Raw genomic sequence first — 66,143 nt, 5'->3', positions numbered from 1 at the left:
AAAAAAAAAAAAAAAAAAAAATAGTTTTTCAATATTATCACGTTTGACTAGTTACGTATCGTTGTCAACCTTACAGTTTTAGAATACATCTTCTAGGGAGAGATTTTCACACTCTTACCATGAATGCTTCGTTTCTCTCTCCAACTGAATGTGAGATCTCACAATCCACCTCCTTGAGGGCCCAACGTTCTCGCTGACCCATCTCCTAGGTCTGATTCTAATACCATTTTTAATAGTTCAAGTTCCACACCCTTATAAGAATATTTCGTTTCTCTCTCCAACTGATGTGGGATCTCACAATCCACCCCATTTGAGGGCCCAGCGTTCTCAATTGCACATCGTCAGATGTCAGGCTCTGATACCATTTGTAACAGCTCAAGCTCACTGCTAGCAGATATTGTCCGTTTTGGCTCATTATGTATTGCCGTCAACCTCACAGTTTTAAAAGCATATACTAGAGAGAGATTTACACGTCCTTATAAGGAATGATTCGTTCCCTCTTCAACTGATGTGGGATCTCACAATCCACCCTGTTTGAGGGTTCAACGTTCTCAATGGTACATTGCCAGGTGTCGGGCTTTGATACCATTTGTAATAACCCAAGCTCACTGCTAGCAGATATTGTCCACTTTGGCTCGTTNAACCTTACACGAGATGATTCTAGCTTTAGCATATTAACCTTAAAACTAAACCGAACAAGAGTAGCCAAACCAAACATGTCTNTCCCTCTCCAACCAATGTGGGATCTCACAATCCACCCCCTTTGAGGGCCCAGCGTTCTCAATAGCATATCGTCAAGTGTCAGGCTCTGATACCATCTGTAACAGCTCAAGCTTATCACTAGCAGATATTGTCCGCTTTGGCTCGTTACGTATCATCGTCAACCTCACAGTTTTAAAAGCATCTACTCGAGAGAAATTTCCATATCCTTATAAGAAATGCTTCGTTCCCTCCCCAACCGACGTGAGATCTCACATTCCCTCCTTTATTTGACTCACAATTTATTCAAAATTATAATTTAATTTAATGAAATTGAAAGTAATATAGGGAAAATGAAAAAATTACTCGAAATTCAAATAATAATGAATAGTCAAAGAGAAAATTATGATTTTTCAACAAGAATAAAAGAAAAACAATTTTAAAAATTATTTTCTTTATGACCAAATATTTTTATTATTTAGCAAGGATTTAAAATTTTAAAGTTGAATTAAATTATTATTTTTTTTAAAGCAAAGTTTGACTTCTATATGCTATAAAGGATTGAGATTTCCCCTAATTTCACTACAAAACTTATTAAATAAAAGCATCAATTTTGAATTGTAACCATTTGAAAAAAAAAAAAAAAAAAAAACATCTTTTGACTATTCATTTAGTTTCAACAAAAGAATCCTTCAAATTATGTCAATATTCAAACTCATGGCTTGACTTTTAAATATAAGTCAAATGCTTAATTATTTCGTTAATTAATTTTTGAATTATCTAAATTATGTAGATCAACAAACCCGACCCAAGAGACCAAATGTCGTTATAACCTAAAAAAAAGACTAATTCTTTCGTTTTGTCTAAAAAATACCTCTAAAATTTCAAAAGTTTCAATAACGTCCCAACTTTAAAAAAACGTTCAAAAAATTCTTTTATAATTGATTTTGGATGGAAACTGTTAATACTTTATATTAAAAATACTCTTTTAACGGGTAAAAAGGTTTCAAAAATATTTTGAAATAATTAATTTATTTTAGGGATTAAATAATTTGAAATATAGAAATAAAATATATCGAATGAATGTAATCCAAATGTATTGTTTTGGCATAATCATTTCAAAAGTCAAATTTGAAATTAATAACTTTCCATTAAAAAAAAAAGTAACAAAATTTGAAATATATGTCACATTAATTGTATTTTTATATATTTTTCTAACTAAGATCGTCATGCATGTTATCATCGTTTCAAATGAATTTCATAATATATTTGAAAATCGTTCAATTCACAAATTACTGAATAGCGGTTGAATTCGAAAAGAATACATGAACCCATGACATTGCTAACAACCCTTTTCATTACGTCTCTCATACATTTTTACCTATACCGGAAAATCAAGGTTTTGACTTCCGCGTATATGCAATTCGGAAAACGAAGCATTCTTTATAAAGGTGTGGAAACCTCTTTCTAGTCTGAAATCTTGAAGGATAACCCGAAAAGGAACAAAGAAAACAATATCTATTAGTACTGGGTTTGAACTGTTACAGGTTGAATATTGAACATACTCGGTAAGTTGCTCTCATTGGGGTTAGATAGACATACACACACAACAAAAATATGACATAAATTGATAGACATGATTCGTTAGAAAAATGGGTCATCTAGTTTGTGACCTGCCTCGAATACAGGATCATCTAGCTTGTAACCCTAATCAGACGTTAGAAATCGTGATCATTTAGTACGTGACCCATTCTATAAACACATGGGTCATCGAGCACGTACCTAAAATTAAGAACCAAAACATAGGTCATCAAACCTGCGACCATGGTGGTACGGCTAACCAATTCGTTGAAGAGTAATTATCACAATCTCATTTCAGTAATCGCATCGAGTAAGATAAATCAAACTCAATCCAAATAGAAGTATACAACCCACTCACCTCAATAGTCAAAACTTAATCAATTAACAACTAAATCAACCTTACACGAGATGATTCTAGCTTTAGCATATTAACCTTAAAACTAAACCGAACAAGAGTAGCCAAACCAAACATGTCTAATCGAGCGGGACCAAAATAAGAATACTTGGGGAAAAAAAAGTTCACAACTTTTAAAATTCCTTCAATTTACTTTGTCAAAAGTCTCCAAAGACAATATATAATTTTAAATTAAAGTAGGTAAATTAAAATAAATAAAATTATAAAATGGGAGAAAAAAATAGTTCAAACAATGAATCTTTTGCATTATTTTAAATATTAAAATTTTTAATTTTATGTTAATATTTAATTTTTAAAAAAATTATTAAATATATTTTATATCTAATAAAATTTTAAATTTCATATGAACTTATTAAAATTTATTGATAGGAAGAAATAAAAAAAATAAATAAATAAAAAACCGACAAGATGACGTCATCTGTATGGCCCACTTTTGAAAAGAGTGGGCCCCACTCCGAGGAGCTTTTGTCATGGGTCGTTGACTACTGAGGTGTCATGGACCCCACAGCTCACCAAAGCATTGAAACGTTTAAACGGTTTCCTTTATCTTTCTCTCTCTCTTTTATTTTAAATAATTTAAATAAGAAAAAGTACTTAACTAATTCAAACTTTTAAATTTGAATTAAAATTATTATTCATTAATTTCAGATAAAAAAATATATTATTTATTAATTTCACTATTATAAATTTATACTGATTTTTTTTAATTAAATATTAATCTCTATTAAAAATAATTTTGAGAAAAGGTTGAGGTTAATATGGTAATTTTGAAAATAATACNGCGGTTCAGGGACGAACCAATGCAAAAACTGGTGGGCAAGTGATACTCGAATAAATGAGGTGTACATGAATGAATGGAGACTAAATCTGAAAGAGAGCAATCTTGAGTATGGGATGACTAAGAAAAGCTAAAAAGAATTGAAAGTTATTGCCTATACCTATAACGTGACCACTTAACGTTACCTTGTCACAGGAAATGTAGGAGTGTCAAGAATTGAAAGTTATTGCTTATACCTATAACGTGACCACTTAACGTGACCATGTCACAGGAAATGTAGGAGAGTGTCAGGGTCATCAAGTATCGAGTTCTTACTAGAATCCCAGGCATGAATTGATATTTTTAAAAAGAATTATAAAAATAAAAAATATATTATTATCAAAAGTATGTCCAAAATTAATGATGTTTTTGTCATCTTTAATCTTTTTTAGATATACTAGAGATTCACCACTTATGTTGACTTCAACTTCATAATTATGTGCAAAATGTTAAATGTCAACAAAAATTTAATATTATATTCACCACCTNTGTAGAAGAAGATGGGTATACGTAATCCTTCAGAATCTTGGTAAATCTGAAGCTTAATATTCACATGATTTACTTATTTTGAACGTTTCCAACTTGATTTCTTCCTTCCTTTTAATATCATATTCCATATTCCAATATCTCATAGCATAATAGAATTGTTGTAGGAGAATGGCTGCAGAATGGGCATGGTTGTTTGGGTGGCAATGGCCTGAACTCTTGGTTGTAGGTGAAGCCTACAACCTAGTAGTGCCCCTATCGGGCGGTAGGTATTCAAGAATCTGTACCATCGAGCTTGACCTTGATCGGTTAAATAGGATAGTGTGTCGAGTTGACAAAGGTGTCTCTATCTCGTGTGAAAACGGATCAAGGGTCTCCTAAACAAGGTCACGACTGCATAAACCCATCTTGAGCCCATCTTGAGCGGATACAAGGGACCACACAGGTAGATTCAATAACTAGTCGGTATATGGGTTGCTCTCCTAGACTATTTGACTTTATGGTTCCTATGGAAGGGTCGTTAGTTAACCATACACAAATATATTCAGAGAGATGACATCATACTGTCCTATGATACGATTATGAGGAGGTAGTGTCTCCATATACAGGATACCGGTCACTTCTATGGGAGTGTAGGCTAGCTAAGTTTGAAGAACAAAAAAGTAGGTTCACCCAAAAGATTAGATACGTGGCGAGTAACTTCAAGGCCTCCTCAAAAACTTTGATAGCTATAGATAATAGGCTCAAACTTACTAGGAAGAATGCAATTAGAGTATTGAAGTAGGTTACTTGTTGAGTATGTTTTATTCTTCTTTTTTAGGTGGCCTGCTAGCTAGTCAAGATAGGAGAGTGTTCGGGAGTTGTATGATCATAGAAGAGGATCGTTCTGGAGTGCCAGTCATATGTATTAAGAGGTTTTGTCGATATATTTTGTGTATCTCGTTCTTTGGTCTCTATTTTATAAGACTAAACTACAAAATATTTAATCTCTTTACAAATCTGTTAATTAAGAAAATTCATGTTTCACGAGGTTTTATGCAACTCAATCTTAATCTTAATGAGTTATGAACTCTTACCTATATGGGCTTGTCCTTTTATTTGTATAGGTTAGAATAATTTTTGTAGCTAATTTAATATATCTACCATTTTTAGGATTCGACCAAATAGAGAGCTGAAATATAATCTTGAGAGATGAATTTCACTCCTTTCTATAAGTAGATGAGTAGTTCTACTGGACTTAAACAATCGGACCCAACCTCTCACAGGCTCAAAAGGAATGGTACCTAGGTGAAAAATATAATTATCAAAGTAAACAAAGTTTTGACCATGTTGTAATAACAAAGTAACTTGTAAAATATCAATTTGCCTATAGTGATTATATCAATGAACACAACTTATCTTCATAAGAGTTCTAACTCTAATTCATGGACAAAAAAAAAACAAAACAAAACAAAACATCTTTTGACTATTCATTTAGTTTCAACAAAAGAATCCTTCAAATTATGTCAATATTCAAACTCATGGCTTGACTTTTAAATATAAGTCAAATGCTTAATTATTTCGTTAATTAATTTTTGAATTATCTAAATTATGTAGATCAACAAACCCGACNACATGAAGTTGAAATTTATTTATATTAAATATATTTTGTCTTTAACGAATTTCCCTAAACTAACTAACACTTTGACTTTCCATAATTTTTATTTTTTTTTTCTTTTAATTTCTTTTTACTCCGTTTAAATAAATAAACAAAAAGCTTCCCGCCTTCTGATGCGAAATTCCAACTCTACCCTTTATTAATATAAATAAATAATTAATTAAAGCGAATCCTTTTTTGTTTTTCCTACTTGTTGACCGTGTGGGCACATACGACTTTTTGTCGACCCCCCAAAATAAATATTATTTAATTTATTATTAAATAAGTATCAATAATGACGATTTTTTTATTATTATTATTTTTTTTAATTTGCGAGAAACGAAAATAAATATATAAATAATAAATTTTAATTTTTGAATTATCTAAATTATGTAGATCAACAAACCCGACCCAAGAGACCAAATGTCGTTATAACCTAAAAAAAAGACTAATTCTTTCGTTTTGTCTAAAAAATACCTCTAAAATTTCAAAAGTTTCAATAACGTCCCAACTTTAAAAAAACGTTCAAAAAATTCTTTTATAATTGATTTTGGATGGAAACTGTTAATACTTTATATTAAAAATACTCTTTTAACGGGTAAAAAGGTTTCAAAAATATTTTGAAATAATTAATTTATTTTAGGGATTAAATAATTTGAAATATAGAAATAAAATATATCGAATGAATGTAATCCAAATGTATTGTTTTGGCATAATCATTTCAAAAGTCAAATTTGAAATTAATAACTTTCCATTAAAAAAAAAAGTAACAAAATTTGAAATATATGTCACATTAATTGTATTTTTATATATTTTTCTAACTAAGATCGTCATGCATGTTATCATCGTTTCAAATGAATTTCATAATATATTTGAAAATCGTTCAATTCACAAATTACTGAATAGCGGTTGAATTCGAAAAGAATACATGAACCCATGACATTGCTAACAACCCTTTTCATTACGTCTCTCATACATTTTTACCTATACCGGAAAATCAAGGTTTTGACTTCCGCGTATATGCAATTCGGAAAACGAAGCATTCTTTATAAAGGTGTGGAAACCTCTTTCTAGTCTGAAATCTTGAAGGATAACCCGAAAAGGAACAAAGAAAACAATATCTATTAGTACTGGGTTTGAACTGTTACAGGTTGAATATTGAACATACTCGGTAAGTTGCTCTCATTGGGGTTAGATAGACATACACACACAACAAAAATATGACATAAATTGATAGACATGATTCGTTAGAAAAATGGGTCATCTAGTTTGTGACCTGCCTCGAATACAGGATCATCTAGCTTGTAACCCTAATCAGACGTTAGAAATCGTGATCATTTAGTACGTGACCCATTCTATAAACACATGGGTCATCGAGCACGTACCTAAAATTAAGAACCAAAACATAGGTCATCAAACCTGCGACCATGGTGGTACGGCTAACCAATTCGTTGAAGAGTAATTATCACAATCTCATTTCAGTAATCGCATCGAGTAAGATAAATCAAACTCAATCCAAATAGAAGTATACAACCCACTCACCTCAATAGTCAAAACTTAATCAATTAACAACTAAATCAACCTTACACGAGATGATTCTAGCTTTAGCATATTAACCTTAAAACTAAACCGAACAAGAGTAGCCAAACCAAACATGTCTAATCGAGCGGGACCAAAATAAGAATACTTGGGGAAAAAAAAGTTCACAACTTTTAAAATTCCTTCAATTTACTTTGTCAAAAGTCTCCAAAGACAATATATAATTTTAAATTAAAGTAGGTAAATTAAAATAAATAAAATTATAAAATGGGAGAAAAAAATAGTTCAAACAATGAATCTTTTGCATTATTTTAAATATTAAAATTTTTAATTTTATGTTAATATTTAATTTTTAAAAAAATTATTAAATATATTTTATATCTAATAAAATTTTAAATTTCATATGAACTTATTAAAATTTATTGATAGGAAGAAATAAAAAAAATAAATAAATAAAAAACCGACAAGATGACGTCATCTGTATGGCCCACTTTTGAAAAGAGTGGGCCCCACTCCGAGGAGCTTTTGTCATGGGTCGTTGACTACTGAGGTGTCATGGACCCCACAGCTCACCAAAGCATTGAAACGTTTAAACGGTTTCCTTTATCTTTCTCTCTCTCTTTTATTTTAAATAATTTAAATAAGAAAAAGTACTTAACTAATTCAAACTTTTAAATTTGAATTAAAATTATTATTCATTAATTTCAGATAAAAAAATATATTATTTATTAATTTCACTATTATAAATTTATACTGATTTTTTTTAATTAAATATTAATCTCTATTAAAAATAATTTTGAGAAAAGGTTGAGGTTAATATGGTAATTTTGAAAATAATACATGAAGTTGAAATTTATTTATATTAAATATATTTTGTCTTTAACGAATTTCCCTAAACTAACTAACACTTTGACTTTCCATAATTTTTATTTTTTTTTTCTTTTAATTTCTTTTTACTCCGTTTAAATAAATAAACAAAAAGCTTCCCGCCTTCTGATGCGAAATTCCAACTCTACCCTTTATTAATATAAATAAATAATTAATTAAAGCGAATCCTTTTTTGTTTTTCCTACTTGTTGACCGTGTGGGCACATACGACTTTTTGTCGACCCCCCAAAATAAATATTATTTAATTTATTATTAAATAAGTATCAATAATGACGATTTTTTTATTATTATTATTTTTTTTAATTTGCGAGAAACGAAAATAAATATATAAATAATAAATTGAAATTCGAGTAGCGGGTTTGACTAATCAGTACGGTGTAGAGGGAGTGAATGTGAGCCGTTGATGTATGTGGTCAGAGATTGATCGTGCGGTTGTTGTTGTCGGATATGCCCGACCAGGATCCGTGAGTGGCAGTGATGGGGATATGTGAAGTGGGCTTGGGCTTCTTCAAGTCAAACCCTCCCTCATTTTCTCTTTGGACCTTTTGGCCCATTTGACTCTTTATTATTATTTTTAAAAAAATAGTATCTTTCCTAAGTTACCATTTTGCCCTTGCTTTTCTTTTCCTTGCCACTTGTGTGTTACATATGATAAACTTTGGGTTAGTAAGAGACAAAATTGACTTGTACGTTTAATATTCTCGAGCAGCGTTGTTTAATAGGTCATTACAGTGGTAGTGTCTTCTTTTATAGGATTTTCCTTTTCAGTGGAACTTCAAAATTAAGCGTGTTTTGACTTGTGTTCGTCTGTGTGGATAGTCTTCAAGGAAATTTCGGAGGCATCAAGTGCCAAGTCTGAATTTCGAGTCCTAAACATGTGTTGTTACAATTTTACCCTTGTCAGAATATTAGATGGGGAGGTGACTTAGAATAGTGTGACAATCCAAACGTCAAATTTGTCCATATATCCACTAATTTTTTTACATTTTGTAAGGGTAAAATGGTCAAATGAACTTTTTTTTTTTGGGTTCGGGTACAAAGACAAAATAATAGGAAAAAAGGAAAAAAAAAAAGTCCGACACACACAAACAACGAAAAAGACAAATGCAATCCCAGAAAAGCCCTTCGTTTCGTCTCGGTTTTCCACATTGACCCTACCCCTACACTTTGGAGGGCTCCCCCGTCATTTTCCAAAATTTTCAGCCCCAAATTCGTCATTTCGCTTATTACTTTTCCGTGGACCCATCCCCTTGACAACCTGGCATCCTACGTGGCAAACAATACCCCTTGTATTCGCTTAATGCCAGGTGTGCACTCCCAACAAATGCATAACCGATACCTAAACCATGTACACCAAAATTCAAACCATTTTTCTTTTTCTTTTTCTTTTTTCTTTTTAACAAATAAATAAAATAAAATAATAATAATAATAATAATAATAAGAGTAAAAAATAATATGCAATGTTATATTAATTAATTAAAAGGGTAATTTATAATATTTATTTTTCATGAATAGAGCGTATATTCCATTGTGCTCAAGTTTAAGGATTGAAGTTATTAAACCTTAAACCCTAAATCATGTACGACAGGATTTAAAATCCTTAATCTCGGGATCGACTATAAACCTTAAACTCTAAACTATGTACATCAGGATTCAAAAATTTTAACCTCGGGATCGACCGTAAACTAACCTTAAACCATGTACGTCAAGATTCAAAATCTTTAACTTCGAGGTCGATCGTAAACCTTAAACCTTAAACCATGCACATCAGGATTCAAAATCTTTAACTTTGAGGTCGACTGTAAACTGTAAACTCTAAACAATGTACGTCAAGATTCAAAATCTTTAACCACGGGGTCGACCGTAAACCTTAAACCCTAAACCATGTACATCAAGATTCAAACCATGTATGTGAGGATTCAAAATATTAAACCTTAAGGTCGACCGCAAACCTTAAACATTAAACACTAAACCATGTATGTCAAGATTCAAAATCTTTAACCTCGGGGTCGACCGTAAACCTTAAACCCTAAACCATGTACGTTAAGATTCAAAATCTTTTAACCTCGGAGTCGACCATAAACTTTAAACCCTAAACCACGTATATCAGGATTAAAAATCTTTAACCTTAAGGTCGACCGTAAACCTTAATCCCTAAACCATGTACGTCACGATTCAAAATCTTTAACCTCGAGTCGACCGTAAAACTTAAACCTTAAATCATGTACGTCAAGATTCAAAATCTTTAATCTCGGTAAAAAAAAAATTGTAATTAAAATAAAAAGGAAAAAACAAAGTAAAAAACTAACAAGGTTTCTCTCTCCTCTCTCTCTCTCTCTGAGTCTCTGTTCAATTCATTTGTTTATTTCTTTTGTTTTTGCTGTGAGGGAGAGAGAGAGAAGAGAGAGAGAGAGAGAGAGGAGAGAGAGAGAGGAGAGAGAGAGAGAGAGTCCGCCGGAAAAGTAATTTTTGGTGCCATTTTCCCCACTTTGCAGAGCGCACAGGAGTTCGAATCAAATGTGATGGGAAGCGGAGTCTCCAGCCTCTTCTCGTGCCTTAAGCCGGAGACTCGCCCCGCCGCCCTTCCAGCCGACAATTCCGACCTCCTCTTCTCTGCCACCGAGCCTCTCGACGAAACCCTAGGCCATTCCTTCTGTTACGTCCGCTCTTCCAACCGCTTCCTCTCTCCTTCTCATTCCGATCGCTTTCTTTCCCCTTCTCACTCGCTTCGTTTTTCGCCTCCTCACGAACCGCTGCCTCTCGGGACTAGGACTAGAACTGGCCTGCCGGAGACTGCCTTCAAGGCCATCTCTGGCGCTTCTGTCAGTGCTAATAGTTCTATTCCCAGATCTGTTTTTATGGTCGATAGTGTTTACGACGATGCCACTGACACTGCGCTTGGGGCTTGTGGTAGTGGCTGTGGAGTGAGAGGGAGTATTTTGAATGGCTTTGAGAGTACATCTTCTTTTACTGCTCTTCCGCTTCAGCCGGTGCCCAGAGGTGGGACCGAACCTTTGGAGCGAGGTGGGTTCTTTCTCTCTGGTCCAATTGAGCGTGGGGCACTGTCTGGTCCGCTCGATGCGAATGTTGATGGTGGTGGTGGTGGAGGCGCCGGTGGTGGCGGTGGTGGCAGTGGCGGTGCTGGGAGAGTTCATTTCTCCGCTCCGCTGGGTGGGATGTACGTGAAGAAGAAGAGGAAGAAGAGCATTTCGGGGTTTAGGAAGGCGTTTACGAGGAATTTTTCAGATAAGCGGCCGTGGGTGGTGCCGGTGTTGAATTTCGTTGGCCGAAAGGATAGCTCGACGGCGGGAGATGAGCCGGAGGTGAGGAATGAGAGTGATGTTCAATGGGCGCTTGGGAAGGCTGGGGAGGATCGGGTACATGTGGTTGTATCAGAAGAGCAAGGGTGGTTGTTTGTGGGGATTTATGATGGATTCAATGGCCCTGATGCGCCTGAATTCTTGATGGGTAATCTCTACAGAGCTGTCTTCAATGAGCTTCAGGGATTGTTTTGGGAAATTGATGATAATGAGGAGGCAGCTAATTCAAACCCTTCAAACATTGCTGAAGAGAGTACAATCAGTGTGAATGAAACTAATGCTGACCCCTCTTCCAGAGCCTCTAGTCAAAGGATTGAAACTAATGGAAATGAAGCGGAAGTGGAACCACCGGCTACTGATCGAGGATCGGTCAAGAGGGTTACATTTCAATCCGAGGTTGGATCGGAGAACAGGCGGAGGCGGCAGTTATGGGAGTATTTAGCAGAGGACGATACACAGGATGGACTTGATCTTTCGGGGTCGGAGAGATTTGCATTTTCGGTCGACGATGCGCTTAGTGTAAATAGTGCAGGTTCAGTAGCTGGTAGAAGGTGGCTGTTATTGTCCAAGTTAAAACAAGGGTTGTCAAAGCATAAGGAGGGTAATGTTAAGACTTTGTTCCCATGGAAGTACGGTTTGGGAGATAAGGAGAAGGCTGAGGCTGAGAATAGGGTGGAAGAGACATCTTATCGAAGTGGTAAGAGGAGAAAGGAAGGTTTAATTGATCATGAGTTGGTGTTGGGGGCACTGTCACGAGCTCTTGAGATAACTGAATTAGCATATTTGGATATGACAGATAAGTTGCTTGATACCAATCCAGAGCTTGCTTTGATGGGTTCTTGCTTACTGGTTGTGTTAATGAGGGATGAAGATGTGTATGTAATGAATTTGGGTGATAGCCGTGCCATTGTTGCACAGTATGAGCAGCAAAAAGTTGGCCCTAGTGAAGACATGAAGGAGGAGGGCGACAAAGGGACGGGCATGGAGGGTATAATTGAGGAGTCTACAACGAGCGAAGGGAAAATAACTCGAACGAATCAACCTTCGGCTCAGACGACGAGATTGACTGCATTGCAGCTATCCACCGATCATAGCACGAGCATTGAAGAAGTAAGATTGGTTCTTTGTTCTTTGTTAATGTATTCGATGCCCTTATACCTCTTAGTTTCTTTCCTTCTACTCATGCACATACATTCTATGAAGATATATCGCATGTTAGGAAATGGGTAACTCAGAAAACTAGCATTAGAACAGTAATATGGTATTAGATCCTAATATTTTCCAAGTTCCCAAGGCATTGGTTTAATTTCCCCCTCCCCTCTCCTGCCAGTGGATGATGCACCAGAGATCGAATCGGTAAAAGTCGAACAAATAACCATTTGAATTTGAAAAAGAATGTCTAATCTATTGTCTGTCAGCCATTTGAAACGCTAAGCAACCATGCCTTGATTTCTTGTGCTCGATTAATCTGAACAAGTGAGCTTATATTTGATTATCTTCTCAATCACTTTGGCTGATGACACAAGGCTGGAAATGAAACTTCCTTCTCAAATTGTCTTTTTTTGGTCATCTGAAGTGCCTGATGGTCCTGGATGATTAGAGAAGACCTATTTCTTGTGTAAAAGCTTCTTTCAAATTCCTTGTCCTTGTAGCTGAGGTTTCATAGGCTTGTTTGCATTTATTCTTATGGTTTTTGCTGTCTGAATTGTCTTAATTTGGGTTTTGTAGTGAAAAAACTACACACAAAAAGAGTACACTGCCTTGCAGGCATGGTACTTGATGGTTAAGCATTTGCATGTCAAGTTGATTGGTTTTTTCCTTCGCATAACTGTTAGTTGAACATGACTCTCCACAACGGTATGATATTGTCCACTTTGAGCATAAGCTCTCATGGCTTTGCTTTGGGCTTCCCAAAAGGCCTCATGCCAATGGAGAGAGTATTCATTGATTATAAACCCCCTGATCATTCCCTAAATTAGCCGATGTGGGACTTTCATCATCCAACACCTCTCCTCGAACAAAGTACGCTTCCCCTTAATCGAGGCTCGACCCCTTTGGAGTCTTAGTCATTTTTGACTGCCTTCGAGGATGCTTGACTCCTTTTCTTTTGGAGTCCTTTGTTCGATATTTGAGGATTTACCAATCTATTAGCACGATTAAGTTTAGGGCATGGCTCTGATACCATGTTAGTTGAACACGACTCTCCACAATGGTATGACATTGTCCACTTTGAGCATAAGCTTTCATGGCTTTGCTTTGGGCTTCCCCAAAAGGCCTCATGCCAATGGAGAGAGTATTCATCGATTATAAACCCATCATCATTCCCTAAATTAGCCAACGTAGGACTTTCATCATCCAACAATAACAACTTTGATCCTGCCATGCACAGGAAGTAAGAAGAATAAAGAATGAGCACCCGGATGACAAACGGTGCATTGTCAACGATAGAGTGAAGGGTCGTCTAAAGGTTACGAGGGCGTTTGGTGCAGGATTTTTGAAACAGGTTTGTACTTGCTTCACTTGCTCATTTTGGTTTTCTAAAACTTCCTTTGCTGCTTGATTTAATTACACTTCTAATTGAATCAGTCCTCAATCTTCTGAATGTTATTTATTTCTTCTGCATATTATATGTATAAAGCTTCAAGAGCACATGACATAATGAGAGTTACTTTTTCTGTTTCATGTACCATCAATAATATTGTTTACATTGATGCATTTCTCCTCTGGATTCCTTGGGTTTTCTTTTGTGCCTAATAGAGATTATGGTCCATGATTGTAACAACCCAAGCCCGCCACGCTAACAAATATTGTCCTCTTTGAGCTTTCACTTTCGGGCTTCCTCTCAAGATTTTTAAAACACGTCGGCTATGGAGAGGTTTCCACATCCTTATAAAGAATGATTCGTTCTCCTCCCAAGTGATGTGAGATCTCACAATTCACTCCCCTTCGTGGTCCAATGTCCTCGCTGTGGAAACCTCTTCTTAGCATACGCGTTTTAAAAACTTTGAGGAGAAGCCCGTGATGCCCGTAAGGGAAAGCCCAAACGAGCTAGTGGAGCTAGTGTTTCATCCTTTTAGGGGTAAATAGAGAGTTTTGCTTTATTTTTTTGGTGGCTGTTTTATGGTGTATTTGAATAGAAAGAAATAATAGGATTTGGAGTGGGATGGGACGTTCTTTGAGAAAACATTAGGTTTTATAACTCCTCATGGACGATATCCATTAAGACCTTTTGTAATTATTAGATAGGCATTATTCTTTTTGGTTGAGGAGGAGAACAAAGCACCATTTATAAGGGTGTGGAAACCTTCTCCTAGCAGGCGCTTTAAAGCCCGAAAGGGAAAGCCCAAAGAGGACAATATCTGCTAGCGGTGGGCCTGGGTCGTTGCAAATGGTATCAGAGCCAGACACCAGACTCGCTGTTCCCCGAAGGGGGTAGACACGAGGCGGTGTGCTAGTAAGGACGCTGGGTCCCGAAGGGGGGTGGATTTGGTGGCAGTCCCACATTGATTGGAGGAAGGAAAGAGTGCCAGCGAGGACACTGGGTCTCGAAGGGGGGTGGATTGTAATGTCTCACATTGGTTGGGGAGGAGAACAAAACACCATTTATAAGGGTGTGGAAACCTTTCCCTAGCAGACGCGTTTTAAAGCCCAAAAGGGAAAGCCTAAAGAGGACAATATCTGCTAGTGGTGGGTCTGGGTCATTAGATTTTGGGTGGCAATCCATGATGGGATTGGTTCGACCATCTTGACTATAACATGGTTTTTTACCTTTCCTGATTTTGCTCTATTATTTTTAAACATCTTATCCAATTGTATTTAGCTTACAAAGTGGTGCTGCTGTCCATTTTTCTACAGCCAAAATTAAATGATGTCTTACTGGAAATGTTTCGGAATGAGTATATTGGTACGGCGCCATATTTATCATGCTTTCCTTCTCTTCGTCACCATAAACTCTGCCCCACGGATCAATTCATCGTGCTCTCATCTGATGGGTTATATCAATATCTAACCAATGAAGAAGTAGTTTCCTATGTTGAGAACTTCATGGAGAAATTTCCAGATGGAGACCCTGCACAGCACTTGATAGAGGAGCTTCTTTGCCGTGCAGCCAGAAAAGCAGGTAGTTGCTATATCTTATGTTACGCCAAATTTTCGCTTTTGTTTCCGTTAATAACTCGAGTCAAAGCGTAACATATAATTGGTCTTCCCTTGGAGTATTTACCTTCCAAGAATCACTGCTTCAATACACATTCTAGAAAACCGATCGATACTAATCGAACCAGTTATGATTATGAGAAGATTTGTTCTTAATACTTTCAACATATGATGAATTCACAATTTTCTATTGTTGTGGGCTTAAATTATGTCTCTGAAGCTGAGTTTAATTCTGAATTAAATAACACCTTTGCAGCTAGTTTTCGTTTCCTCTGTGTTTGGGAGTTTTGTACTGTGGTTTCTTTTGCATGGTCGATTCTCATTCGGGGTCGGTGTGAATGTTTATGCTTTACAGGAATGGACTTTCATGAATTGTTGGACATCCCACAGGGGGATCGGAGAAAGTATCATGATGATGTTACTGTTATGGTCATTTCACTTGAAGGAAGAATCTGGAAATCCTCAGGAAAATATCTTTGAAAAACTTCTGTAAATCACAGGTGAAGTGAAACGACATTCGCGCATTCGACCCAGATGGCACTCTGTAAGTGGTATGAAATTGCACTGATTGCCTTATGTTCTTTAACATCTCAAGTACCATGCCTGACTGAAGAAACTGAGTGCACACAGACAATATCGACAACAGGGTACCGTTGGATGAACGTTCCTGAACGTGTGCCTTCGTTGGAGGATGAACAACAAGCAATTGTCAAATGGGATTTTTGGTATATGATGCCTTTTACAAAAGGAAAAATCTTAACTTCTCTTTCATTTTCTATTTGTTATCTGTTATTTCCTTCCTCATTTAGACGCCTCTAATAAGGAAGAGAACACATTTTTGCTTAGGGTACAGGCACTTGCCATTCATTTGTGCCTTTTTCTCATTTTAGAGCCAAAAAGAACAAAAAAAAAGAAAGAAAGAAAGAAACGTGCTTGTAAATTGGTGGGGGGGGTATAATTTTACTTGCTGGAGAACTGAGCAGTCCCTTGTGTATGGTGGATTCCACCACTGCGGATTATAGAGGAAAATTAGATTCTACAAGTTTTTCTCTATTGAAGGCCTGTGTTTCTCTCTGAAATTGTGTGTTTTTAGCAGCAAAATTGGATCAGAAGAACTCTATTATATGTACTTTTTGCATTAACTCATACATTGTAGTGATGAAAGATGGCTGCTGGTTAAGCTGTGGTAGCCACAGATGGTACTCTTGAATGTACCCAAGCAACGAAATCCTCCCTCGTGGCTACAAACCAACCAGCCCGATCTTCTCGCAATCGAAACGGAGCAGCTAGCTTCTCGACATGAGAAGCGAATGAATTGGCAAGTCCCTGAGAAAACCTGTGAGTTCCTGCACCGGTTTGAGCTGATAACAATTCAGGTAATGCTTCTTCTCGTTGTACGATTTTTGATAGAGTTATCATCCATTCTTCGAGTGCAGTCTGAGCTGCGCCTACCGATAGAGATCGAACATCTAGGCACCATTCACCTTCGGTTTTGTTGTGTAGGCCTGGGTACAGTCCATATAAACTTCCCAAGTAGAGCAGCTCGTGAGCTCTCTTGGAAAGATTTTGGTTTCGACATATATCAATCAAGCAATTGCAGAAAGGTCGTCGGGCTTCGGAGGCGGTCTCACCGAGAATGGTTCTGAATTCGTCTTTGATAACGTCGAAGGTAATGTCATTTTGTTGCAGTAGATTTACAAAGGCAACTAACTTTGGGTTAGCTTGTTGTAGACAAGTGAATACCTTGCTAATATCTTCATTGTTGTCACATAAGGACACAACAGACAACAAGCAACCACAAAACCTGTCATCTGGCTTAACTCCTTTTCGTATAGAAACATCGAAAACTCGAACTAGATCATCGATCCTCCTAGCCTTCCCCAAGCATTGAATCAAACAAGTGCAACACATCACATTAATCCCAACACCCAACTCGAGCATTTCTTCAAACAACTCCATCGATCTTTTTACATTACCTCCGCTACCATGTATATTCAACATCGCCGTATAGCTCCAACTATCCGGTCTAGAATGCTCCGATTTCTTCATCTCTTCAAATAGCTTCTCAGCTTCCTCCTCCAAACCAAGATCTGCACACATATTCAACAATGTATTATACAAAATGAAGTCCATCGGCCACCCTTTCGACCTCATCCGCTCCCACAGCTCCAAAGCATCCCGAGCCCACCTTGCCTTCCCATAAATCTTAACCAGAGCAGTTAACGTCTTCTCATTCGGCGTTATCCCCGATTCAATCATTTCCTCGAACAAGCTTCTTGCAAAACCAGGCCTCCCAGCCTTCCCCATTGCATCCAACAAGGTGTTATACACCACAAGATTAGGCTGCACCTCAATAGACTTCATTTCTTGCAAAACATACATAATCCCATCATAATCCCCTGCCTCTCCAAACATCTTCCCCAACACAGAAAACGTATAAGGATCAGGCTTCCAACCACTAGCCCTCCCTCTCTCATACAAACTAAGAGCCTCCTCAACCTTCCCCAAATTTGCATAAACATCTAAAATAGCAGAGTAAGTAACCTCATCAGGCATCAAACCAGTTCTATACATTCTCTCAAACCACTCCATTGCCTTATCAAACCTACTGCACTTCTTAGCACAAGTGATAATAGTAGAATAAGTAATGTTATCAAGCTCAATTCCAGTGTTAATCATCTCATTAGCTAGTTCTTCAATAAGCTGAAACTGCCTACCATACCTCAAAGACTTCATAGCCACATTGTAGAAGATAGTCTCCATAGGAAACAGATTCTGGGTCTTAATCCAATTGAAGAACAAATGGGTTTTCTGCCATGGCTTCAAGCTATTGAGAATCAGAAGCGCATTTTCTTTAGTGGGTGGATGAGGGATTTCCTTAAGAACCGCCATGAAAGCAGCTTCAGAGGAATCGGATGCATTGAGCTTATGGGCGAAGGTTTTAAGCTCTCGCATCTTGGGGTTATAAGAGTAAGAAGAACGTTTTTGTCTCTGGAGTGACAGAACCGAGCGCTTGGGCTTGGTGGGATTCACCCAAATGGATTTAGAGTTCGATAACAGATGGGATTCGTCGTTGGATGCATTGGAAAGAGTCGATGTGGAGAGGTCTTTGAGCTGCTCCGATAGAGATGGGTTCTTTTTGTCGGTGGATCGAGGGGATTTGGAGGAGGAGGTACAGAGAACTGTTAATCGCTTGGTGAAATTGTTTCGCCGGAGAGGGGAAGTGAAGAACAAGGGCGGCGTTGGTTTGAGTTTGAGTTTGATATCGAGAGAGGAAGAAAGAGGAGCCGCCATGGGAGGGAGCTTAGTTCTTGGAGGAAGAAATATCGCAGATGGGTGATTCCAGTGCCTTATCCCATTCCCCAACACAAATATCAAAGGATCAACCGCAGCGCCCGCCGAGAGTTCGGAGAAATTTGGTCCAAGTTTTCAATATGTTTATAAATCACAAAATTTTAACAATAATTAAAAATGACATTTAATTTTGATAATTATTTTTAGTATTTAATTGTTACAAATTTAAAAATTTAAAGCTTTACCATAAAGATAGAAATGGAAAAATGGGTGAGTATAAAAATAATTAGTAAACCGTCTACCTTGTAGGCTCTCATAGCATCCTTATCTTAATAAATTTTTACGGGCTTGTCATAGGTTCTAAGAAGTTTAGGTCTAGTTGAGGTATCTTCGGCCTAATACCACACACCGTCGTGGCTTAAACTGTTTATGTAGTTCCTCATCTCCTCTCAAAGTTGGTTCCCAACACATACAACAGTATCTCCTCTATATACTATCTATGTAATCCTTCCCAACACATACAACAGTATCTCCTCTATATATTATCTATGTAATCCTTCGTCCACTCTCTGGGCGGTTTGTCCTACACACAATAGTATATTCTCAATCAGTTACCTGTGTAGTCTCTCGTCTCCTCTCAGTCTACTTGTATGCTTTATAATATGATATGTGTACGGTATGACATGATATGTTGGGAGACACGATATGCATGTGATATGATACATATGACATGATAAGATGTATGATATGAATGACATGCAATAAAATGTTTCGACATGATACACAACCCTGAAATTACATGAAAAGTTATGTTAATGATATTATATGATATGAAGGAAAACGCTAGAGAAGTTCTCATACATGATAATGAAAAAGAAAAAATGTTGAGGCCTCATGCATTATTGTGTGTTCATGCATCGGGGGATATCCCTTTTTCATTTACGATGGTACGGGCACGTACACTGCGAGCCAGGAAAACGATTGTTATATTTATTATAATGCTGCAACGGTTGCTATTCCTAAATGGGTGTCCGACATCAACAACTACCAAAGAATGCTCGCCCGATAATAAAGGGGTCCATAAGGTGTACAAATCGACTGGTGGGTTCATACTTGCACGTGTGAACCATGTGTAGAATAGTAAATACATATCCAATTAGCCCATTTAGGATAGCCGCTAAGTAATATAGACTGATATGACAGGTCTCACTCATGATTGTGTGTGTTTGCATCTAACCCTAATAGTAGGGCCACTTACTGAGTATTTCTTAAAATACTAAGCCACGTGCTATTCCTATTTCAGCTAAAGGCAAGGGATCCTTGTACGGTTGAAGACGATATTGCAATTCAAAACCATGACACATACATAGAGTAGTTGTACTTATTTTCTTAGACTTCGGTTAGAATATGATGTTTTTAATTTTAACGTTTATTTATTTCATTTAGTATTTCGTTGTATTGTTTTAAGGATGTTTTCGAACACGTAAGTCTATGACAGTGTTTTAAGATGAAGTTTATGTTTTATGATAAAGTTTAAACCCTTATTTTCACACAAAATGATTACGTTATGACGACGGTAGCGACTCTATGTAAGTAGAAATCTAGGATCATTACACTTAACCTTACAAACATGACATGTTTTTATTGATAACAGTAGGTAAGCACGTACCACACACAAGATAAACGAACATGAAGAAGAGTATAGTTTAGTGGTTAAGATGATTATCTAAACCTCGGACTTCAAGGTCAAAGGTCGATCACTCCGCACCTCCACGTACTCTTCAAATTTATTGAACTAAAAAGACATTATTAAGTAAAACGAGTTGTTTATTTGTTGGGTTATTGAAGTTGTGTAGTGTATATTAGATAGGACACCGGGTTCCAGCAGGAGCGGTTTGGTTGCATCGGTTAAGCACGGCCGAAAGGTTAACTCTTATAGAGACAAAGTTAGCGAAGCTGATGGCAGTGCAAAGACAAGAAGAAGCCTGAGCATCGGTGAGCCCTCGAATCAAGGTGCAACATGGAGCTATGGGATTGCCAACAGTTATATTAAGAAATCCAAGCACACCTACACATGAAAGTATGGGGAGGGGGCCTCTAGGGCAGAGAGTTGGGGTGGGGCTTGGCGCTGGTACCACTGGCTGAGCACTAACAAGAGAAAAGAAGAGAAGGTTGAGAGCCAATAAGAGAGCAAGAAGGGAGCTTGGTTTCTTTGAAGAACACATTTCTTTAGCTAATGAGAAGGGGTGGAGAATAAAGTAGGGTCATGGAAGGGTTTTTATAGGGTTTAAGAGGTGGGTGTTTTGGTAATTATCCAAAAGACGAGTCGTAATTAATGATTTAACCAATCGATATGAATATGCCATACATTTGTACGTAGGTAGGCTTGAAAATGAGAATAACTAAACGGCATTAATAAGTTTTGTTAAAAGCTAAATGTTTGAACAGTCTAACGATGTTTAAATTGTAATATTCTTACAACTATGAGATTAACGTAAATAAAGGTGAAAAAAAATGATAAACGTAAGATTTTAGGTTAAAAACTCATTTCATTTCATTTTTGTTAACGGTTGAAATGGTAAAATAATAACGGTACACAATGTATAACATGATTATAAATTAATTTTTGTACTCGTAACAAGTGTTTAAGCTTAATGATAGAAAGCGTATAATGTTAACAAACAGATGTATTCAATATTGGGTCAGTACGGGGTGTATGACCGTTCACCAAAATCGTGTCTACATTTGTAAGGGCTAAAATGCCCCAAAATGTAGTATAGGGGATATGACTAGTTGTCAACTTCTTCCTATACGATAGTTATATGTTGTAAGCCGTTATTGTTGCCTTTTGCTTCCATCACATATAACACCAATTTCAATCTCTCAAATCTTGCTTTTAAAATTCTGTTTCCAAATCTCTCTGCCTGCATGAATATTGTTAACAATATAATATGAAAATTTGACTAATCATAGAACGGAGTCTTCATTAATGTATAGCATAAAAAATAAAAATTTGCAATTTTTTTTCGTTGTTAAATTTGGTTTAATTTATGAAACATTGATAGAAAGCGTATAATATAAAAACTTACCGTATATGATTAGAAAGAAATGTAGAAATTCATTATTTTTTTTATTAAATTGGAGTAGTTTAGTATGCATGACATGTTTATTTTGCACGAAAAATTTCATCTAAACATTTTGTAACTAATGCTATAGACTCAAACGTTCGTAAATTCATTTCAATAAAAATAAATATCAACGAAATAGTAGAAATGAAATAACCATATGTTCAAAGTAACAAAAACGCTATGAGCTAACCTAAGGGCTACAATTTAAATATAAATGCAACTACCCTAGTTCGGTTTCATGACTTTTATAGCAACACTGTCATCTGTACAGGGGTGCCTTACCTTTACCTGAAAAATAAAAGCAGCATGTGGCTTGAGTAACCTCATTGTTGAGGTTGAGAAATGTAATCACATGCAATCGTGGTAGGACCTTCCGTTCATAAAAGCATCATGACATGACCTTGGGCTCCGTTGTTCAATTTGGGTAGGGTTGGATGTGTAGTACCTCCCTACACACGACTTATGATAACATAAATCCACATAATGACATAATCATACCATAGCGCAACTTATAACCTAACATAATATAACATCGCACATACTAAAAAAAATCATAACCATGACGCGTGCCGGAACCACTAAAATTAAAAATATATGCTAAAGCTCAAATTAAATTCGAGAGAATAAAATAATTTTATTTATAGCTTCTTGAGTTGTAATCAAATTGACTCTAATAATTATTGGGTAAAATTAATAACCCTAATAATGAGCATGATTAAGGGTTGAAAATATTGTGATATTAATTAATATATCTTTTAATATCACAATAAATGAAAGAAACGTCATAGTATTGTGTAAAGGGAAAAATCGAGTAGTTGGACAACAACGTTTGGTATGCAGATTGAAAAAAAATACTTGCATAGATTGTTGGTGATATTTGTTCTTGAAAATTATATTTTCAAGAATTGTGATTGGAATTTTGTTGGACTTGATTGCACAATTCAATTTTGAACTTGCACGGTTTGGTATGAAAAAATGTTTTCTTGTATGGAGATTTGAAAGAAGAAATATATATGGCATAGCGGTTGGTTTTCGAGTAATTGGACAACAACATTTGGAATCTAGATTGAAGAAATCTTTGTATCGGCTCTCTTCGTCAATGGTATATGTATATTTTTTACTATTGTGTACATTTTTGGTTCCTTGTTGATAACTTGTTCATCTATTTGATCTTGTATGTTGATGGCATGTGAATTGCTTCCACTCAGGGACGAATGGAGATTGATAAGCGTCAACCCACTGCTGGTTATTTGCTCACTATTACTCGTAGACTTGTTTGTTTGCTTCAATATTGCAATCTATTATTGCATTGTTTACCACCAAAACAGAGTATATGATAGTCACCGTAGCTTTTAAAGGAGCTATTTGGATCTATGGTTTGATTAATCACTCGGGTATTTCTCAAGAACACATAGGAGTGTTTTTTTTATAGCTAGAGTGCTATTTGTTTGTCGATGAACCAAGTCCATCATGTTTGTACTAAGCATATTGATATCTGATTTCATTTTGTTTGAGAAATTGTTAATGAAATTGACATTCGTTTATTGAAAATTAGAACTGTTGATAATCCTGCGAATATGTTACAAAGATAGTTGCTCGTGAAAAGTTTTGACATTGCTTGGATTTAATCAACATTAGACGAAAGAAATAGCTATTAACTTGATGACAGACAATGCGGAGATTGTTGTAAATTGTGATGTATTGTCATAACTCTCGTTTAGTTATAACCCTGGATGGTTCATATTCTCATCCATTTTGGTTATTAATTTTCATTTATTTTGCTTATTTAGTTCATAACCATTTTATTTCATATTCTCGTTCACGTGTGAGAATTAGTATTCTTATGTCTATATAAAGACGAGTGAAAAATACACTTATAAATACTTTGATTATAGTAATTGGCTACCACTCGTGGATGTGGTGAAATTTCTTCCCTCCGAAATCACGTAAATAATTGTGTCTCCTTATTTACTTTTCTGTCTGCAGAGGTGAAATTCGATCGATTTTTGTTTTCACTTCCATTATAACAATTGAGTATGAGAACATTTTGGTTGTGGCATAACGGCACAAGTGACATAAAGAGCTTTAAAGCTGATTGGTTTTTTCCTTGGCACCCTAAGAACAATTTTGATCCTGCCATGTGCAGGAAGTAAGAAGAACAAACGGTGCATTTTCAACCACACAGTGAAGGGTCATCTAAAGGTTACGAGGGCATTTGGTGCAGGATTTTTGAAACAGGTTTGTACATTTTGGTTTTCTAAAACTTCCTTTGCTGCTTGATTTAATTACTTCTAATTGAATCAGTCATCAATCTTTTGAATGTTATTTACTTCTTCTTCTGCATATTATAGGTATAAAGCTTCAAGGCGGGTTATCGTACATACAGTAGTAGTTTCTTGCGTTGTCTACTCGTGCAGTTCCTTGTCCCTTTTCAAGGCGTATTTTGTCCTACACGCAGTAGTGAGTCTCTGATTCAACAATTTATGTAGTCTCTCATCTCCTAGTAAGGTGAGTTACCTTCTACACACAATAGTGACTCCTCGAGATGTTCTGTTCACGTAACCATCACTCTCATAAGGCCTCATAATCTCGCTTGAATGCCATGAGATATATTAGGTTCTAAGGCATTTCGGCGGTTAGATCACATCTCGCTTTACCAAGTCGCTCGTGGTTAGTCATTGTGACGATTACGTACTAACAGGTCAATGCGTATACTGCTCTAGCTCTACCACCCCAAACTTATTTCGGTTCATGGATGCTCTACAAGGGAGATACTATATCAATCATCTAATGTATTGAAATCATGATTTAAGTGTTCTTGCAACCTTAATAGAGAGACATTTCTAAAAATCAACTATGCTTAGGTATTTTATAGAAACATACTATTCAAACATTGTCAATGGGGAGATAACGTCCATTCAACACTTAGAGTGTATCCCATCTTCCATATAAGTTCGGTGGAAATAATTTAATATACATGCATCATCTATTTTCATACAAGGGTATTTTCGTAATTTTTCTTTACATACACACCTAGAGTTCGTGTGGTTACTTACTGTAATAAAACTTGCCCTTCGTAGCTTGCGTTTTTGCTCCTTTGAGGCTCCAAATTTCCTAAAATCTAATAAGTAGGTCTTGAATCAAGCTAAATTATGGTTAGTATTGAAACCGAGACAAAAAAACAATAGAACAGAGGATGAACGGTCCAAAAATGATCTTGCACGCGCCACCACACACGAAGAGTAGCTTCCACGCGTGGCACCATGTGCGAGTGTCACGTGCCTGCGGGGGAGGGAAAGTTGCACCTTTGTGCCACCACTTGTTGCTAGATGATTGGTGGCCACGGTCACATAGCACGCGTTCGAATCCTACCATGCGTGGATCAGTTGGACTTTCCCTTCGTTGACACATGTCACAAACGATTCAGTTCGAGTAATCGAGCTCGGGCCCGATTCGCGGGTCATGCCAACGAATCAAGTCTCTACTGTCGCTGGTGTCGTGACGCGTTGCGCATCTCTTCTCGTGACGTGTGTCCCTTCGACAGTCGTGCACTTGCGCAATTTCCAAATTCCGATGATAATTCATTTTAATCTATTTCTTTGAAATTTCACATATTCATGCACACAACTTGGATGGAATTAATTCATTCATCAAAAGTGGTAGAGTTTTCATCCTTGTACACTATGGTATTTTTCTTATAATATTTAAAGATACCCACAGACTTGATATAATTGCACTCAAACATTAAAGTCTATGTATTCTTGCCGTTTTTTTAGGCTTTTGGGGCCTCCTTTCGTCATGATTCGACTTGGGATTCCATCACAAAAAATGTGTGAAAATATAACAAGATCAATATACTATAATTACAAAGTCTAATTCCTTCAAACCCTTACTAATCTTGAAAAACAAAAATGAGACTTAAAAATTCATAGGACTCACCCTTCGTTCCTTCTCTGTTCTAGGCGAAATCGAACGAATCTAGTGCCTAGAATGAAGCTCCTCTACCTATTGAGAGTTTCTTGAGAAGGACTCTTTGTCAAATATAGCCTCCTCTTGTCGGATTGGAGCGTTTCCATCTTTTAACGTTTTTTTTTTTTGCACGTGGTCTGTCAAGGGCCTCATTAGATCTCCAAAAATAGTACGAGGAACAAAATAACCCTTTTGCCCTCCGGTGACTTTGACCATCATTCTTAAAAATTTTCTACTATTTTATTTTATATTTTTGGAGGTCGAGGGATTATCCCGAGAATTGTTCTCTAATACATCATCTTCAAGTTCAACCTCTAAGGCCATTTATAAAATTTTGAAAGTTCGACTTAAAAGGAAGAATCGAAAAAATTTCTCGTTAGAGCTTGAGTATTACAAATAATCATACAACAGTTACCTAATATGGGAGAGAACAAAAAATTACAAAAACACCCATCCGACTTTAACTTTTCCTTTATTTTTCTCGAGTTCTCAGTTATAGTTTAGAAACTTCCCTCCCAACTTCGAAATTGAAGTACAAATTAGGAGGTTTATATAGAAAGTGAGGTCATTAAGTTGTTAAATAGTTTAAGTATGTTAAAAAAAAAAAAAAAAAAAAAACTTAGTTTTATAGTTCAACTCAATTAAGTTGCGTATGTGCCCATAGGTTTGTCCTTTGGGTTTTGTATATTGGTAGATAACAAGAGGAACTATAATAACAAAAGCTTTTGTGTCTTTGGGAACTTGATTGCTAGTAGGAGTATTTTTATGAGTACAAGAGTTTATTAGTGGCTTCTTAAAGGAGTACTCACTTAAAGCCATTATAAGTCCTTTAGAAAACCCTAATAACTCCTCTTTTTAGAAGTCAAATGTTCTTGTCATACAATAATTTGATTGTAGTATTCTAATAAAAGGAGTTTCTTGATTGAGTTGGGCAAACAGTTTTTAAATAATAGAGTTTGGCAGCACACATTCAATTGAATGAGAAAGATTAGATGGGAAGTAAAAACCATCATTAAATGGTTTGATTCTAACCTATCTGATCACGAGTATACTTCCTTGAGTATAGCTGTTGATTGTTGATTGTGATAGCGAACGATGATGCTACCTCGCTAGAACTCTTGCAAACTACGATAATGGTGCGGTTTATCATAATCATACTATGAAGAGAGTAGGTTGTGACCTTCACATTGTGATAAGTAAAGCGGTGACCCTCGAGATTTCAGATGGTGCCCTGATGAGTGCCCTGATACGACTGAGGAGTATGGTGCATCATCCAACATACCATATGATGTGTGCATTGAAAAGAAGATGAGACATAAGCAAGATAGGGGCAACAAATAGACAAAAGTGTCGAAGATAGGTTTGTTGAAGGATTAGGTAGGGCCCTGGGCCTTAACTTCAAAATTCGGGATTCCAGATGGAATTTGCATGCGGTTTTGGAGTCGAACCCGTCCATATGAAATATGAAATATGAAATCTCGCAAAATTTGGTGTCAATTTGACACCAAACAAATGTTTCATGACATCGTATAATCATTTTATGAAATCATGTCTACATCTGTTAGATTGAAAATGTCTCAAAATGTACTGTAGGGAGAGGCATGGTGTCAGCTCTTCACCATCCCTAGGCCTTGAAGCACGTGTGTGTGTCCCAATTAGGGCTAGCATTGCTAGACAAGTGTCTCGGGGGACTTCTAAGTTACAATAATTGCTCCATTTTCATCCCACTTGACTGGTTTAGAGCTAGTTGAAGAATACATTTTCTGATTGTTCCAGGTCGGCTTCTCGATTAATCTAGTTTGGGTCTGGTATGCTTGGACCCTTCCCTACTAGTTTCAAATCTTCAAAGTCAAGTTTAAATTATTTTATGCAAAATTAGGTGAGCCATATCCATAATAGAATTATAAGTTATGATTATGAGACTCTTTAGGTAGAATTAAATTTCATGGAGCAACGTTAATCTAGCATCAAGAGAGTAATGACTTCAACCTAAGCTTGGTTGGATGAATTGTATTATGTATGATGACGTGTGCTCCATGACCTCTTGTCATATTTATCCATGATATGTTAAGATATGCTATGATATGTTAGATATACTTACTGAGCATTTCTTAAAATACTCAAACCATGTATAAGATGGACAATAAATAAAATAAAAAAGGAAATTATAGACTTAACCTCGCAAACATGACATATTTTTATTGATGATTATACGTAAACACGTACAACACACAACAACGTGAGTAAACATGAAAATAACAAACATGAAGAAGAGTATGATTTAGTGGTTAAGATGATTATCTAAACCTCGGACTTCAAGGTCAAAGGTCGATCACTCCGCACCTCCACTTACCCTTCAAATTTATTGAACTAGAAAGACATTAAGTAAAACAACTTCTTTATTTGTTGTGTTATTGAAGTTGTATAGCGTAGATTAGATGGCACACTGGGTTCCAGCAGGAGCAGTTTGGTTGCATAGGTTAAGTACGATGGGAACAGTAACGTTTGCAGTGAGAGTGTTAACAAGCCGGAGAGAAGCGCAAACACAGGCAGCAGCCTGAACAGCCGTTAACCCTTGAATCATGGAGCAACATGGACCCGCGTTAGAGCCAAAGCCTATACTAAGAAATCCAAGCACACCTGCACATGCACGTACCGGGACGAGGCCTCTAGGGCAGGAAGTTGGGCTGGGGCTTGGCGGTGGTACCATTGGCTGAGCAGTGACAAGAGAAAAGAAGAGAAGGTTAAGACATAAAAAGAGAGCAAGAAGGGAGCTTGGTTTCTTGGAAGAACACATCTTTGTTTCTTTCTTATGAATTACAAGAGGGTTTCTTAAGCTAATGAGAAGGGATGGAGAATAAAGTATGGTGATGGAAGGGTTTTTATAGGGTTTTAAGAGGAGGAGGGTATTTTGGTAAATCACCTTCATTTTTCCATTTCCGTTCTCGATTTTCAAAATTTTCAAAATAATATTCGAATCATTTGAGAAATACTAACATGGTATTACGTGAGAGCAGACAATATCATACCATTGTAAAGATCGGTGATAGCTAACATGGAATCAGAGTCATGCTTTTAACTTAGCCATGTCAATAGAATTCTCAAATGTCGAACAAATGGTGTACTTTGTTAGAGAACTTTATTGAAGGAGGGCTCCATAGGCCTAAAAGGAGGCTCTATAGTGTATTTTGTTCCAAGGGAGGATTGTTAAGGATTGTTGGGAGGGAATCCTACATTGACTAATTTAGGGAATGATCATGCGTTTATAAGTAAGGAATACATCTCCATTGGCATAAGACCTTCTGGTGAAGCGCAAAACAAAACTACGAGACTTTATACTCAAAGTGGACAATATCGTACCATTTTGAAAGTCGTAATTCTTAACACTTAATCCCATTCAAAATATCAAAATAAATTTTCTAAGATTTTTTTTTAAATTTTTTTATTAAGTTTAGTTGAATAACAAAATTTATTGCTTTAACTCAATTGTTATGAATATGCCCTAGGTATGCACGTAGGTAGGCTTGACAATGAGTATAACTAAAACTCATTAATAACTCTTCTTACAAGTCAAACGTTTGAATAGTCAAACAATATTTAAATTGTATTATTATTAAAAAAAAAAATTCTAAAATTTTGATTCTTTCTTTTATTTCATTAATAATTTTCGATGGATAAGTTCACTGCTAGAAAATAGTTGAAGATCTTCTAACATTCGCATTTGAATACCCTTGAAGTACGACATATCATATACATCAAGGGTACAACCGTAAATCTACCACTATTTAGGTATACAAATGTAAATAATGTAAATTGAGATAACTTGCTATCAACACAAATTTTGATCTTCTAATATTCACATTTGAATACCCCTAAAGTACAACATATTATATACATCAAGGGTACAACCGTAAATCTACCACTACTTACGTACAAATGTAAATAATGTAAATTGAGACAACTTGCTGTCAACACAAATTTTGATCTTCTAATATTCACATTTGAATACCCCTGAAGTACGGCATATTATATACATTAAGGGTACGATAGTAAATCTACCACTACTTAGTACAAATGTAGATAATGTCAATTGAGACAACTTGCTGTCAACTCAAATTTTCCTTTTCTCTTTTGTATTTTTGAAATTTAGGGTTTTTATTTATTTATTTTATTTTTAATTTCTTAATATTTAAATTCTTAATCTAATTCAAATAAAGAAAAAAAATAATTTTTTCTTTTAAGAATTTGTTAGAACTTCGCTTAATTTCTGAAACATTGGAAGTGTATAATAATATATATAAAAAACTTATTAGGTGTTGGTGAATTGATTTGGACATCTATTAAAATTTTGAGTTAAAATCGTTAGTATATAACTTCTACACGTATAAAACTTATTTAAATAGAGGATTAGAAAGAAATGTAGAAATACATTTTTTTTATATTAAATTTGAGTAGTATAACAACAATCTTGTTGTCGTGTTAAAAACAAGGTCGTCATTACAAAGTAACAAAAACGCTATAATCTAACCTAATGACTATAACTTAAATATAAATGCAACAACCCTAGTTCGGTTCCATGACTTTCAAAGCAACACCATTATCTATACAGGAGCGTTTTACCTTTACCTAAAAAATAAAAGCACCATGTGGCTTGAGTAATCTCATTGTTGGGGTCAGAAAATGTAATCACATGCAATCATGGTAGGACCCATCCTTTCATAAAAGAATCATGACATGACCTTGGACTTTGTTGTTTAGTTTGGGTAGGTTGGATGTGTAGTACCTCCCTACACATGGCTCATACACGCGTACATGGACCCACCAGGTGGACTCGTGTACGTACCCCTAAGCTTAGCTTGTACTTAATGTATGAGATCCCCATAACTTAAAATCATCACATATACTGATTGTACAAGTCATATCTCCATTGTTTCATGACATAACTTGCCTATGAGACATGCGCACATAATACTTGTCATATCTTTCATAATTAACATGTATGGCTTCCTAATGTTTCATAGGCATGACATGAATGTGTTAACATAGCTTACATGTCGTAGTATATAGAGGTTCATGCATCATACATTATTGATATCATAACATAGTTTCCCAACATAATATGATTACTTAAAACGTATTGTAAGATAATATAATAAAGTACCTGTGTCAAAAAATCATAATCATGACATGTGTAAGAGTCACTAAAGTGTGCTAAAATGAATAATGGTAGGGTAAAATTAATAACTCTAATAATGAGCAAGGGTTGAACATATTGTCATATTAATTAATATATCTTTTAATATCACACTAAATGAAAGAAAAGTCATAGCATTGCCTAAAAGGGAAAAATTGAGCTTATATGAATTGAAATCGTGTTTGATATGGAGAGGTTTTCACACTTTTATAAAACATGCTTCGTTCTCCTCCCAACTGATGTGGAATCTCACAATCCACCCCTTTCGAGGCTCAGCGTCTTCGTTGACCTCTTTTCCTTTCTCCTCTCAACCGATGTGGGATCTCACAATCCACCTCCTTCGAGGTTCAGCATCTTCGTTGACACTATTTTCCTTCTCCAACCGATGTAGACCCCCCAATCTATCCTTCATCAGGGCCTAACATTCTTACTGGCACACCGCCTCAGTCTCATCACTGACACATCACCCGGTATCTGGCTCTGATATCATTTGAATGGTTCAAGCCCACTACTAGCAGATATTGTTCTCTTTATGCTTCCCTTTCGGACTTACCCTCAAGGTTCTTAAAACACATTTGCTAGGTAGAGATTTCCACACTCTTATAAAATATGTTTCGTTCTCCTCCCCAATCGATGTGGGATCTCACATCGATGGTTCAATTCTCCGCTCTTAATTAACAAGAATTTCTCCAAATCTTTCGTTAAATCTGTAAGAACATGAATCGTGGGCTAAGACTTAGTGTGGAGGGAGGAGAACCATGTCTCGAAAGCTTTGAGTTCTCACTCATGGGTAGCTAGTTCGTGTTCTCTTCTATCAAAATCAACTTAGACAACCCTCTCAATCTCCCTCCCTTTACAACTCCTAAAAGAATACTATTCATATATTTTAAGAAGGGATATCTAAGATGTTTTGGGAACAAAGTTATCCAAATAAGTAACAAAAATTTAGATATTTTAAGAATAAAAATTTCTAAATAGTTTAGGAATACATATAGAAAATAAAATCCATAAGATCACAAGGTGAGGTTTATATTGTTAGTCTCTATTATGTGTAGTTTATATCTGATATCAAAGCAAGGATGGCATAAGTTATTTGATCTCTTGGAATTTTTAATATGCTCCGTAATTGCGGTTCTGACTAATCTTTCACATTAAAAATGATTTCGTGAGATTATTAGGAAGTTTATTTTGTCCTGAATAGTCTCTGACTTTGCAAGTTTTGTGTTGAAAACTAGCATGTTTAATACTATTGAGGTACTGCAAAGATAATATCCAAGTAGTCGAAGGTGAATAATATGCATGATGTCCTATCTACAAGACCAAGACTTTTGGGAGGACGTTGGCGGAAACGAAATTACGTTGCTAAAGGAGGTTCCTAGTAGCACCTTGCCCAAATGGAGAATCAAAGCGAGCAAAGTAATGTTTGCCTTGAAGCCCACAACGAAGAAGATGTGTCGTAGCACATTCAGAATGACAACAAACCGAAAGAAACATGGGACATGTTCGTGATGCTTTTCTCAAAATGGAACAATATGAGGTTACAACTTCTGAATAACGAACTGTTATCAATGTCACAACGCGACATGGAAATTGATCAGTACTTCCATAGTTCGTCACGGATAAGCTCGAATGAAGAAGATCATCATCCACAACTTGCAACTAAAATATAGAAGTTTTGTGATTGTTATATAAGGATGCTCGCTCAACCATCCCTTGTAAGTTCGAAAATTTGTTAGGGTTTAGAAGAATGATAACAAGAGTTCTGAAAGAAGATATTTGGGAGCATTTATTTTCACCGTAGAAAGAAGGGCCACAAGTACAAGGATTATTGGTAAAAAAAAAATGTCAGTTGAAAGCAATGCCACAACATCCAAAAAGTAGATGAAGGATAAATAAGATGCATAGGTACTATGTGTCTTAGAAGAAAATTAAGTAGCACTCATGACGATGGTAGGAGAGCATATCGATTATGATAATAACTAGATCATGAATTTATGATACTCAAACCACATAACTAGTGATTAGAGTGGCACAATGAAAGTGTGGTGGTTCTTGGAGAATGAAGTCATACAAGACTCGAATAACATTGAAGAAATTCTACCAAAGAAGATACGGAAGCAAACTGAACACATTTGATCAAGTGTTGATGCGTCTAAAGATCAAAGTGACACTAATTTTACTGAACAAGAAGTGACTCAACTCAACAAACCCGATCAAAACGAAACAACACCTCAACAACTTTAGTTTGAATGAAAACAATCTTCATCTTTAATCCTATGACTTTTCTTTCATTATGACTTTTCATTCATTTATTGGGATATTAAAAGATTTTAGAAAATCAACTATTAATTAATATGACAATATTTTAAACCCTTCCTCATTATTTAACGTTTACTGCATCCTTCTCATATCTTATCTCAAACATATCATTGAACACATCATACCGTAAGTATTATCATACAATTTACATATTTATAACATATACACATTCTATCATAAGCATATAAATCCATAAACAATTCACACATATCAATATATATGACACGTGCAAAATTACGGGGCACGTGTCAACATCAAATATAATCATGTCGATAGTAAGGGCACTTACTTGAATGACCTTAACCGAAGTTCTATCTAATTCTAAATTAGCTTGCTTTCGTCCCCTTGAATTCGTTCCCACTTATATTAAGGTGCTTCACCCTATTAACGATGTTCACCGGATTCGTTCGATAGTTCTAATTCCTAAATTTTGTTAAGTATTTAACCAATTCTTAATCTTTCCCATTAAACATAATGTTTAACAACAAATTGAAACTGAAACAGATGTAGGATAGTGATTAAGGATTACTAAATGAATTAAAAAAAATCTTAAACAATAATTAATTATATAAAATTCACAACTTTTAATTATGTAGCTCACATGGGCTTGGTTTGGGCTTCTTCAGTATTCATAACGAGCTAGATGGATATAATCTTCATGAATATTGGGCTTGGGTTTAATGTTCATTATAATGTTTCTATCATAATTCATTATCATCTCGTCTAATCTTCGACAAAAGAAAAAAAAAAACGTATGAAATTCTTTCTAGAATAACATACTAAAATTTTAAAAGCTAATTCTTCGGGAATCTTGTAGATTTGAAGAAAACTCGAAGCTAAAAACTTCGACATTTTACCTCTCGTTCTTCCAAGATTCTTAATGGATTTGGATGATCCGAGCAAATTTTGTGAAAAAGTGACCTTGGCTAGAAAACGCCTCTTCAGGGTCGGATAGGAGTACCTTCAACGGTTACTCTACTTTCCTAAGCATATATATTTCTTGTTCCTTCTTCTTCACTTACCCATCATTTGGGACAGTGTGGGATTCCCCAACCAATGTGGGACTCTCACAATCCACCCCTCTTTGGGGCCAGCGTCCTTACTGGCATACCGTCTCGTGTCTAACCCCCTTCGGGGAAGAGGTTTCTCACTGGCACATAGTCCAATGTCTGACTCTGATACCATTTGTAACGACCAAAACTGTGTTTCGTTCTCTGGGACTTCACCCTTGTAAAATAGGACTTCACCCTTGTAAAATGTGTTTCGTTCTCTTACCAATGAATGTGAGACTTCCTAAAAAAAAAGATAATTATTTAAGTAAGGAGATTATTTTAAAAAAATAACAATAAAATAGTTAGTTGACGACAACTGAATTGACTAAATAATAGACCATTTAAACAAAATTAAACAAAAATAGTTATCCAAACCGACCAAAACATTATCCTTAACCAACATCATATATTTTGTTCTTCATTTTTTTATTCGAATAATTCAATCTCTTTAAAAAAAAAAATTGAAGAATCTTTGTTAAATTATATTACATGTGATGATGAAGACAAAGACAGACATATAGGTTATTAGCCAAAACAAAGCCCTAAGTACCAAACAAAACATGATCGAATTTATCAAAACTCACGAGCCAACTTTGAAAATAATGTGAAAATTTCAAGATAAGAATGTGATCATTATAAACACATTTTTGGTAGAGAACTTTTTGAGGAAAATAAGGTTAAAAAAACTGGCTGTCAGCTTTGTTTTTCTTACCCACTTGAGTTCAAATTTGGAATTTTAGCCCACAGATCATAAATGGTTTCCCTTTCCCACATAGTGGATTTGATCGTCCCAAAGCCTTGTTCAAACCTATGCAATACCAAAATACTCCAAAATTGTAAGATCCCATATCGATGTTAAAGAAGAACGAAATACTCTTTATAAGAGTATGGAAACCTCTCTCTAGCAGATGCGTTTTAAAGATCTTGAGCAGAAGCCCGAAAGAGAAAGCCCAAAGATGACAATATCAACATTCTTGTTAGCGGTGGGCTTGAACTGTTACAAATGATATCAAAGCCAGACACCGAATGATGTGTTAGCAAGAAGGTTGAGCTCTGAAGGGGGTGGACATGAGGCGATGTGCCAGCAAGGATGCTGGGCCCCGAAAGGGAGTGGATTTGGTGGGGATCCCACATCGATTGTAGAAAAGAACGAGTGCCAACAAGGACACTGTGCCCCAAAAGAGAGTGGATTATGAGATCCTACATCGATTGGGGAGGAGAACGAAACATCCTTTATAAGGGTATGAAAAACTCTTCCTAGCAGACACGTTTTAAAAACCTTGAGAGGAAGTTCGAAAGGGAAAGCTCAAAAAGGACACGGGCTTGGGTGTTTTAAAATCCTTGAGAGGAAGTCCGAAGAAGAAAATATCTACTAGCGGTGGGCTTGATTTGAAAAGTAACATTAATACATTTTTAAGTATATTTTGTAGATTAAATTAGATTAAATTAGGAGAATTTTTATTAAATTAGGCATGAAATTTATATTAATTTTAAAGCTTTGTCTTCTAGTTGTTGCTTTCATTGAAAGCCTATAATTGTCTTGTTGATTCAGGGAAAGCTCTCTCTTTTTGTGTACTTTTTGCCTCCTCAAAACCCAAATTGTCTCTAATGAAGCTGAAGGAACAATATTGGCTCTTCATTAGAATAGAATTGTCCACTCCCTTCTCACATGTTTATGTGTTTTATCATAATTTTTATAAATAATAATGGTAAGATGGATCACAAGTTAACGACTATATTGAATCGTAACATTTTGCTGTTTTCAATTTGAAAAGTGTCTATCTGTTTTGTTCTCAAAATTTTAACTAACTTTTGTGAGAGTGACTTGTAATCTTCATACTTATTTAGCAAATATTCACAAGTCTTGTCACACGAGAATGTTTAGGCTGTCAGATGCTAAATCCAGATTCTGAATCCAGGACATGAGTCGTTACACTTTTATTACAATCTTGCATGCCCTTGTCCTTACCTGAAAAAGAAAGATTGAGTATTGACATTAACCTCATGTTGAGTTTAGGCATACATACATTCTGTAACGACCAAAGTTCACCGCTAGCAGATATTGTCCTTTGGACTTTCTCTTTAGGGTTTCCCATATCTTCTTTGGACTTTCTCTTTAGGGTTTCCCATCAAAGTTTTTAAAACGGGTGTACTAGTGAATTTTTCATACCTTATAAAGAATGTTTTGTTCCCCTCTCACCGATGTGGGATCTCACAATCCACCCTCCTTCGGGGCCCAGCGTCCTCGCTGGCACTCATTTCTTTCTACAATCGATGTGGGACCCCCACCAAATCCATCTCCTTCGGGACCCAACGTCCTTATTGGCACACCGCCTCATGTCTACCCCCTTCGGAGAACAACCTCCTCGCTGACACATCGCCTTAGTGTTGTTACGCTATGGAGCCTGNGTAAAGCTATATTTAGTAAAGCTATATATAGTAAAGCTATATATGGTAAAGCTATATCCGGTAAAGCTATATATGGTAAATAGCTATATATAGTAGATGGCTAAATCTGGTAAAGCTATATATAGTAAACTATACCATATATATATTCGGTATAGTTTGAAAATATATTTTTTTTATTCTGTGTAGTCTCCCTTGTATCATCAATAAAAAAAATACTTTTAGCCAGAGTTCTGTTTGCAATTTTCTCTATCTCATCCTTTGTGTTCATCTAGATCGAGCGTGTGCGTTGTTGTGTGATCCTAACAACTGGTATTAGAACTAACGACTGATATCGATCCTAACAACTGGTATTAGAACTAACGACTGATATCGATCCTAACAAGTGTCTGACTCTGATACCATTTGTCATCTTTGGGCTTCCCTTTCGGACTTTTCTTCGAGGTTTTTAAAATGCATCCGCTAGGAAGAGGTTTCCATACACTTATAAAGGGTGTTTCGTTTTCCTCCCCAAACGTTTGGAATCTCACATTTGATCTCTATCTTTTATCTTTACAACTTTGTTCTTATTGTTTAGTAACTTTGATTTGCTTCAATCGTGCAAGTGGAGATTATTTTTTGTCATGTTTTGATAGCTCTACGTGATGGAGGACTTCATTCTCCAAACAATTGATGTGTTGGAACGTCGGCCAATCCAAACTACACCTACAAGTTGCTATCCATGTCTCCCTCTCCCTCCCTCTATTATTGCCTTAGTATTTGCTCGTCATTTTCAGCTCTCTTCAATTATCAAATAGATAAGCCTTAAAATGAGTCACTCAAATTAATATCTATTGTACTTGGCACAACCCATACAAGGCACCAAGGCACCCCCATAGAGTCACCAATAGCCATGTTGCCTACTAAACTTCAAATCCTAAAATTGATAGCTTTCAAGAAATTTATTTATTTTTAACATATTCCTATCAAAATCGACAATTTAGCTACCAGTTCTAACTCGTATTAATTGTAATAAAGAACCTAATTCGCAAGAATAGACTCGTTACGGAGATATTAAATTCATTAAAGACATGTCGAGGTTCAAGGAATCAACAACTATTACAAGAAAAAAAAAAAGCATGATTTTGACGATGTTTGATAGATTAAAACGGAGTAGTTTTAGTAGCATTTTTCTTCTCATATTTTTGTTTATAATAGTTTTCATTAGGAATTGGATTGAAAATGTGAAAAAAAATTAGTTCAATTATCTATTGGTTTTTATGATTGGATAAAAATAAATAAATTTGTTAATATTAGAGACCAAAAACAAGTGTTGAAAATGTAGTTTAAACCTTAATGTTGGCAAACAATTTTGTTATTTTGTCGGGAAAATATTTACGAGCTAAGTCAAACAAGTTGCTAATATTATTTCAAAACATGTCGTTGTTGAATCGACCAATTACGTCCTAGTTGCATATTTTGTATTTGCTACGAATGTCAAGTTAATCTTTTAAGGTATCTTTCATAACTCTTGTTACTTTATTTTCTTTAAAAAATAAAAAATAAAAAAAAAAGTTTATTATTAGGTTAAAATATAATTTGATTTTTCTCTTTTAATTATTATACTTTTTTAACTATTCAAATTTAGTCTCCCGTATTAAATAAATTTTAAAATTAATTTTTCATAGTTAATTTTTTATTAAAGAATAGTAAAAGTTTTCATGTAAAAAAAAAACGTTACGTGAATATATTCCGAAAATTTATAATGGAATGTTAATAGAGATTAATATTTCTTAAAGTGAAGGTACACGTTGAAAAGTAGAGATTTAAAAGTACAGAGACTAAAATAAAATAAAATTTCAGAGTACGTTGTGAGATCCCATATTGGTTGGAAGGAGAACAAAACATTCTTTAGCGTGGAAACCTCTCTCTAACAGACACGTTTTATAACCGTGAGGGTGACGACGATCGTAACGAGCCAAAGTAGCGGTGGACTTAAATGGAATTAGAGCCAAACATGGAACGATGTGCAGCGATGACGCTAGGCTCCTAAGAGGGTGGATTGTGAGATCCCACATTGGTTGGAGAGGGGAACGAAATATTTTTGATGAAGGCATGGAAACCTCTCCGTAACAAACACGCTTTAAAACTGTGAGTTGATGATGATATATATTAGGTCAAAGCGAACAATATCTGCTAGCGGTGTGTTAGATCTGTTACCTACGTTAATCGAAATGATTGTTAAACCTTATTATGATTGATTTTTCTAAAAGTTTCCATTTCGTTACTTTACTCCGACTAAAATATAAAGATCACATAACACTCAAACGCAAAACATACATCGATCACGTGAATTGTTTGAAAGAGTTGGTTCAACTTTGAGCTAAACTAAGTTAACAAATGGATAAAAAATATCCATACAATTTCAAAACCATATGTTTATAACTTTTTTGTACGACAAAACTTGTGGTGAACAACGATCCTTATTAATTAAAGTTACGTTCATGTTGTTCATATCACGTGTATTATTTCTCTTTAGGATTTTGAATGGCCTCCATGCTCTCGTTTATATGAAACCACAAATTGTTTCAATATGTTATTGTAATTAATGCATTCATGAATTGTTAATATGTCAAGAAAAAGTAAGAGAAACGGATATAAAGGCTCTCCCAAGATGAGTTCAAGGTGAAAGGTATTGTTAACCAATATAATGGTGAATGGGTGTGAATTATTTGGCTAATCATGTTATGATATTTATCTATTAAAAGAAATCAACTAGAGAAATCTAGTTTTGTAATTATAATGTAAATAAATAAAATTTAGAGCTTATAATCACGAGCGTATAAAGGTCTGATTGAAATTAGGGTTATACAATACTGACGCTCGAGTAAATGAGAGTTACATGATTGAACTAAAATCTGATTTAAAAGAATTGATAGTTACGCTAAGAGATATTGTCCGTTTTGGCCTGCTTCAGTCTCATGATTTTAAAACGGGTCTACTAGTGAGAGATTTCCACGCTCTTATAAGAAATGTTTTGTTCCCCTCTCTGACGTTGTGGAATCTCACAGTGTGAGTATAAAGCATGCTAAAACGTCATGTATTAGTTTGCAGCGATAGTTTTTTTTTAAGCTTTCTTTATTTTCAATCTTCTTTCAACCCATTTTTGAAATGAAAATCAAAATTTTAAAGGGGGAAAATGTATTACTTTTGTTTAGAAATATGGGTAGCATTTTTTCGATCAACATTTTGTATGATTCCAACTTTATGTACCAAGTTCATAGATTTTAGTGGTGTGAGAGTGGTGGGGTTGCATTCTTTTACTTTTCATTAATTTTATTCAAATGATTCTCGTGATCATTTGTTGGTAAAAGTAAGAAAAATTATTAGAGAAAAGCTTCACAAGTTACACAACATGATATGTGTTTTTTAAATTGCAACCACAAAAGGTATACATGTACTCCTAACCACTAACTAAGAAATGTGTCACTTCATCCGGTATGGACTAATTTTGTAACAATTCAAGTCCATTATTAGCGGATATTATTTTTTTTAAGTTTTTCCTTTCGGACTTTCCCTCAAAGTCTTAAAACGTGTCTACNATTACGTCCTAGTTGCATATTTTGTATTTGCTACGAATGTCAAGTTAATCTTTTAAGGTATCTTTCATAACTCTTGTTACTTTATTTTCTTTAAAAAATAAAAAATAAAAAAAAAAGTTTATTATTAGGTTAAAATATAATTTGATTTTTCTCTTTTAATTATTATACTTTTTTAACTATTCAAATTTAGTCTCCCGTATTAAATAAATTTTAAAATTAATTTTTCATAGTTAATTTTTTATTAAAGAATAGTAAAAGTTTTCATGTAAAAAAAAAACGTTACGTGAATATATTCCGAAAATTTATAATGGAATGTTAATAGAGATTAATATTTCTTAAAGTGAAGGTACACGTTGAAAAGTAGAGATTTAAAAGTACAGAGACTAAAATAAAATAAAATTTCAGAGTACGTTGTGAGATCCCATATTGGTTGGAAGGAGAACAAAACATTCTTTAGCGTGGAAACCTCTCTCTAACAGACACGTTTTATAACCGTGAGGGTGACGACGATCGTAACGAGCCAAAGTAGCGGTGGACTTAAATGGAATTAGAGCCAAACATGGAACGATGTGCAGCGATGACGCTAGGCTCCTAAGAGGGTGGATTGTGAGATCCCACATTGGTTGGAGAGGGGAACGAAATATTTTTGATGAAGGCATGGAAACCTCTCCGTAACAAACACGCTTTAAAACTGTGAGTTGATGATGATATATATTAGGTCAAAGCGAACAATATCTGCTAGCGGTGTGTTAGATCTGTTACCTACGTTAATCGAAATGATTGTTAAACCTTATTATGATTGATTTTTCTAAAAGTTTCCATTTCGTTACTTTACTCCGACTAAAATATAAAGATCACATAACACTCAAACGCAAAACATACATCGATCACGTGAATTGTTTGAAAGAGTTGGTTCAACTTTGAGCTAAACTAAGTTAACAAATGGATAAAAAATATCCATACAATTTCAAAACCATATGTTTATAACTTTTTTGTACGACAAAACTTGTGGTGAACAACGATCCTTATTAATTAAAGTTACGTTCATGTTGTTCATATCACGTGTATTATTTCTCTTTAGGATTTTGAATGGCCTCCATGCTCTCGTTTATATGAAACCACAAATTGTTTCAATATGTTATTGTAATTAATGCATTCATGAATTGTTAATATGTCAAGAAAAAGTAAGAGAAACGGATATAAAGGCTCTCCCAAGATGAGTTCAAGGTGAAAGGTATTGTTAACCAATATAATGGTGAATGGGTGTGAATTATTTGGCTAATCATGTTATGATATTTATCTATTAAAAGAAATCAACTAGAGAAATCTAGTTTTGTAATTATAATGTAAATAAATAAAATTTAGAGCTTATAATCACGAGCGTATAAAGGTCTGATTGAAATTAGGGTTATACAATACTAACGCTCGAGTAAATGAGAGTTACATGATTGAACTAAAATCTGATTTAAAAGAATTGATAGTTACGCTAAGAGATATTGTCCGTTTTGGCCTGCTTCAGTCTCATGATTTTAAAACGGGTCTACTAGTGAGAGATTTCCACGCTCTTATAAGAAATGTTTTGTTCCCCTCTCTGACGTTGTGGAATCTCACAGTGTGAGTATAAAGCATGCTAAAACGTCATGTATTAGTTTGCAGCGATAGTTTTTTTTTAAGCTTTCTTTATTTTCAATCTTCTTTCAACCCATTTTTGAAATGAAAATCAAAATTTTAAAGGGGGAAAATGTATTACTTTTGTTTAGAAATATGGGTAGCATTTTTTCGATCAACATTTTGTATGATTCCAACTTTATGTACCAAGTTCATAGATTTTAGTGGTGTGAGAGTGGTGGGGTTGCATTCTTTTACTTTTCATTAATTTTATTCAAATGATTCTCGTGATCATTTGTTGGTAAAAGTAAGAAAAATTATTAGAGAAAAGCTTCACAAGTTACACAACATGATATGTGTTTTTTAAATTGCAACCACAAAAGGTATACATGTACTCCTAACCACTAACTAAGAAATGTGTCACTTCATCCGGTATGGACTAATTTTGTAACAATTCAAGTCCATTATTAGCGGATATTATTTTTTTTAAGTTTTTCCTTTCGGACTTTCCCTCAAAGTCTTAAAACGTGTCTACTAGGAAGAGATTTTCACACCCTTATAAGGAATGTTTCGTTCTCCTCTCCAACCGATGTGAGATCTCACAATCCATCCCTTTTGGGTGCCAGCGTCCTATTTGGCACACCGCCCGATATTTAGCTCTGATACCATTTGTAACAACTCAAGCCCGCCGTTAGCGGATATTGTCTTCTCTAGGCTTTCCCTTCTTGATTTCCTCTCAAGGTTTTAAAATGTGTTCACTCAGGAGAGGTTTCGGTAACTTTATAAGCAATGTTTTGTTTCTCTTTCCAATTGATGTGGGATCTCACAACTTTGATTATGAACACAAACTTTCTTGAATTAATAAATTTTGGTGTATGTATTCTTGAGATAAATAAAAGTAATAAGAAAAAAACCAATAGAACATAACTCAACTGGTTTATACATATACTTTAGATCAAGAAATTGAAGGGTCGAATCTCTCACTCAAAATATTATTGAACTCAAACAAAGTTAAATGAATGAAAAAGAGGTAAAAAGATATACAAAACATTTAAATGCGAGATCCCATATCAATCGGAGAGGGAAATCAGCAAGAACGTTGGCTCCACCTTTTAGGTGTGGAAACCTCTCCCTACTAGACGCGTTTTAAAATCGTGAAGATGACAACAATACGTAACGGGTCAAAGCAAATAATATCTACTAGCGATGGGTATAAGCTGTTACATACTGATAATATCCACATAACCCTTTTGAATTCAACTCGAGTATATTTCAAATATATTTATATAATATAATTCAAAGACAAATTTTAATTTGGAAGTGGGAGACAATCTATCAAATCATTATATTATAAACTTTTTAATAGTTGTACCAATTAATTTGATTCTCTCAAGAAAGGTTTGTCACCCAAGGAATCTTGATGAACACTTCATGCATGCATGTGATAATATATACACCACATAATTTTCTTTAGTTATTATGAATAATGGTTAAAATTAAAGGTATCTAGTTCCTCGTGTATTCATACTCTCAATGCACCACGCAAATCTAAGTGGGAGTACTCTATTATCCCTTTTGGTACTAATTTTACCAAATTTTATTCTTCTACCCTCCCTTCAAACATAATGCTCACAAACAATAATGATCCTTTTCAATCCACCTTTATTCACATCACGATCCTTTTCAATAGCATCTATGAACCCGAAAAAAATTGGGTATCAGTTTTGAAATCAAAATGAATCAAATCTGTTCGAGTACTATTCGAACCTACCATCAATTAATTAATATTCAATTGTTCTACCACTAATTTTTTGAAGAACAATAGTAAATATTAGAGTGCTAAAAAAATTAAGTCGGGCAGAAACAACATCCAAAATTTAATATTTGTTCGTCTTTGCATAATCTATTTTGTATGTGTTTTTTATGTCATCAAAACTTCGAACTTATCCAATCTTTTAAATATGATTTTCTTGAGCTATATTATCTTATATCCACTTTTTAAATAATTTCATTTTGTTGTGATTTTTCCATTATGAGTAATCACAAGAGTTTATGCATATATTTTTAAATTTCAAATTTATATCTTCTATTGTGTAAGGACTAAACTAGATCAATAATGAAATATTTTCTCAATTGATGATTGCATTAAAAGACGTTGCTCTTGTAATGATCTATTACCAGGATTTGGAATAGGGTTCGAATCAAGAAGGCGAAAACTAGTGGGCATGTGATATTCAAGTAAAGAAAAGGTACATAAATGACCGAGATCACAATGAGAGGGATCTTGAGTATGAGATAGCTAACAAAAACTTAAAAGAATTAAAATTCACTATAGATACCAACAACGTGCAGCTTCTTTTTCAAATCCAGACATGGATCGTAGTTATCACGCTCAAAGTATTGGTAAAAGTTGGGATCTAAATTTGCAAAATGTAAGGAAAGTTTGCTTTTGAACCTGCAAAATAGAACGATCTTAATAGCTTGGCTCTCGCCTAAGATATAGCAATCAAAGTCTTAACTTTTTAAGTTGTGGAGAATAATTATACAAGTGAACGATTTATTCACACAACTCTGAAAAGTTATAGTTAAGGAGCAGATTTCAAGATTCTTTGACTTGTCAATCGATTTTCAGTATGCCTAAACATTTACACACATGATAGTAAAATCAAGTTATTGACGATTCTACAATAGAATATAAACATTGGAATCAACTTTAATCTTATTTCTCTAGTTTTAAACGGCCGAATCTATTCATAACGTCTTTTTTTATGACAAAAAAAAATACAAAAAAAAAATCAATGCGAAATTGGAGAAAGAGAGTTCTAGAGAGTATTTTCTATAGAAAATCTTATCTCAATAATATTTTTAAATATATAATATATTAGGATATAATATTTTATTTCAATCTGACCGACCCAATCTTATCTAAATAATATTTTTGAATATATATATTTTTAAATTTAATATAATAAAAATTAATTTGAAACTATGATGTTATAGATTATAAGTTCAAACGATACAACGTTAATTAATTAAGATCTAAGTTGATTTTTCACGAGTGATTTGTAATTACAACTGAGTCAAAAGTTCAGTTTATACTTGTAATTACATCTTACGCCTTAATGAAAAATTTATTTATGATTGAAAATTTTAATTATGATCCAATAGAAAACCAAGTCCCTCTCGAGCTAGTGAGAAGGTGAGGCTCTTTTCCCAAAATCAACACTTAAAGGAAACTACTCATCGATTTACCAAATATGGAAATTATGTTCTCAGCATCTTATTCCGTCAAGTCCTAAAATGGAGTCACGTCGGAAGGTAATGGCCCAATGCCCAAAATGGAGACATATCAAATGTAATAGCCCAAGGCTCAAAATGGAGACATATCGAAGATTGGCCCAAGGCAACCGCCAGAAGATATTGTTCTCTTTAGGTTTTCCGTTCTGGGATTCCCCTCAAGGTTTTTAAACGCGTCATAGGGAGAGATTTCACACCCTTAAAACGAATGTTTTGTTCCCCTCTCCAACCGATGTAGGATCTCATATCGAGTTGACTACAAAGTCATTCTCACTCATGTAAATTAAAGGACAAGTTCTCAGAGGCACAAGATTAAGATCGAGTTATATATAATTATCTTGTGACTCAATTAATAGATTTATAAAAAGAAATTAAATACTTCGTGATCCAATCTTATACAAACTCATTATATAGGACACTCTCACTCACATGTCTCCACATGAACGTTTTTTATCAAATCATTTGTAACCATTACAACCTGAGCTGTATCAATAGTGTTGCAAGGATGAGACATTCAACCTTAACCATATACTATAAACCCTTAAATTATTACTTCAACATGATTAGTCAATATGTCAACTTCATATTATTTAAATTAATTAAGAGACTTTAGAGAATAGTTCCAACGATATGGTTTCTCTATCCTTAAATTTCATCTTTTTTGCTTAATAAAATTGCTTTATTCGTGTGTTGAATTTTAATTCCGAGCTTATGGTTCTTATAGTATTGTCAATCCCATCTCCAATTTAGACCACTCGACCGATCTCATCCACTTTCAAATTGTTGTAAAAGTTTGTAATTCTACTTTCTAATAAAGTCATTATTTCCACAGTTCTAGAAGAAAATTCCATAATTCTAAATGGTCTCGAGTCAAAAGAAAATGTCGCTATTGATAGATCCCGCCTAGATCAAGAGCAAGCTTCTTTAAAAAGAACCGAGCAAAAGTAGGAGTGTGACCCTCACCCTCGTTCCTTTTACTGTTCAAAATAACACTAAGCTTCCTCAATGAGAATTCCGTGTCAATTCAATAGTCAGTCTCTACCTCGAAAAAGCTCTTCCATCTTTAAGATGATTTATCTTTAACTCTCGAGAATGCTACTTAGAAGCGAAAATAGAACTGAGCGACACATGCTCGTTTTTGTTAATTTAAAATGAATAGAAATTTGGTCAATAACCCACCTTAGCTATGTTATATTCTTAATTAATGGTAGATTTTTTTATTCTTATCCACATATCTATTTTTGTTTATTCTTGATCTAACCATTCTTTTGAAATTATAATTAAAAAAATTCCAAAAATAAAAATCCTTTTCAACTTTTTAATTTTAGATTAAACTTTTCTAATTTAATTAATTAAATGGATAGTCAAATTAAAAAAATAATTCATCGACCAACAACTAATAAATCACTCAAATCAATAAAACAAAAACATTATTTGAGTTTAAATTGAGATTATTGGTTGATTAGTCTTCAAATCATAACAATAATTCATCCACTAATTAAGGTTTAATTTATTTGTTTTTTATTTTTTATTTTTTATTTTTATAATAAATAGTTTTAAAAGTGAAATTACCAAAAATAAGACATAGAATATTTGGGGATAAATGATTGAAATGATAATTGAAAGAAGAAGAAAAATTCTAATTTTGGAGTTAACAAAGCATTTCAAAATATATTCTAAAATCGGCTTCTAATTCCGATGGACCATATTTCTAACTTCACATGGCCTCCGAATATTATTTCATTGCCTTTTTCCTCATCTTTGTGAGGACACCACGCTATTTCAATCACTTCACCAAACAATACATATATATAATATTACAATTTAGTCTCGGTTCGATGTCGGTCTGTGTGTAACAGTCCAAATCCACCACTAGTAGATATTGTCTGTTTTGGCCCGATTAGTATCATCGTCAGCTTCACAATTTTAAAACGCGTTTGTTAAAGAGAGATTTCTACACTCTTTTAAGAAATGTTTTGTTCCACTCTCCAACCAACGTGGGATCTCACAATTCACTCCCTTTGGGCACTCAGTGACCTCGTTAGCAGTATCATCGTCAGCCTCACAGTTTTAAAACGTGTTTGTTAAGGAGAGGTTTCTACACTCTTATAAGAAATGTTTTGTTTCACTCTCCAACCAACGTGGGATCTCACAATTCACCCCCTTTGGGCACTCAGTGACCTCGTTAGCAGTATCATCGTCAGCCTCACAGTTTTAAAACGTGTTTGTTAAGGAGAGGTTTCTACACTCTTATAAGAAATGTTTTGTTCCACTCTCCAACCAACGTGGGATCTCACAATTCACCCCCTTTGGGCACTCAGTGACCTCGTTAGCAGTATCATCGTCAGCCTCACAGTTTTAAAACGCGTTTGTTAAGAGAGGTTTCTACACTCTTGTAAGAAATGTTTTGTTCCACTCTCGAACCAACGTGGGATCTCACAATTCACTCCCTTTGGGCACTCAGTGACCTCGTTAGCAGTATCATCGTCAGCCTCACAGTTTTAAAACGTGTTTGTTAAGGAGAGGTTTCTACACTCTTATAAGAAATGTTTTGTTTCACTCTCCAACCAACGTGGGATCTCACAATTCACCCCCTTTGGGCACTCAGTGATCTCGTTAACACAACACCCAATGTCTGGCTCTGATATCATTTGTAATAGTCCAAGCTCATTGTTAGTAAATATTGTCCACTTTGGTCCGTTACCTATCATCGTCAATCTCACGGTTTTAAAACGTGTCTCACTTTTATAAAAATGCTTCGTTCCCCTCTCGAACCGATATGGGGTCTCGTACTATGAATTATCAATAAATTTAAAATTGTGACACATGAGTAAATGAGGGGTATATAAATGAATCGAGATCATATTCGAATGAGAGCGATCCTAATGATAAGATAGTTAAGAAATACTTGAAAAATTAAAAATTACTACATATATCAACAAGATATACTTTCCTTTTCAATGGTTCAATCATCGAAAGTCCAAAATTAAACGTGATTTCCTCGAAGCAATCATATATTAGGTGACCTCTTCCGAATTTTCCTAGGATGCATGTGAGTGAGAACTAACCATTCTGAAATGATCTGTGTTGATATGTGGGGATAATTTTCACTTTTAGAAGCGAGAAGTAAGTAACGTGACCATGTCGTAAGGGATACAAAAGAATGTCGGGACACAGAGATGTCCGATCCAATAAATTTCGAATCTTCGGCTAAATAAGAAAGATTTTAAAATTTATTTAAAATAAAATATATAGAATAGAGATCAAGATGTTATTTAATAATAAATAAATAAATGAACTCACTATTATTTGAGCTTTCTCAATTATTTTTCACCCTATAAAAAACCCCTTTCCACTCTTCATTGATTGCCCAAACCCACACTCATCTCCTCTCTCTCTCTCTCCCTTATCACTCATTTGCATACACAAAAACAAAACAAAAAAAAAATACACCATTTTCAAACCTTCTTTCTTCTTCTTCTTCTTCTTCTTCTAAAGCCATGAATTCTTCCTCTCACTCACAAACCAAAGAAGTTCTCCAAGATGCGTGGGACTACAAAGGCCGCCCGGCCGAGCGCTCGAAGACCGGCCGCTGGACCGCAGCTGCCATGATTCTCGGTCTCTCTCAAACACTTCTATGTTCCCGTTATTTTTGAATCGTAATAACCGTTGGATGTAGCCGAAGACGAGTCGAAAAAGTAAAGTTTTGTTCTTATTGGTTTGATTTTTCAGGAGGTGAGGCTGTAGAGAGGCTAACAACACTAGGAATTGCAGTGAATTTGGTGACATATTTGACTGGAACCATGCATTTGGGGAATGCCACTTCTGCTAATACTGTCACCAATTTCCTTGGCACTTCCTTCATGCTTTGTCTTCTTGGTGGTTTCATTGCTGATACCTTTCTTGGCAGGTTCTAATTTTGTAATTTTCATGTTTTTTCAAACAAAAAAACCAAACCCTTTTTAGATTTTTGCTTGTTTTTTTTTTTTTTTTTTGTTTAAGGTNAAAAAAATTCCAAAAATAAAAATCCTTTTCAACTTTTTAATTTTAGATTAAACTTTTCTAATTTAATTAATTAAATGGATAGTCAAATTAAAAAAATAATTCATCGACCAACAACTAATAAATCACTCAAATCAATAAAACAAAAACATTATTTGAGTTTAAATTGAGATTATTGGTTGATTAGTCTACAAATCATAACAATAATTCATCCACTAATTAAGGTTTAATTTATTTGTTTTTTATTTTTTATTTTTTATTTTTATAATAAATAGTTTTAAAAGTGAAATTACCAAAAATAAGACATAGAATATTTGGGGATAAATGATTGAAATGATAATTGAAAGAAGAAGAAAAATTCTAATTTTGGAGTTAACAAAGCATTTCAAAATATATTCTAAAATCGGCTTCTAATTCCGATGGACCATATTTCTAACTTCACATGGCCTCCGAATATTATTTCATTGCCTTTTTCCTCATCTTTGTGAGGACACCACGCTATTTCAATCACTTCACCAAACAATACATATATATAATATTACAATTTAGTCTCGGTTCGATGTCGGTCTGTGTGTAACAGTCCAAATCCACCACTAGTAGATATTGTCTGTTTTGGCCCGATTAGTATCATCGTCAGCTTCACAATTTTAAAACGCGTTTGTTAAAGAGAGATTTCTACACTCTTTTAAGAAATGTTTTGTTCCACTCTCCAACCAACGTGGGATCTCACAATTCACTCCCTTTGGGCACTCAGTGACCTCGTTAGCAGTATCATCGTCAGCCTCACAGTTTTAAAACGTGTTTGTTAAGGAGAGGTTTCTACACTCTTATAAGAAATGTTTTGTTTCACTCTCCAACCAACGTGGGATCTCACAATTCACCCCCTTTGGGCACTCAGTGACCTCGTTAGCAGTATCATCGTCAGCCTCACAGTTTTAAAACGTGTTTGTTAAGGAGAGGTTTCTACACTCTTATAAGAAATGTTTTGTTCCACTCTCCAACCAACGTGGGATCTCACAATTCACCCCCTTTGGGCACTCAGTGACCTCGTTAGCAGTATCATCGTCAGCCTCACAGTTTTAAAACGCGTTTGTTAAGAGAGGTTTCTACACTCTTGTAAGAAATGTTTTGTTCCACTCTCGAACCAACGTGGGATCTCACAATTCACTCCCTTTGGGCACTCAGTGACCTCGTTAGCAGTATCATCGTCAGCCTCACAGTTTTAAAACGTGTTTGTTAAGGAGAGGTTTCTACACTCTTATAAGAAATGTTTTGTTTCACTCTCCAACCAACGTGGGATCTCACAATTCACCCCCTTTGGGCACTCAGTGATCTCGTTAACACAACACCCAATGTCTGGCTCTGATATCATTTGTAATAGTCCAAGCTCATTGTTAGTAAATATTGTCCACTTTGGTCCGTTACCTATCATCGTCAATCTCACGGTTTTAAAACGTGTCTCACTTTTATAAAAATGCTTCGTTCCCCTCTCGAACCGATATGGGGTCTCGTACTATGAATTATCAATAAATTTAAAATTGTGACACATGAGTAAATGAGGGGTATATAAATGAATCGAGATCATATTCGAATGAGAGCGATCCTAATGATAAGATAGTTAAGAAATACTTGAAAAATTAAAAATTACTACATATATCAACAAGATATACTTTCCTTTTCAATGGTTCAATCATCGAAAGTCCAAAATTAAACGTGATTTCCTCGAAGCAATCATATATTAGGTGACCTCTTCCGAATTTTCCTAGGATGCATGTGAGTGAGAACTAACCATTCTGAAATGATCTGTGTTGATATGTGGGGATAATTTTCACTTTTAGAAGCGAGAAGTAAGTAACGTGACCATGTCGTAAGGGATACAAAAGAATGTCGGGACACAGAGATGTCCGATCCAATAAATTTCGAATCTTCGGCTAAATAAGAAAGATTTTAAAATTTATTTAAAATAAAATATATAGAATAGAGATCAAGATGTTATTTAATAATAAATAAATAAATGAACTCACTATTATTTGAGCTTTCTCAATTATTTTTCACCCTATAAAAAACCCCTTTCCACTCTTCATTGATTGCCCAAACCCACACTCATCTCCTCTCTCTCTCTCTCCCTTATCACTCATTTGCATACACAAAAACAAAACAAAAAAAAAATACACCATTTTCAAACCTTCTTTCTTCTTCTTCTTCTTCTTCTTCTAAAGCCATGAATTCTTCCTCTCACTCACAAACCAAAGAAGTTCTCCAAGATGCGTGGGACTACAAAGGCCGCCCGGCCGAGCGCTCGAAGACCGGCCGCTGGACCGCAGCTGCCATGATTCTCGGTCTCTCTCAAACACTTCTATGTTCCCGTTATTTTTGAATCGTAATAACCGTTGGATGTAGCCGAAGACGAGTCGAAAAAGTAAAGTTTTGTTCTTATTGGTTTGATTTTTCAGGAGGTGAGGCTGTAGAGAGGCTAACAACACTAGGAATTGCAGTGAATTTGGTGACATATTTGACTGGAACCATGCATTTGGGGAATGCCACTTCTGCTAATACTGTCACCAATTTCCTTGGCACTTCCTTCATGCTTTGTCTTCTTGGTGGTTTCATTGCTGATACCTTTCTTGGCAGGTTCTAATTTTGTAATTTTCATGTTTTTTCAAACAAAAAAACCAAACCCTTTTTAGATTTTTGCTTGTTTTTTTTTTTTTTGTTTGTTTAAGGTTGTCTTTTATTTTGGTCTCAATTTGAATGTTTGATTCATGTTTTTTTAGGTACCTCACCATTGCCATCTTTGCAGCCGTTCAAGCAACTGTAAAAATTGTTTCTTTTTTTGTTTTTTGATTTGGGATTTTAATATTTGGATGAAAAAATCAATCTTTTTTTTCTATAGGGTGTTACAATCTTAACAATTTCTACCATAATCCCTTCCCTCCGGCCGCCACGATGCACGGCGGAGTCGCATTGTGCTCCGGCCACCGACTTTCAATTAACAATCCTCTACATCGCTCTCTACACGACGGCGCTCGGTACCGGTGGCCTGAAATCTAGTGTCTCCGGTTTCGGTTCCGATCAGTTTGATGAATCAGACAAGGAGGAAAGGTCTCAAATGACTAACTTCTTCAATTGGTTCTTCTTCTTCATAAGCTTAGGATCACTCGCCGCCGTGACGGTTCTCGTCTATATTCAGGATAACGTCGGCCGGCAATGGGGATATGGCATCTGTGCCAGCGCCATTGTCGCCGGGTTAGTCGTGTTTGTCTCCGGTACTAAGAAATATCGATTTAAGAAGCTGGTCGGTAGCCCGTTGACACAGATCGCTACGGTTTTCGTCGCTGCTTGGAGGAAACGACGTATCGAATTGCCATCCGATTCGTCGTTTTTGTTCGACATTGATGAATTTGGAGATGAAGGACATGGGAAGATGAAGAAGCAAAAGCTTCCTCGTTCTAAACAGTTCAGGTTAGTTACTTTAGTTCATTATTTCCCCCATCTACCTTGTTTTGTTGAAAAATATTTATTTTTTTAGATAATATTTTTTAAAATTAAATAACTACTCGGGTCATTTGGCTCGACCGTGTATACTCAAGCCTCCGACCCACTTTTGAAAAATATTTGAAAAACAATCTTACAACCTCACAGACAATAAGCAACAACAATGACACTGATAACATATAACTGAACTGACAAAATTGACATCTTGTCGTGTCTTTCTCGTACAATTTGAGGAAATTCGAAAATTTTCCATAATTTTTATTTTATTTGATTTTAATATTTTTAATCATCCTTATAAAATTTTGGTATTTTTTTTATAATATTTTAATTTGATGAAATAGAAGATATTTTTCCCCTAATATATTATTCTCTTCCTTGAAGGCCCACATGAATTATTTTAATTGTCCCACCAATAATAATAGATATTATTATTTATTTCTATTTAAAAATTTATGATATATTTTATTTTAAATTAATTTTAGGAAGGGTTTAATTTCAAAATTAGTTTTTATTATGGTAAAATTGTGTTAGAGTTTAGATTACTTTCGAAAAATAAATAATTAATCGACCGACACTAGAATATAAAAAACATTTACACTAAAATATATAAAAATAAAACTAAATAGTTATATGGCCTAATTTTCGTCGGTTATTATTATAACTCATTAGTCGAGTTACAGATAATATTCTAATCGAAAACTTTGAATAGGGTCGAGTTTGACCTCTAAGCTAAGTTTGTAGGTAAAAATGAATTTCTCCCCTTTTGAACGGAGATTCAACCCTCTGAACTTCCGAGTATAAAAAAAAGAAAGACATGAAGATAGATCTAAACTCGATCAGGTGAAGGTGTGGTAAAAAAATGTTGAATAATTTCATAGAAGACATCGAAAAGGGTCACGAGAAGTATTGTTGGGACAGACTGTCTTGGAAATCAGTGTTCTCATGTTTGTTGTCTCTTTTGCTGATTTAAAAAAACCATGTTTTGACCTTCCCCAATTAATCCCTTCTTCAACCTCTTCCATCTTCCAACCTTTTCTTCCACATTCTTTTAATTGGATCTCACTCTTTCTCTTTCTTTTCATTTATATTTTTAAAAGATTGTCTTTCGGATCGTTGAATTTCTCGTAATAGATTCATTTCGTCTTTCGAGTTTCAAAACGTACACTTTTAGCTCCAGAATTTTGAAAATTTTGTCAACAAACGTATGTCTCTGAATTTTGAAAAATAAGTTTAAACTGTCTTTTCGAGTTTTGTTTATAAACGCCACTTTTTGTCCGTAAATTTTAAAAAATAGGTTGAAACTGTCATTTCGAGTTTCGTTTATAAACGTACACTTTTTGTCTCTAAATTTTGAAATATAGGTTTAAACTGTCATTTCGAGTTCTGTTTATAAACGTACACTTTTTGTCTCTAAATTTTGAAATATAGGTTTAAACTGTCATTTCGAGTTCTGTTTATAAACGTACACTTTTTGTCTCTAAATTTTGAAATATAGGTTTAAACTGTCCTTTCGAGTTCTGTTTATAAACATATACTTTTTTTCCATGAATTTTGAAAAATAGGTTTAAACTGTCCTTTCGAGTTCTGTTTATAAACATACACTTTTTTCCCTGAATTTTGAAAAATAGGTTTAAACTGTCCTTTCGAGTTCTGTTTATAAACATACACTTTTTTTTCCCTGAATTTTGAAAAATAGGTTTAAACTGTTCTTTCGAGTTTTGTTTTTAAACGCACACTTTTTGTCATTAAATTTTCAAAAATAGGTTTAAACGGTCCTTTAGAGTTTTGTTTATAAATGCACACCTTTTCTCCTTAAATTTTCAAAAATAGGTTTAAACGGTCTTTTCAAATTTCCAAACTTACACTCTTAGTATTTGAATTTTAAAAACTAGGTTTAAAATATACTTTCGAGTTTCAAAACTTGCACGGTTAGTCTCTAAATTTTGAAACATGGGTTTAAAATATCCTTCGGAATTTTAAAACGTGCACTTTTAGTTAGTGATTTTTGAAATATCGGTAAAAATGTTCTTTTAAGTTTTAAAACATACACATTTAATCCTAAAATTTTGAAAATTAAATTTAATTAGTCCCTAAATTTTAAAAATTAAGCTAAATTGATACACTTTTAGTCCTTCGATTCTAATATTATCGTACATTTATAGATCAAATATTCGTTTCATGTTAAACCCTTTTTTATAAATTTATAAAATTACAATTTTTAATCTTTTTTTTGCAGATTTTTGGATAAAGCAGCAATCAGAGAATCAGAAAAAGGGGCTGATATCACATTAATGAACAAATGGTACATATCAACCCTAACTGATGTTGAAGAAGTAAAAATGGTTATTAGAATGCTACCCATTTGGGCCACAAGCATCATGTTTTGGACTATCTACGCCCAAATGTCCACCTTCTCCGTCTCCCAAGCCTCCACCATGGACCGCCGCATCGGAAAAGCCTTTGAAATCCCCGCCGCCTCCCTCACCGCCTTCTTCGTAGGTAGCATTCTCATAACCGTCCCAATTTATGATCGTATCATCGTCCCCATCGCCCGAAACCTACTAAAAAACCCTCAAGGTCTCACCCCATTACAACGAGTCGGTACAGGTTTAGTTTTATCGATTCTCGCCATGGTAGCTGCAGCTCTCACCGAGCTAAAGCGACTCAAAGTTGCGAGTTCACACGATCTAATCAATAATAAGACCGCCGTGGTTCCGTTAAGCGTGTTTTGGTTGGTGCCACAGTTCTTTTTCGTAGGGTCGGGTGAGGCGTTTACGTATATGGGGCAACTTGATTTCTTCTTAAGGGAGTGTCCTAAAGGGATGAAGACAATGAGCACAGGGCTATTTCTAAGCACACTATCATTAGGGTGCTTTTTTAGCTCATTTTTGGTGACAATTGTGCACAAAATCACAGGAGGGAAGCCATGGTTGGCTGATAATCTCAACCAAGGGAAGCTTTACAATTTCTATTGGCTTTTGGCTATTTTGAGTGGTTTGAATTTTGGGGTTTATTTGGTTTGTGCTAAATGGTATGTGTACAAGGATCAAAGGCTGGCTGAAGTGGGTATTGAGTTAGAGGAATCAGACATGCCTTGCCATGCATAAAGAGTACTCATCATGGCCCAATATCATACCTCTCTTTTGCCCTTTTGGCATATAAAGTTTGTAATATCTTTCCATACAATATGAAAAGGAATAGAGAAAGAAAAAGGGGAAATTGAACTTTTCCCGAGTGGTTTGAATGTAATTGTCGATCCATCAATGATTATTATGAATGAATACAAGAAATAATTAGTATACAATGATTGAATTGTGTTTTTTTCTTTAATTATTGTGAATTTTAGATCTGGGTTAGATTTTTTTTTCGAGATAAACGATTTTTCGATGACAAAATCATGTGGGTTTCTTTTTTTAAGCCGTTGATTATGGTCGATGATTGATGGACCTACCATTCATTGTTTTGATAGCTTGACTAATTTGTTTTGAATGGTGAAATACAACTAGTTTTGTTTACTTATTTTAATAAAATAAATTAGTATTTTGGTCGAATGAACATGAATCCACATATAAAGGCAATAATTATTTTGTCTTATACACTTTTTCTCAATTAAAAAAAGTTCTCGGGTTAATTCAAATGATTAAAGGGCTTGACTAGGAAAGATTCGAGAAGGGTAATCACTCGTTCTTAAAACCAGCATGTTTAAGAAGAGCAAAGAGACAACTGACCTTTTTTGTAGCTGGATGCTCCACGACTCGGTACCTTTTTAGATTTTGAGAAGAATTGCTCTTTGGAGGGTATAATACGTTGCTCTTAGCCTGATGTCATTGACTGTAATTATATTAGGGTTAGTGCTCGATTAGCTCCTATGAACGTAACAATACTAAGAAAAACTTATATCACTAGTTACTTATTTTCTAGCTCATTTTAATCATGGATATCATGTGGCCCGGCAAATAATTTGTTTCCCATTAGGTAGCTCCTAGGCTTATATCAATTATTGGTTTTTCGTGACCCACTACATGATTAGTAACACATCATTTAGCCTCTTTGATCTTATCTCAATTATTGGTATTACATGACTAAACTCAATGATATCATTTAGCTCATCCGGACGTATTTCAACTATTGGTGTATGCTAGAGTTAAATAATCTAGCCATGTTCTTTGCTACCGATTCAAGTGAGGCTTAGCCTCTTAAATAGCCCAACTCTAAGACATATATAGACACTATCCTACGAGAGAGTTTACCTCTAGAGTTTTAGTTAGCATCACTCAAGTAATTAGTCCGAATCACGTGTGAGCAACCCCTGTCCTTCCAACTTATCTCGATATTATGCAGACCTATGTCCCTTGAAATAAGTTCACTATTATTGGATAGTTGAAAATCATCTAAAGATTATCCACACAATAACCTAATGCATCAATCCTATCTAGAGCACGACATATATGATATAATTCAATAAAATACTATGTGTGAGTCCTGTCTATCAAAAAAGTCATAATAAAAAGTTAATTGGCGACCCTTTAATAGTCTCTACATTATATAACAGTGATCCATGTGTCTCTACCACTCGTGTAACTTCTAATCATCCCCACATAGTAAGTAGCCCATAAACAACATGAATCATAGCCAAGGTTTCATAAATTACATAACCAAACAACCTGTCATAGGTTCACGTGGTATACTTCAGTTAAACAAACTCGAGCTAATCACTATCATGTTTTATTAGGTCCTACACGAAAAAATTTAAATAGGAAATCCAACGACTTACCTCGATTAATGCTCGGGTTTAGCCCATTACTTTGTTTTGTTTTGTTTTCTTCTAAATACAATGTAGCCCAATAATTGGTATGGAAATGTTAATTAGTCAATATGATTCTTTTACTAATCTATTCTTATTCTTTTATTAATGAAATATGAGACTAATTAGCCTATATGTTTCTTTTACCATGAAAAAAATGGTTGGTTTTAGTCATAAATATAATTATTATCCTAATTTTAATACAAGTATTATATAATATGATTTTCTTCCATAAAAGGAAAATGGTCCAATTTTTGTCTATTTTTCAATCTCAAAGATAAAAAAATATTTTTAATATTTAATGAGATTTCTTAGATAGGTCAATTGATGAACTAGCAAATGACGATCTCACATTAGTTGGAGAGGAGAACGAAACATTCTTTATAAGGGTGTGGAAACCTCTTACTAAATTTTAAAAACCTTGAGGGAAAGCCCGAAAAGAAAAATTCAAAAGAAATATTTGCTAGCGATAGGCTAGAGTCATTCTAGATATAATCAAAGTCAAACACCGAGCGGTGTGCCAGCAAGGACACTAAACCCTAAAGGGGTGAACAACGAGTAATGTGCCAACGAGAATGTTAGGCTCCGTAGAGAGGTGGATTGTGTGATTCCACGTCAGTTGAAGAGAAAAACAAAACATTATTTATAAAAATAAAAATCGCATTTTAAAAACCTTGAGGGGAAGCCTGAAAGGAAAAACCCAAAGAGGAATATCTACTAAGGATAGGCTAGGGGTCGTTACAAATTAAGTTTATTACATCATAAAAGTTATATCTTTATTTACACTCACGGCTCATCACAAAGCCAGAGAAGTTTTGTTCATTGCAGCAGCAAAGAATTATACTTGGTGTATATATATATATATGGAATATGTGTATATTCAGCTGAACAGAAGAGCTTACATAATGGATTGAGGGAAAAAAGAACATACTTTGTTCCCCATCTCATCTAAATACCATAAAAAAAACTAAACAATCGCTCAAAAAGAAGCTTATAGAGAGAGAGGGATGACCATGAAAATGGTGCATAAGATTTTAATCTAAAGAGTATGGCTGAAGGAAGAATTCCTTACCTAAGGCCACAAAGAATCATCAGTTCTTATTAACCTTTGAGAAGAAGTATAGTGAAAAGAATTAAGTAGAAGAAGGCCAGGCTACTCGTGCGTGTTTGTCGATGATTCAACAACGTTTTCGAGCTACTCCCTGCATTATTTGGGGCAAACATGAAGAACATACAAAAGAAGGTAGGATTATACAGCTTATCAAACTATATCTCTTCCTAATTATGATATCAGATCTTGGAATAGTTTTGTCATGAATAAAGCAACTTCAAAGATGATGGCAATTGCAGAAGTTTTAAGGAGCAATATGCACAAACAAACTTAGACTGGCATTTCTTTGGAGTGGCAAAAATTCTGCAGATATGCAAAGGAAACCAATGACTCACCTGACTAAAATCTTGATCCCGATTCGCCGACCATGCTCTCGTTCAACTCGCTAAATACATCTGGGCAACCATCCCATTTTCCTTCCTTTCGTGCTTCCCAGTAGCCACCCGTGTATCGGTATGGCCCATCTTCACCTTCTTTATAGAACCATCTGGGTTTCCAACCACTGTCTTGCAACTTCCTAGACTGTGTAGTGGGAGAAAAAAATGAGTGATGGAAGAAATTTGGGAAGGGAAAAAGAAATATGAATGTATTAAGCGCAATAAAATATATGGTTCAACTGAAAATCGCCTGCCCTGATAGAAAATAAATCATACCAGCTTATGGTCTATATTCAGAAGGGATGGGGTGCTAGTCTTCTGTAGAGGCATATAAATCTATCTGAATGCTAAATCTCATTTTCTAGATTCAAATTGGTAAAATAGATATTAATCTTTTGCTTCCTATGAGATCTCACATCGGTTGGGGAGGAGAACGAAACATTTTTTATAAGGGTGTGGAAACCTCTTCCTAACAGAGGTGTTTTAAAAACTTTGTCGATAAGTCCGAAAGGGAAAACCCAAAGAAGACAATATTTGCTAGTGGTGGGCTTGAGGCATTACAAATGGTACCCAGGTGATGTGCCAGCGAGGGGGGCTGAACCCGGAAAGTGGGTGGACACAAGGTGTGCCAGCAAGGATGTTGGGCCCTATAAGGGGGTGGACATGAGACGGTGTGCCAGCTAGGATGCTGGGCCAAAGGGAGGCTGGACACGAGATAGTGTGTCAACAAGAACACTGGGTCCTAAAGGGGGTGGATTGGGGAGTCCCACATCGATTGGAGAAGGGAACGAGTGTCAGCGAAGACACTGGGCCGTGAAGAGTGGTGGATTGTGAGATCCCACATCGGTTGGGGACGAAGCATTGTTTATAAAGTGTGTGAAAACCTCTCCCTAGCAGATGTGTTTTAAAAACCTTGAGAGAAAGTCTGAAAGGAAAAGTCCACAGAGGACAATATCTACTTGCGGTGGGCTTGGGGCGTTACAGATCCTTTGGACTTGTTTTACATTGCAGTAATAACTATACCATGGACAACAAGATTAAACTCTACTGTCAACCTACTCACATATAGCCCTATCAAATGGGCCAGCATAGGTTTAACTGCAATGGATATGAGTATATATTTTCAAATCTTACCATTTCTGCATAAATGCAAAAGCATCCGACATGTATTTCAATAATTGCAAAGCCTACAACTAATTGTAGCTTCTTGGACTTACGATTCGCTGTCGTCTCTCCAAGCGTTGTTTCTCAGCATTTGCCTTTTCGTATTCTCCATTTTCCAAATGCCGCTGGTCTGGTCTAAGTCTTGAATCCGTGGGTGGAAGCCTTTCCTTAATCCATGATAAAACGCCAAGGATCAGATAAGATTAAAGAGGACAAGTGAAAGGAAATACAGAGTTGATACATCACATGTACCTTCAGTTCCAGTGTCAGTTCATTAAGAGTGATAGCAAATGAAGTTAAATTGTAACGAGTGTGATTAGGAGGAGGTTTTTTGCTTTTCCACAGCATCGATTCGTCACTTGAAGGCGTATTGCATTTCGGGTTAACACCGCTCTCACCTTCCACGTAATACATACCTTCATCCCACTTGCCAAATAATGTCGCAACCTTTCGACCATTAGCGTCTTCAACAAATCCATTAACCTAGTGATTAGCCAGGAAAAAAAAACATTGAAACAGCTCAACTTGACCAACATTTTACAAACACGTTTAGGATCAATAACTAGTTAACACTACAATTTACTTCACTACTGGTGGACATTTTGCAGCAATATCACTAACCTGATGAGGATTTCGATCTAGAATTGAAGGCTCCTTGAACTTAAGTGTGCAAGAATATTCTCTATTGCCTCGTATTTGCATTGTACCATGATGATCACAATATACTTTTCCAAGAATGAGATTATAAATATTTGTTGTGACCTGAAAATCATAAATAGACTTTAGATGTTAATCAAGTATATGTTAAAATGAATCCAGAAACAGAAAGCACTTTTTATCTCTGTTTTCATCAGTATAAAACCAGTATCTATTCTCACCTTGCTCCATTGAAATAATTCTCCATCATCAAATTCAAGGTTAAGAACTCCAACAGGGTCGAGCTGAATTGAACGACCCCAAAATTTCGATCGGAGGTTGCTGTCACCCCAGAATCTCCATCCTCTACCTTCACAATGGCACGCAATGACGGTCGGGTGATGACTGACCTGAAGTTAAAACATCATTAAAATAACTTGAGTTATGCTTGAGTTAATTTGTAGAGGCTAAAACGAAAAAGAAAGTAATAGTCATGGTCATTAGAGACCTTCTCGGAGAAGAAGCGAATTCCTTTGTCGGGAAAGTCAGCTTCATACGTTTCGCCAAGCAAAGGGTTGAATGGTTTACAATGGCGTCCTTCAGAGGAAGCGTAACCAGAAACGGCAAATGCAGCAACCTTGAGGACCCTGAGGAAATTGTTCCCCTGGTAAGAAATTTCGAGATTAGGCAGATGAACAATAACAAAAGAAATAGAGATACGTTTTAAAAGATAGAAACAATGTATAGATGCATAACTTCTCACCTGTCTTCCATATTCATATGCTTGGTCTAAAAGATGAGAATATTCAAGGTCTTCGCAACATTTCTGAAGGGATGATATGGGCTCATTGAAATAAACTGGGAGACAAACTCGTGTAAGATCCTTTCCAACATTGTCTTTTATCATAGACCAAAGACTGACTCGTTTCTCTTTCTCCACCGGATCTGGAAGGTTTTTCCTTCTCTCAACATTAACATGAACAGAATTTTCAATGCTCTGTTTGTGGTGCATCTTCTCTACATCGTCCTGTCGACTTCGAAGTTCCTCAACTTTATCTAAGGAATCAGAACCCCCTTCTACTGACCCACAGCTAAGAGTGAGTTCTGAAAAAGATTCATTTGTGTCATAAAAGAAATTTTCATCAACATCTGATCCATCTTCAAGATCTTGTTTCTCAACGTCTTCTGAAGACTCCGTAGTCGTACATTCTGTAGAATAAAAAAGAAAAAAGTTCTTAATGATAGATGTTGCGGATTGTTGGTGGGGAGTCCCACATCGACTAATTAAAGGGTTGATCATGGGTTTATAAGTAAGGAATACATCTCCATTGGTATGAAGCCTTTTGGGGAGACCAAAAGCAAAGCCACGAGAGCTTATGCTCAAAGTGGACAATATCATACCATTATGGAGGTCTGTGGTTCCTAACAATAGAAACCGCTACCAAAGCTGTAAAGATGGTAGAACCATATTCCCGGTATAATAGTATGATTTCCCATGCACCAACTGAACAATATATTCTGCACCTAAGACCTTTTCTTCAAATCTACACAAAGTTGCCCATGGATGTTCAAAATATTGCATTCTGATCAAGAGCTTGACCCAAGCAAATGTTATATGCATTGAAATGTTGAGACATGGCGACAAAATGATTATCATCAAAGAGTAAACAATAAACCAGAATAGTTCATATAACACGCTTACCACTATACTTTCCACTGCATTCGGTGGAAAAATCATGTTTCATCAACTGGTATTCACCATTGTGAATTCCATTAGCTTCAATTTCTATATTAGCTGCCTGCACATTGAATGGAAATCCTTGAAATGAATATTAACTACCCTAACGTAGTTTCTTTTTTTTTCAAACAAGAAACAAAGAATTTCAAGCAGTAATCCTCAAAGCTTTAGAACTTAAACGAGCAGATCAAATTACAATTATGCAGCACCTAAAGAATATAAGATTGAAGTTGTAGTTTAAACAAAATAACATCATAGCTCCTAAAATCCTTCAACGCTAACAGAGACACCAGTTGATCAATTAACAAAGAATTAAGAAGTTACCTCCAGTTCCCTCAAGGTATCAATCAAACAAGATCTTTCTTCCAAAAGTACTTTCAGCTGTCCCTGCATTTCTGAGAATTCAGACAGGATGATTTGTTCGCAGTCCTTAACAACTGCATCACTGATACCCTCTTCAAGTAAACGCTTCTTGAGTTTCTGAGCGGAAAGAGATAAATCATTTGGTACAAAGGGAAGATTATCATTCACAATTTTCAATGGAAATAAGTTTCTGGAAGACGCTAAAGCTTGTATCCAGGTCACCCTGTCGCTCTTTGATTCCGTTCTCAGATGAAGTGTCTTTGTGGCAGTGAAGATATAAAACCGCCGCTCATCTGACTTGCTTTCTCGGAACCGTGAGACCTGCGTGGATACAAAAGATCCTTTCGATGGTATCAATTACCAAATGGGTGGATATCATTTGAATAATATCATTACGTTACTTCATTTTCATAATGATATCAACTTAAAAGTATAAATAAAGAACCATTAAAAGTGGCTTGCTTACCCAGAGAAGAAACCAATTATACTGACTTGTTCAACCTTAACCAATTCAAAAATGCATAAAAGGGGCCCCAATTTTTTCCTTAAACAAACCAAAAGGAGCATGTTGAATGATGCTACTCATTACAATGCAAACAAGCAAAAACCGGCTCCATTGCCTCAATCACCGGCAAAATTCTAAGGAACACCCAAAATCAAGCAACAAAATTCCAGATCTAACAAAGATAAACCCCTGTCTCCTTCTCTTTCATACAATTGAGCGAAAAATCCTGTTTTAGAAATGGAGGATAGAGGTGTCCCACTAATTGTTTCTAGTCCCCACCAGTTTTTCATATGTAGCGAGATGCCAAGTTTTTTTGTCCCTTACTTTTAAAAGCTAAGCTCAAAATAACAGTAAAAAGAAATAAAGAAAGAGAGGCAGAGAAATGCCATTGAAAGTGGAACCCATACAAGCCAAACAAAACAATCCAAAATAAAGAATTTGTTTCCCAAAATCAGCTACGTCATCACATTTCCTAAAATAATATTTAACCTACACTCAGATCTTTACGCTCATACTTTTTCCCCAAAACCCATAAACATCAAAAGATTAAACAAATAAAATATTAAAAAAAAAAAACCCCATAGATTCAAAGATTTCAAAAGGAAAATCTTAATCACCACAAAAAGTGAAATGAAAAAGTTCATCCCAGTTTTCAGCACTCAATTTGTGGCTAATCATAATATTAAACACCCATGAACAGCAATAGCAGAGAAATAAACAAGGAGGAATATGGAATTATTTGGAAGAGTAATTGAAAATTGTAAACAGCAATGGCGATTGATCACTGAAGAAACCAGAGGGTAAAAGCAAGAATATGATGTAAAAACCAGGCGAAATCGAAGATCACAAACCCCAACAACGAAACGGAATCGAGGAACAATGGCGAAGTTCAAATTGAGATGGAAACAAACAAATTCATAAACTCAAATCAAAAAACCCCCAAAATTTATAATCGAGAAACTACTATTTCACCTTCAAATGAACTATTCCCCCAGTTTTCTGTCGCTTCCCTCTCGGAAGCCGATTCGTCGAAATCTGTCCGATCAATCGAACATCGTCATCAGGAGATAGAAGGCCGATTTTGGAGTACGATAACACACCATCTCTCAAAACGAACCATCTCGATCTCCATCCCTTCCCGTAATTAGTCCACTTGTATAGAACTCCAGCCACTCTAGTTACAGATCCAGAAACCTGTAGCGAGTTATTATTTGAAAATGCCGGAAGGCTCACCGGCAAGCTTCTACTCCGCGACAACGACGACGCTTCCTCCGGCGACTGGTCGCCGATTCCGCCGCTGAAATTCTCCAGAGAGATACAGCATAGAGGGTGCATCTCCTTAACCCGCATTAGAGTTGTTCTTCGTTTTCTTCAATTGCGGAACGCTATACGAGCGTATCCATCAGCCCTGTTCTCCATTCAAACACTATATCAAAAAAAAAATTATGAGAAATGGAATTAGGTTGTAATTAAACAGGGAAAACGGGGATTGAAAGTGATGATTGAATAGTGAAAAAAAAAAAAAAAAAAAACAAAGAGAGGGGAGGCCGCCATTGACGGACCTTCGCAGAGCTCTGAAACTCAGAGGGATTCGACATGAGAGAGAGAGATGAAATGAAGAACTGAACTGAAAGTGTAGTATTTTGGTTACGAAGGCAAAGGTATTATTTAAAATAACTTAGATTTTATTTTATTTTATTTTATTTATTTATTTAATTAAAGAGTGGTGGTACAAAGATTACTTTTTTGTTTCTTGGGTTGTACTCCATCCCTCCGACTAAATTTTTCGAACCCGAACTAACTCAACTCGAACAAAATTTACAATTCAATTTATCTCAAAAAAAATTTAAATTTCGGTTCAATTAGGTTGTCGGGTTATTTTTATTTAATTTATTTATCTAATACAATTTCATAAAATTTAAATATCAAACATTCACACGTCATAGTATATTACTAACATCAGATATAGATATAGTGCCAAGGGTTTAAAGAACGTTCTCGTGTGTGCTCTTCTATTATATTTGGCTGGAGCTTAATTTTGTGCACGTTGTTACCGTGCTATTGTTACATCAAATGGGTTCGGTTATGGTTCGCCAAATAAAAGTTTATTAAAATAGAAATTTATAAAGTTATAAACCAAAAAAAATAAAAAATAAAAAAATTAGAGATTAAAATAGGATTTAATTGAACTAAAAAGTGGATTTTGTTTTGTGCGAGTAAAATAATATATATTTTAGACTTTTTCTTCGTCTTTTATTTATTTATTTTGAAAAAAAAAAAAAAAAAAAACACTCGTTATCGTAAACTATTATCTTTACTATAAAAAATTATTCGAGCAGTTAGTCTGAACTTTTCTGAATCGAGAGAGTTACATTTGGTTCGTGTAGTCCAACTCAGATGGGCTTGTCTTAATCAAATAATCTAACTCATCTGAGATTATTTTAATTATAGAGTTGATGATTCCTAGTATATATACAGACTCTGTCAATCTAAGCAGTTTATTACTGGAAGATTAGTTGGCAATTCTCTAGCAGTCTCAATATAGCAGAATAATCATAATCAC

The 66,143-nt window shown here is 35.1% G+C and overlaps 4 protein-coding genes across 6 annotated transcripts; 2 read left to right on the top strand and 2 right to left on the bottom strand.

Moving 5' to 3' along the window:
• The first annotated feature begins 10,452 nt into the window (after window positions 1-10,452).
• Window positions 10,453-16,646, top strand: LOC111810100 (protein phosphatase 2C 29-like). Its single transcript, XM_023696673.1, has 4 exons — window positions 10,453-12,492; window positions 13,772-13,885; window positions 15,238-15,502; window positions 15,893-16,646. Exons 1-4 carry the CDS (start codon window positions 10,585-10,587, stop codon window positions 16,015-16,017), a joined length of 2,412 nt encoding a protein of 803 aa, XP_023552441.1. The 5' UTR covers window positions 10,453-10,584; the 3' UTR covers window positions 16,018-16,646.
• On the bottom strand, window positions 16,632-18,982 carry LOC111810101 (pentatricopeptide repeat-containing protein At5g46580, chloroplastic-like). The gene has a single exon (XM_023696674.1). It carries the CDS (start codon window positions 18,829-18,831, stop codon window positions 16,714-16,716), a length of 2,118 nt encoding a protein of 705 aa, XP_023552442.1. The 5' UTR covers window positions 18,832-18,982; the 3' UTR covers window positions 16,632-16,713.
• Window positions 18,983-48,794: 29,812 nt separating this feature from the next.
• Window positions 48,795-56,186, top strand: LOC111809711 (protein NRT1/ PTR FAMILY 6.3-like). 2 transcript variants are annotated; one of them, XM_023696102.1, is made up of 5 exons: window positions 48,795-49,003; window positions 49,118-49,295; window positions 52,162-52,201; window positions 52,281-52,849; window positions 55,119-56,186. In XM_023696102.1, the coding sequence occupies exons 1-5, from the start codon at window positions 48,886-48,888 to the stop codon at window positions 55,987-55,989; spliced, it is 1,776 nt and encodes a 591-aa protein (XP_023551870.1). In that variant the 5' UTR covers window positions 48,795-48,885; the 3' UTR covers window positions 55,990-56,186. The 2 variants fall into 2 exon arrangements, with proteins under 2 accessions (XP_023551870.1, XP_023551869.1); XM_023696101.1 differs by lacking the exons at window positions 48,795-49,003; window positions 49,118-49,295 and adding exons at window positions 51,518-51,726; window positions 51,841-52,018.
• Window positions 56,187-58,508: 2,322 nt separating this feature from the next.
• Window positions 58,509-65,226, bottom strand: LOC111810748 (oxysterol-binding protein-related protein 2A-like). 2 transcript variants are annotated; one of them, XM_023697518.1, is made up of 12 exons: window positions 65,143-65,226; window positions 64,553-65,006; window positions 63,037-63,396; window positions 62,677-62,773; window positions 61,738-62,183; window positions 61,483-61,638; window positions 61,217-61,384; window positions 60,960-61,100; window positions 60,591-60,821; window positions 60,392-60,505; window positions 59,133-59,319; window positions 58,509-58,888 (listed from the first exon to the last, which is right to left on the bottom strand). In XM_023697518.1, exons 2-11 carry the CDS (start codon window positions 64,928-64,930, stop codon window positions 59,137-59,139), a joined length of 2,274 nt encoding a protein of 757 aa, XP_023553286.1. In that variant the 5' UTR covers window positions 64,931-65,006; window positions 65,143-65,226; the 3' UTR covers window positions 58,509-58,888; window positions 59,133-59,136. The 2 variants fall into 2 exon arrangements, 1 of the variants encoding a protein (XP_023553286.1); XR_002817438.1 differs by lacking the exon at window positions 58,509-58,888 and having other exon boundaries at window positions 59,182-59,319; window positions 60,392-60,500.
• Window positions 65,227-66,143: the final 917 nt, after the last annotated feature.

The sequence above is a fragment of the Cucurbita pepo genome, chromosome LG14 (assembly GCF_002806865.2).
Source record: "Cucurbita pepo subsp. pepo cultivar mu-cu-16 chromosome LG14, ASM280686v2, whole genome shotgun sequence".
Taxonomy (NCBI): domain Eukaryota; kingdom Viridiplantae; phylum Streptophyta; class Magnoliopsida; order Cucurbitales; family Cucurbitaceae; genus Cucurbita; species Cucurbita pepo.
The sequence above is the reverse complement of the archived record's forward strand: the minus strand, read 5'-3'. Positions and strand labels throughout refer to the sequence as shown.

What these genes read in the sequence shown, in the direction of transcription:
- LOC111810100 (XM_023696673.1), top strand. Translation starts at nt 10,585, where the DNA reads ATGGGAAGCGGAGTCTCCAGCCTCTTCTCGTGCCTTAAGCCGGAGACT. An exon ending in GTGCAGGATTTTTGAAACAG is followed by an intron (nt 13,886 to 15,237) that starts GTTTGTACTTGC and finishes ATTTTTCTACAG; the next exon opens with CCAAAATTAAATGATGTCTT. An exon ending in CCGTGCAGCCAGAAAAGCAG is followed by an intron (nt 15,503 to 15,892) that starts GTAGTTGCTATA and finishes TATGCTTTACAG; the next exon opens with GAATGGACTTTCATGAATTG.
- LOC111810101 (XM_023696674.1), bottom strand. Translation starts at nt 18,831, where the DNA reads ATGGCGGCTCCTCTTTCTTCCTCTCTCGATATCAAACTCAAACTCAAA.
- LOC111809711 (XM_023696102.1), top strand. Translation starts at nt 48,886, where the DNA reads ATGAATTCTTCCTCTCACTCACAAACCAAAGAAGTTCTCCAAGATGCG. An exon ending in CGCAGCTGCCATGATTCTCG is followed by an intron (nt 49,004 to 49,117) that starts GTCTCTCTCAAA and finishes TTGATTTTTCAG; the next exon opens with GAGGTGAGGCTGTAGAGAGG. An exon ending in CCTCGTTCTAAACAGTTCAG is followed by an intron (nt 52,850 to 55,118) that starts GTTAGTTACTTT and finishes TTTTTTTTGCAG; the next exon opens with ATTTTTGGATAAAGCAGCAA.
- LOC111810748 (XM_023697518.1), bottom strand. Translation starts at nt 64,930, where the DNA reads ATGCGGGTTAAGGAGATGCACCCTCTATGCTGTATCTCTCTGGAGAAT. An exon ending in ATACCTTGAGGGAACTGGAG is followed by an intron (nt 62,774 to 63,036) that starts GTAACTTCTTAA and finishes TTCAATGTGCAG; the next exon opens with GCAGCTAATATAGAAATTGA. An exon ending in ATGCAGTGGAAAGTATAGTG is followed by an intron (nt 62,184 to 62,676) that starts GTAAGCGTGTTA and finishes TTTATTCTACAG; the next exon opens with AATGTACGACTACGGAGTCT.